General features: G+C 44.0%; 2 protein-coding genes and 1 long non-coding RNA gene across 3 annotated transcripts in view; 2 read left to right on the top strand and 1 right to left on the bottom strand.

Moving 5' to 3' along the window:
• Window positions 1-35,109: 35,109 nt before the first annotated feature.
• LOC142768681 (uncharacterized) lies at window positions 35,110-42,751 on the top strand. The gene is made up of 2 exons (XR_012885392.1): window positions 35,110-35,681; window positions 41,698-42,751. It is a non-coding gene; the product is annotated as an uncharacterized LOC142768681 (long non-coding RNA).
• A 5,549-nt stretch (window positions 42,752-48,300) lies between these two features.
• Window positions 48,301-54,027, top strand: LOC142769288 (TNF receptor-associated factor 3-like). The gene is made up of 2 exons (XM_075872405.1): window positions 48,301-48,638; window positions 52,624-54,027. Exons 1-2 carry the CDS (start codon window positions 48,366-48,368, stop codon window positions 53,866-53,868), a joined length of 1,518 nt encoding a protein of 505 aa, XP_075728520.1. The 5' UTR covers window positions 48,301-48,365; the 3' UTR covers window positions 53,869-54,027.
• Window positions 54,028-69,805: 15,778 nt separating this feature from the next.
• The window catches only part of LOC119185589 (E3 ubiquitin-protein ligase PDZRN3-B-like), a 6,485-nt gene continuing 4,201 nt past the window's right edge, over window positions 69,806-72,089 (bottom strand). Inside the window, exon 2 of the mRNA XM_037434556.2 lies at window positions 69,806-70,418. Coding sequence (XP_037290453.2) covers window positions 70,038-70,418 — 381 coding nt within the window. The 3' untranslated portion in view covers window positions 69,806-70,037. The remainder of the gene's footprint in view (window positions 70,419-72,089) is intronic.

Here is a 72,089-nt window from a genome sequence, read left to right as displayed (position 1 = left end):
TGGTGTTTTGATCTGCTAGAAAAGTTTTACAAAGACCGTGTAAATATAATCAGTGTGTGCCATTGCAGCACATAAGTGTGTTTGCTTTGCACACGGTGCTTGTACAATCGTTGAACGCATAAAGAGGAATCTGGAAGCTTGCAACACACACCCGCATTGGAGAACCTGACCTAGTACCGGTGGACTTTGTAAGAGTGCATCAAAATTATTTATTGACTCAAAGACTGTGTAACTGCTCGGTCTTGCATATCCTAATTTACTTTATCTTCACCTTTCAGAGTTTACATGCGTGGACTTCAAACTTCATGGCCTTCTAGAGAGCTGGTAGCAAGCATTATTGAACTTAGAATTATAGAAACCCTGCAACTGAAATCTCGTGGTTGATGTAGTTGGTTTTCAGATCAAGCCGATTAATATAGTAATTCATACTGTGAATGTAATATCATGCAGTTTACGTTAAAGTTATGATACAAATATGAGAGACACCACAGTGAATAGAAGGCAATAAAAATTTCGACAACCTGGTTTTATTTAACTTCCTATGAGATCGCACCGTACACGGGCCCCAAGCATTTCATTTCCATGGAAATCAGAACACTGCGACCAGAGTTGATAGCGCGGCTTTCGGTTCAGTACGTACACTTAAAAAAAATCCAGCTTAATGGGGAAAAGACGTCCCCTTTAGTCCTCAAATCGTATCGTTGGTCCACAAAAAGACCATGAGGGATGAAGAGCGTGCCATGTGCGAATTCGGAGAAATAACGAGAGGATGAATGGTTCACTTACTCCCTCGGGTAGGGGCTGAAGGAAAGAAAAGACGCTTTTGCTACAGCCTCCTGATGCTTAGACGGGTGATTAGCCTTTCATAGGTCTCGCTCTAGGTCAGGTGCGCCCCATTTTTCTAAAACTCACCCTTCTCTTTGTCGGCGTGGTTGTAACGTGGGGCGGAAGACTGAGAGTTGAAGAATGTGGCAAATGCATGTTCAGAGTTGCAGTGAACTGATGACAAGGCTCCTCAGCCCACTTAGAATTACGACGAAATAAATGTCGCGAGAAAAGAATAATTTGTCGGGGAACAATAGTGCTCCGACCATTATAATGATTTAAAACGTAGTTGAATAAATTTCATGATAATTACTAGCGATGAGAATCACGCTAGTCTGTCATACATTTGAGTGCGTATATTGTGTAAGCATCCGCTTCGGACTTCTTTAAAATCACCCACAGTCACTGTAGTCAAGATTTCGGCTTGTGTTTGTCGCTCGTGGTGATCTTTCTTTCTTTGGTTCTGTGGAAGGTGAGTGACGCTTCACAGGCTATCAATGTAGCCGTGAAAAACACACTTCGTCCCATGTGCTGGAATTGTCGACGCGCGTGTATTTGTGCTTCTTTGGAACTGCTGTTCAATGTACTGAACACCGCAAACTTCTGGCACAGAAATGAACACACCAGCTTACAAGAAGGGCGTTGTCATGGCTTCTCTTCTCGAAGTTTATGAATGGACACCGTCACATTGAAGTCTGATCATCATTTTTTGAAATGACTGGCTCTAGAAATAACGTGCATCATATAATTTTCAAGGTGATGCTTTCAATGTCGTAACATTGGCACATTACATAATATATAGTGTGAAAGCTGAAAAAAGCACTGTGCGTGGCAAGTTTGCGCATGTTTTATGAGCTAGTTTAATTAATACTATTTGGAAATTAGGTGGTGTTGTTCTAGCTGGTTTATTTGTATAAGAACATTTTTCTATTTCTCGCAGGTAAAGCGGGACAGCAGCCCACGGTGAACACCGCTGGTGCGCATGACACAATGCTTGTAGAAAATAAATGTTTGTAGCTTTAAATTGGTCTCTGCTAATTTTCTTTCCAACACACACTCCCGAATGTAGTTAGTAAGGCGCACCTGGCGTCAGCTATCATGCCAGTCTGGGAAGGATGGCCAGGTGAATGAATAGGGGATTAATCATTGGTCCCTCAAAAAATCTGTTCAAATTTTTTACTTCCACATGCACACACTAACTATGGCAAACATACTACCATATTTGCAGCTATCCAGTTTTGGAATTCAGTACCACTAAGCCCTAAACAATTGTCATTGGCTGCTTTTAAAAAAAGAGCTTAAACATCCTATCTCGCAATCATAACTCATCTTCATTTTTATATCGGCGTTCGCTAACATTTGCAGCTATTATTATTGTGGGCGTTATTTTCACATTTATTACCCATGCACACTGGAGTTGTTTAGCTGTATATCTTTATTAAGCTGTATATCTTTATAGCTGTATATCATTATTTACGTCATTTCGTTCCCGATTCTACTGCCATTTTTATTGTATGTTTTGTTGTTTTCGCAGTTATGCACAATTACTGAACATTGTTTGGTTAAGATTTTCGCTGGCATTTTATTGCACGTTTGCATTGTCCTTACTACTATCAATAATTACTTCACTGCTGTTTTGTTGCCAATTTGTTGTAGTTATCAACATGTCATTTTTTAACAGGAGGTCCCCTTTCAGCCTTGCGCTATGGGACCTCCTTCTGTATATACTAACCCCAATGCGTGTATATTTTTTTGCAACAAATAGAGTAGCAGTTTATTACGAAAGAGTAATATTCACTCTCACAGGGATTATTTCTCTGAGCAACAGTTAGTCCTTACTAGAGTAACATTTGCTCTGTTAGGAACGATTTTAAAAATTCAGCTACTAGTCCTTATAGAAGTAACCATTAGTCCTCTCAGGATCAACCCTTAGTTCGCTTGCAGTTAATCCTTCAAGAACCAGCTATTTATCCTCTAGCAGTTAGTTTCCAAAAGGATGAATAGTTGTAGCAAATCAGTTAATTCCGAAAAGGCCAACCTCCCTTACCTCTTTTAGTCCTATTTATAGAGTGTGTAATGTAAACGTCTATACGGAAAACAAATCAAATATTGCTAAAGGGCAATATCTCTTAATACTGTGATAAAGTAATTTGGTCGCGTAACATTACCTAATAATTTTGTTCCTAAAAAATTGATTTATACTGTATCGGAAGAGTTATCCTGTAAAGATTCTTTCTCAACAATACATAAAAGTAGGCTTGCGTGTGGCCCCGCCACCGTGGTCTAGTGGCTAAAGTACTCGGCTGCTGACCCGCAGGTCACGGGATCGAATCATGCCGGCGGCGGATGAATTTGTGGTGGATGCGGAAATGCTGTAGGCCCGTGTGCTAAGACTTGCGCGCACGTTAAAGAACCCCAGGTGGTCGAAATTCCCGGAGCCCTCCACTACGGCGTCTCTCATAATTATATGGTGGTTTTGGGACGTTAAACCCCACATATGAATCAGTCAGGCTTGTGTGTGACATTGCGGCGGCATCCGTAAACAGACTTCAGGTTGTGGTTTCCGACAAAGTGCTTAAAAGCTTGTGCATGACACAACTAGGAAAACAAAAGCGAGGACACTTTCTTGAAGTTTGAGTGTTAGTAGGCTATTAAAGACATAGACTTATCCCGAAATTCCGAAGTTGGTTGTAGTTATGAGATGACATTCTGATACGCTGTTTTAACACTATAGGAAAGACGCGCAAAAATACTGCAGTGCACAAGTAGACGTGTCGTGTATTACGTCTTTTTTGTTTTCCTTTTCGGCGTCTTAGTAATAAAACAGCACGTCGCAATGTGGAATACTCCCAAAGAAGCTTGTCTTAAAATTGTCGTAAAAGAGATCCAGAGAATAGGCGGATAACACATACCAACCCGTTAGAAGAAGCGCAGTTATGTAATGTTACTCACCTATTCATTCGTGTTCTTTAGATGTACCAAATTCGTACCAAATCACATTATATTCAGATGTCAGTTATGACAAACACAGTTCAAAACACATAACCGTTAATATGAAGATGTATAACATGAACGAACCAGACAAACGTTCGCGAGGTCTTTACACCTTTAGTTTCCCATCAATGAAAACACACAACTTCGTATTATTCCATCTCTATTTGCCCGCGAAGTGCAATTTTGGCCATCCTTCACAATAACGGCATCTGCGTAAATTCGTGCTTCCAAATGTGCACAGCAGGCCACTGCACACTTAGCCACAACGTATACTGTTGTATTATGGCATGCAGAGGTGTTCTGCAACCAGATACACATTGGCAGCTTTTCACCATAGCTTAAGCCTTACACACAAGAGTCTAAGAATTATTGCAGACCACTTTCTTTGTCAATATAACGTGAAAATACAAGTAAAACAAAAAAACACACTGAAAAACAAATTCAAAACACGTTTCTTAAGAATGAACAAGTGCTTTAATTCTCTCTTTCCTTGTCCAAAATAGCCATCTGTGGCATATTGAGCGCATTCTCGCATAAAGAAAAAAGCTTGTTGCTTTCGTTGTTCAAGGGTCTTGATGCTAATATAAGTGCGCTGCACTACAAGGCACAGAGCTTTCGTACACTGAGGTTGCTTTGCGCAACGCAGGTAAACAGACGTATAAAAACTTTAAAAATGGAATATTTTAAAGATTAACAAAATTGGAATTCAAAAAGAAAAAAAAATAATACTTTACTCTCGCAATGGTGAACTCCGCGATTAGCTCCGGCAGAGCACCACTGCGCATTTCAGCAACTATACGCGCAGGCAACGACCCAGCGCATGACCGCAGTCACACTACAGCAGTGCATATAGAGCGTAAAGCAAGCTCAAACTTAAAAAGAAAAATACAAGGAACATGACATATACGACCAAACCGCACGCAATCGCCAAGCGTGAACATTACTTTCAACGGCAGCTTGCACTTTTCTCGCAAGTAATAGTGACGAACTTCGTGGAGTCTTTCGGCAATGAGCGACACATATATTATGGGTTGGCTGGACTCAACGCAATTTCATAGCTGCGTCCTGTTACCCGATCTCGTGGTGAATATCATCATTGCCACTCCAAGGCCCACACACAAGCGGCGGTGGCACCTGTGGTTGCTCCACTCCTTATATGAAGCATTCGCAGACGCTTCATGGCAAGTAAAAAATATGGAATGACTATGGCAATATTTATGTTGTTTTTGTCATTCGGAATTCAGTCGCTTGTTACAATTTTACGCGCTCGTGCAACCTGAACTAAGCAGCACTTCTTTTATTTGTATACTTCTCTTTCAACGTTTCATGTCCTTTCCTCTATTGAACTAACTCTTTAGAAAACCGGAACATAACCAGATGTCGTATACATTGTTTCAGTGTGGCGCTTTATGCGTGGAAAAGTAATCATTTGTCTGGAGACTGATCAGAATTAATTGGATTCATTTTATCCTAGCTAAATTCTCAATTTCAGCACAAACACCAATCAAATACTGCACATTCACTAGTCTCTAAGAGCTCACCCGGATTCATGGCCTTTCTTTTTTCTCGATAAATTGTATGGCCAAAATGTTCGTAAGGGGCACATTTACCACGACAATATGTAGGGCCCAATTTTGTGTCTTTGCTTTATTACGAGGACCAAGCATGAAAAGGATAAAAAGATGTTTCCTATACCACCATCACGCTCTACTGTTGCGGGCAAAGCTGAAACATCTTTCGTGTTTGTAACAGAAAAGTGGTCTTGGATGCTAGGTTTCTCCAAGATTTCACTGAAATCATTTCCGTTACTGATGCGACGCTGCATATATTATAACAAATTGATGAAAAAAGAGAGATCAAAGATAGTATTATGTTTTGTTTGGATGACATATGAGCAGAACGCACGGCCCCTCAGTCAGTGACGATAGAAGACGGGTGCTTTAACTCCTACGCTACCGACGCCTGTAGTTGAGCCATTACAAACACGTGCCATATATTTTTATTACCCATTTACCCTACGACCGCCAACCTTGGTTTGTGTAGGGCGCTTGTGAATTACGGCACCACGACACTGATGAGCCAAGACAAGACGCACTTCCGTAATCTCCGTGCAGTGATGCCTTGCTTCTTGGTTTCCACTTCATTTCATTTTAATGCAGTTTGGGAAGTGCTTACTTCTGTTCTGTTACAACTCTTTTGCTGTGAAAAAGTTGAGGTAATTTTTTTGTTTCATTCGCCTATTCAACGCACTCCAAAGAAGTATGGCGAACATTTTGCTTTGCATGACCACAATGGCATTCCGGGGAGTTGTATCAATGTATTTTGTGCAGGAAGCTGTTTGTGTATGCTACTTCCAATCGAAGTCTGTGTATAGATGTGAATTAATTACTTCAAGTGAAAAACACGAGATGCCTTCACATGTTCATGACCCAAGAAAGGAGTTCTGCCTCTAGCCGTCTTGCAATGCCTTGTCATATATGACAAGGCACTTCTTAGTGCATGCCGGAGTAGAACTTTACGTTATCTGATTGATGGAGAGTTCACAGCTTCACGTGTGTTGCCTTTAATAAGAAAGCTGTCCTTTAGCGCCTAACGAGTGATAGTGATTATGTTCTTGAAGACGTTGTCTTTGAGCGCGATTCAACATAATCTGTGTCAGTGGTTTTGTGAACTACTACAGCTACCTCTAGGGTTTAATCATGAACTCGGATAAAAGTATTTGGTGTAAAATTATGCAATTAGAATCTACGTGCCCGTGTTCTTATCGGACAATGCTATAGCCACCAGACACCAACATGCAGTATTCAAGTTATACTTCAACATTCTTTAATGTACAATGAACATTCAACTGCGTGTGCGAAGATAGGCTTCACTTGTATAATAAGCCGATGTCTCTGGCAGAGAAACCAAACATGTTTTGTTGACGCATTTTTTACATTCACTTAGCTCATGTTGATTTGTAATCCACACACTGAGTTTCTAAAGGCGAAACACTCGAAGTCAAAACACTCGAAGTCAAAGTTTTTTTAAATACGTTTAAACCAAACAACCCTGCCCTAAGTTATAAGCCGACAATTTATGGAAGGTGCTAGACGAAGGCAAACGCGGTGTTGAATGTACAACAATTTTAGCAATGCTATTTGAAAATTAAGGCAACTTTAACTTCAGTTCGATCGAGGTCACAGGCGGTGGCCAATAAATGGACATTGCGAAGCGTTACAAAAGAATGGTGCTCATGCAAGATATTTTTTATATTTCGCTCGAATCTATAGTTGATTGATTAACTGACTTTAAAAATTCCCCTGTACATGCCCGTAAGTAAGAAGAGATCAGTGCCTTAAAACACTCTGCAGCGAGAGTAAAGCATTTATGAGGTACGCCTCTTATAGAAAGGAAAAATATAAGAGAAGGGCTACCAAATAGAATAGAGAGGTTCGGTTGTAGCATTGCTCCTTTATTTTTTGTCACATTTAGGCAGAACAAGTATAACTATAGTAATGAAGTACATTAAAAGTATAAAGCGTAAAAATTTCGCAGTGGTCTTGTTCATGACACGCTGTATTGAATCATATTTGAATGTGTAAATAACAGAATTGTCACGAAACAGCTTATTTGTTGGGTATTTATATTCTCGAAATTAGTCATGCCCTTCGACATTGGATTCGCGTGATTTCCACTTGCACTGCTTCGAAGATCTAATATACCCAAGCCAGAAAAATTGTAAAAATATTTTGTCACTCTTTTGGAGGCAGGAGCTCAAACTTCAGGTAAAGTAGAACGAGCACGTATTCCTCACTTCCAAGGTCCTCCAACTGAAACGACTCAAGTAGCAAAAAAAAGCTCATATTACTTGATTCGGGTGGCCTGCTTAAATATTCTGGAGCAAAGGGAGTACAGCTTAGCAACTTTTGGTGCTTGTGGAACATTAGATCCACGAATGTGACCATGACCTTGTAAATGAAAGGCCATTGCAGAAATTCATCGATCACTCTTTCGTACAGCTGTACTCACGCATGCACTCTCACAGAATTCTCTTGTTTCCAGAAATACAGTCCAAGGGCAATTAAATAGCCAACCATGTAAATCGGTTCGCATAAGTATTCAGCATGGCCTGCTGGCATAGCCTTTTCTTTGAATGTCACAATTCCTACAACACGAAACCCTTAGCTTGAAATTCCAGGTGTTTTGTGCACAAAAAGCTGACTTTCTTTCCCAATCGAGGCCTTCTCATCTCTTTTCTCCTCTTTAGCATTCACTGCAACAATGGTGGCAACGTCTGTTTTAAAATTTTTCAATTTAGGCTCGGTTGCACGCCGGAGCGCATCACCAAGAACACCCTCGAAGGCGCACATGGTGTCCGAGACTTTTTGGAGTGCGTTGTCTGCTGCAGTGCGTCGCCTTATTTTTGGCTGAACCTGCTCCAGATGCTCCAGACAATGCCTTGTTGTGCGGACGACCACTTTAACATCTTCACCCAAAGTGTCTACGCATCCTGCAGCTTCGTGAAATTTGTCCACTTTCGCTGCCAACTCTTTCTACAATTCTCTTAACGCGGCTGTCCTGGTGTCATTGTTGTTACTCATCTGCTTTGCTGATACTCTATCAAGGTCTCCCTCAGAGCATTGGCAATATGCGACAACTCGCTGTGTCTATCGCAGGGATGTTGTGGCCTCCTACAACCTGTTGAATACCTTATGTCATATTTTCGATACGCTCCTCCCCTATGTCGAAGGCGGTGAACATCACTTCTTGAACAGAGTTCTTCGGCGATTTGAGGAGCCCAGCCTGGTTCGATGACGCATGCAGGCTGCAGTTACTTCTCCGATGCGCACACACATCCTACACAGTACGATCGCCGAGCAGTTGGAACAACGCGTTGAGGGATGGACGCACTCTTTATCAAAATGCTCGAGCGTCTCCGAAACGTTCATGACAGCTTGGCAGCCGTTATCCTCTTTCCAACATCTGACCTGCATAGAGCAAGCGTTTTCACCACGATAGTGAATAAATTGTCCAAAACTCGTCTAATTTGTAGCACCTCGTATTTTGGTGACCGAAATTTTCTTGTTTAATGTTCCTTGAGGCATTGCCACATTCGTTCATAAAGCAGAAAATCAGGCAAGAGAGCACGAAAGCTTTGAATCAGACGACAATTCTCACACACTAAGAAATTCAGAAGTGCTAAGAGCTTTTGTAAAAGTATGGCAGCGCCTACTGTAATCACAATTCTTAAATTTTACAAGAATTTCAAAATTTATGTTTCCAGTCTGTCTGACCGACTGGTCGAATGCACTCACTTGGCATCCCGTTTTTTCCGCATTTCGCTCCAGGCTGTACTTATCACGCGTCCGCGTCGTTCATCGTCGTGTATTTATCTCGTTCATGAATCAATGCGAGCGACAGCTTATGCACTTCTCGAGTTCGAATTCGCTGCTGTTTCTCAAAAAAAATCGAAAATGCCACCACATTTCGAATTTATTCACTGTGCAAATTTTAAAACGGCATTCACGTGTGGTTGTTTTGTTTTTCATACTTGCGATTTATTTTGAGCAGCAGCTGCGTTTTGAAATTCGAAAGTGCGCAAGGTGTCACACGCCATGGTATATTGTCGAGATAAGTATGTGACAATCAACGGCATGGACGCGCATGATAGCAAAGCCACGAGCGAAACGTGGCCAAAACGGGATGCCAAGTGAACGTATTTGACCCACCGGTGAAGCATACTGGAAACAGAAATTCCTTAGTTAAACCTACAAGCACTCTCTGTGTTTTAACTGCTGCAAGGATATCATTTTCAGCGCTGTGTGGCACTGACCTCAGCCCAAGCGAGACAAGGCCACGCATCGGAGTGTTCGACTTAAAGATGTGTACTACTGTACACGTGAGACAACAAATTTTTAGCATTACACCGTTTACATTCAAGTACAAATACATTTAGCAGAATAACAACTCGCATTGCCTTCGAAAAAGGTCTAAAAACGTGTAAGATGAGCTGCTACTATGAGACTTTTCAAGATTTATTTGATTTATGAATGAGCATATTGAATCCCAGTTTTTATAACCAATTCGAGCCTTTGGCATTGCTGGGCTGAAGTCTACACTGTTGTAGTATAGTGATATTTTATTGCAAACAATTTGATCCACCAATTATTGACAAGTAATTTAGGACTAGAATAGCTGAAGCTCCTTGTGCCATTTTTTTATGTTATTTCGGCTAGCTGTCTCAATCAAGAAGGGTGTTTTGCACACAATAACGCATTTATACTCGCAGTATAGTTTGGCTTCTGAAGTGGACCACTGCGTTGCAACGCGCATGTATTCAATAGTTACTACATCAATTTCTTCTGTTTAGCATACAGCAGTTGTTGTAATATAATAATTTAGAGTCTTACCTTGCGCGTCAGTAGATTCTCCAAAGTAAAGTCCATTCATTGAACGTCTCGTTCACAAAACTGTGCCACATCGAGAGGACACTCGTTAACCTGGTTGACGAAGGATCGCTCTTAACACTTTTCGCAAACAACGTGTCGACAGTACCGAAAGGCGGGCCACATTGAGAGCAACCCACAGACTTTGCATATTCCGTGTGCCTAAATGGTGTCGACGAAATGTAGGGGTCTGCAGTTGAACTCCTGTGAAAAGCCGAATGGCATATATACTGGTGCATTTGAAGGGCCATCAGGTGCAGCGCGACCACCCGCTCGCAAACGTCCTTCAAACAATGCTCCAGAAAGGCACGCATCATCCACGCTTTCCTCAAGGGCCCGTTGCCAGGACTATCAGTCGGACATTTCTACGCCCTGTTTGCAAAATCTCTACGAACGCTAGCTGGGCTACGAAGTATGAAATGAAGGCCAGCTGTGGCCGTCAAGATGCGACTGCATTATCAGGAACAGTGTTATCACTTGCGCAGCAAGTACTCCGCAGTCACCAGTTATCAGCTGCCTAAGTACGCGTACGTCTATACGTGCACTTATGGACGTAACAATAACTGGTAGACTTTCGTGTTCGAAAACCATGATATAATTATGAGAGACACAATGGTACACTGATTTCGAAATTTCGACCAGCTATGGTTTTCTATTGTTCACTGAAATCTGAGCGCATGGGCCTTTGGCATTTTGCAACCTCATAACCTTCAGCTCAACATCTCAAATGAAACTAAATCAGCACCATGCCGGTGTGTATTAGAATGGAGACACCGCGTCTTGTTTGAATACAATCGTATTTCAAACTGTATGAAATTTAAGAGGCGTGTTTTCAGTGAACACATAGATGAATGCTGTGAGCAACGCTGACGCTTCGGGTAAGGTCGCCCCCTAGAGGTGTGTCAAGGCGTTGTCAAAATTGCGCTTGACTTATTGTAGACGCGCCAAATATGACAAAAGCGAAGAAACGAAGCGTTGAAGGAAATAATTGTGGATTCCACGGCCATGATGTATTGTTTGCTTTTACCAAAGTGGTGTAGTGGTTGTGGCGCTATAGACTGCTGACATGAAGGTCACAGGATGCAATCCAGGCGCAGGATGCAATCCAGGCTGCGGCGCGTGCATTTTATATGGAGGCTAAAGTGTTAGAGGCTCATGTACTTGGATTTGAGAGCAAGTCAAAGAACACCAGTTGGCTAAAATTTTCCTAGCCCTCCATTACGCCATCAGTTCCCGCTAGGGAAACATTTTTTCTTTTTATTCTGATCACGTGAATTTTTACGGCATAACTTTCTTGACATTAATACGCCGGTGAAGTTTTGGTTGACCAGGGCATAAATGACTTTCTTGTTAAAAAAGGCAAATTAACTAGCTCTGTTATTACGAACTGTGTGTACCACGTGTATTTCTTAAAATACATATGTAAAAATAAAAGATCGAAAACAAAAACTACAGTAAAAGCCATCAATTTCATCTCCCCCATGGCACAGAAAAAGTGCAAATTACCACAGTGCCGAATTATTCACAGTGTAAAGACACCAATGAACAAAAGTTTCTTTAGTCTCGAAATTTTCATTCTCTTGATGAATACGTCCATCTCGAAATTACTTTGCATTATAGCAGTCTCAAAGCCACAATTTTATTCATTAGTGACTTCGCTCACATCGTGACCAAGGCTCAAGACCACCGTGTAAGAAGCCGAAATGTGCTGCGAACATAATTCTTATGATGTACCTCCTCCACGAAGAACACATCACGAACCCACGAAGACACTTTTGGCTCGAAAATTTGCTGGCACCTTATCGTTCTTCCGTCACAATTCAATAAGTGAGCTTTGCGCCAGCCAAGCGAAATGATTGGGACTGCATGTCAGATTGCAATATTGTGCGTGCGTTACTCGGAACCAAAATGAAGCTACTCAGCATCGATGTCGACTAAATCATCGCTTCTAAAGGCGCTATCAAAGCTTCCACGTCGTTTCGAAGTCCAGGTTCTTAAAGGAAGCTGTTCAATACCTCAAGCACAAACATGGATGTCGAGTACGCTGTCTTCAAGAGCAAGAAAACTCACGTCGAATCCACTCGCTCAGACCTAACACTGAGGTGAGAATCTTAGGCCTGCATTCACAGACCGTCATCGGCCTTCCCACGTATTCCTAAACTTCCTGTACCCTCTGCATGCGTTACAAAAACACAAAAATGGTGTCAGGGTGAAGGATAAGCACAAGACTGGTTCATGAATAGTTGATAAATTTGTGCATCATGCGCAATAAAGGTTTAAAACCAATAAGGAAACATTGAGGAAAGAATGGGTTGGTTCGTGAATATGGGCCTGAGTGAGTCCACTTGAAGGAAGTTTTGTTGAGTCTCAGTCTGAATCAGTTAGTTGGCGGGAAAGCTTAGTTAGTGTGAGGCCGAGTTAGTTCGGTCGGAAAAAAAACGTCCGTGAGTCTGAGTCAGAGTGATTTTGGTCGGAAAGAAATCTCATGAATCGGAGTAAGTCTGCTTCAGTAAAGCTTTGGTGAGTCTGATTCTGAATGCATTCGGTTGACGAACACATTGTTGAGTGTGAATCCGAGTGAGTTTGGTTGAAGAGATGTTTCGTGATCATGAGTTTGTGTAAGCCTGCTTAAGTAAAATATTGATGAGTCTGATTCTATGTGAATTTCACGAAAAAAATTATTAACTGTCTGAGTGAGTTTTATTTATTTTGCTGACCTAAGCTGAAGGATTGCAATGAAAACGAAACTAATGCTTGTTGCAACTTGAACTTCAGTCGTTATCGACGCTTTATTCTATGGCGCCTATGGTTTGCAAAGCCCGGGTAAAACATGAAACGTAGTTTTGCTGTAGATGCTCAAGTGTTGGCTGCCAGCAACGTCATTGTAATAATATTGTGGACGGCGAGCACACCTTTCTGGAGGCTCGCGGCCACTTCGGTTGTTGAGGCCCGGCCAGCTGCACGCGATTTTCGAGCAATACCGTCGAGTGACAACGACAGACTTGGTCTCTCGCACCATCCTATCGCGACGGCTGCAACCACATGTACACGACCAATTCTCCTTGTTGCTAGATTGAAAATTATCGCGTGCATTGCCATAAATAACATACAAATGTTTAAATGTTAGCTGATTGGAACATGCTAATAATATTACAGTCTTCTGTGGCAACAGAAACCCACGAAAGCGTTTCACGACTTTTTTTTCGCAATCATTTGTTCAACTTTCCACGAGGTCAGTTTTTAGTGCCTACCTGGTCATTGTGAAATCAGTGACAATGATTCCGCAGGTAACGTGGCTCGCACATTCTACCAAGAAGAGCACACTCTTCTGATTCCTTTGCCAAGGACAGGAAGCTCCAAGGCAGCTTCGTCACCTGGCAAGAAGTCTCAGTCTGCTGGAGTAGAGCACCTCAAGCATAAGACATACGAGACTCCACTAAATTAACACAAGACCAGACCTTCAACCTGTATTCAGACTTCCTTGACGTGAAGCTTCGCTTGCTTTTCAAGTTTGGTGGAGGAAGCATATACAACTGTTACTGAATTGACCGACAGTGCGGAATGCGATGTTTGCGGCACCGAAGAAGACATCGGCCATTCGCTATGCCGTCGCCCTCGACTTGCTTCTGAGAGACAAGAATGTTTTGACGCATTGCGACAATTGGACGATCGGCCCCTCTCTGGCCACATGCTGCTGGAACGCCGTCCTCGTCCTTCGTTGGCTTAAGAGGCAGTCAAAAACTTCTTGCGCTTTTTCAGGACAACGAGCCTATGTGAACGCCTTTACCTTTTGCGTAGTGCCACCGCTGCATCCCCGTCAGCGCAATGACTAAAAATTTTCGTCTCTTTTTTTCTTTCCATTTCTCTCATCTCTAAACTCCCCCTTCTCGTTCCCCCAGCGTAAGGTAGCAAACTCGGCATCATCATCATCATCATCAGCCTGACTACGTCCACTGCAGGACAAAGGCCTCTCCCATGTTCCGCCTGTTAACCCGGTGCTCTGCCTGCTGCTGCCAATTTATACCCGCAAACTTCTTAATCTCATCTGCCCACCTAACCTTCTGTCTCCCCCTAACCCGCTTGCCTTCTCTGAGAATTCAGTCAGTTACCCTTAACGACCAGCGGTTATCCTGTCTACGCGCTACATGCCCGGCCCATGTCCATTTCTTCTTCTTGATTTCAGCTATGATATTTTTAACCCCCGTTTGTTCCCTAATCCACTCTGCTCTCTTCTTGTCTCTTAAGGTTACACCTACCATTTTTCTTTCCATTGCTCGCTGCGTCGCCCTCAATTTAAGCTGAACCTTCTTTGTAAGTCTCCAGGTTTCTGCTCCGTAGCTAAGTACCGGCAAGATACAGCTGTTATATACCTTCCTCTTGAGGGATAGTGGCAATCTACCTGTCATTATTTGAGTGTGCTTGCCAAATGTGCTCCTCCGCATTCTTATTCTTCTAGTCACTTCAATCTCGTGGTTCGGCTCCGCAGTTATTACCTGCCCCAAGTAGACATAGTCTTTTACAACTTGAAGTGCACTATTACCTATCTCGAAGCGCTGCTCTTTTCCGAGGTTGTTGTACATTACTTTCGTTTTCTGCAGATTCATTTTAAGACCCACCTTTCTGCTCTCCTTGTCTAACTCCGTAATCATGAGTTGCAATCCGTCCCCTGAGTTACTCAGCAATGCAATGTCATCGGCGAAGCACAGGTTACTAAGGTACTCTCCATTAACTCTTATCCCTAACTGTTCCCATTCTAGGCTTCTGAAAACCTCCTGTAAGCACGCGGTAAATAGCATTGGGGAGATTGTGTCCCCCTGCCTTACACCTTTCTTGATTGGTATTCTGTTGCTTTCTTTATGAAGCACTATGGTAACAGTTGATCCCCTGTAGATTTCTTCCAGGATGTTTATATATGCTTTATCGACGCCCTGATTCCGCAGTGTCTGCATGACAGCTGATATTTCTACTGAATCAAACGCCTTCTCGTAATCCATGAAGGCTATGTATAGTGGTTGGTTATACTCTGAGCATTTCTCTATTACCTGATTGATAGTATGAATGTGGTCGATTGTTGAGTAGCCTATTCGAAATCCTGCTTGTTCCTTTGGTTGATTGAATTCTAATGTTTTCTTTACTCTGTTAGCAATTACCTTTGTAAATAGCTTGTATACTACAGAGAGCAAGCTAATCGGCCTGTAATTGTTCAAGCCCTTGTCATCTCCTTTCTTATGTATTAAGTTGATGTTAGCGTTCTTCCAAGACTCTGGTACTCTTCCCGTCAGTAGACACTTCGTAAACAGAGTGGCTAGTTTTTCTAACACAATCTGTCCTCCATTTTTCAGCAGATCTGATGTTACCTGATCCTCACCAGCAGCTTTGCCTCTTTGCACGCTCTCCAAAGCTTTTCTGACTTCTTCTATCATTACTGGTGGGGTGTCATCTGGGTTACTGCTAGTTCTTATAGTATTAAGGTCGTGGTTGTCTCGGCTACTGTACAGATCTCTGTAAAACTCCTCCGCTATTTTAACCATTCTATCCATATTGGTAGTTATTTTGCCTTCTTTGTCCCTTAGTGCATACATCCGATTTTTGCCTATCCCAAGTTTTCTCTTCACTGCTTTGACACTTCCTCCGTTTTTCAGAGCTTGTTCAATTCTCTTCATGTTATACCTTCTTACATCGCATGGCTTTTGCCTATTAATCAAGTTCGAAAGCTCTGCCAGTTCTATTTTGTCTGTTGTACTTGAGACTTTCATGATTTGACGCTTCTTAATGAGATTCTTCGTTTCCTGGGAAAGCTCGCCAGTGTCCTGTCTAACTACCCTGCCTCCAACTTCCACTCCACACTTCATAATTATACTCGTCAGATTATCATTCATTGTATCTATGCTAAGGTTGGTTTCCTCACTAAGAGCCGAGTACCTGTTCTGAAGCGAGACTCTGAATTCCTCTACTTTCCCTCTCAGTGCTAGCTCATTGATTGGCTTCTTGCGTATCAGTCTCTGTCGTTCCTTCCTCAAATCTAGGCGAATTCGAGACCGTACCATTCTATGGTCACTGCATCGTATCTTGCCAACCACTTCCACATCCTGCACGATGCCTGGGTGTGCACTCGTTATAAAGTCTATTTCGTTCTTATTTTCGCCATTAGGGCTCCTCCATGTCCACTTGCGGTTTTCTCGTTTTCGGTAGAAGGTATTTAAAATCCGTAAATTATTGCGTTCTGCGAATTCTACTAGTAGCTCTCCTCTGGCGTTTCTAGTACCGATCCCATAATCTCCTACTGCCTGGTCTCCAGCCTGCTTCTTCCCTACCTTTGCATTAAAGTCTCCCATCAGTATTGTATACTGTGTTTTTACCTTACTCATTGCCGATTCTACGTCTTAATAGAAGCTTTCAACTGAAGCATCATCATGGCTGCATGTAGGCGCGTAAGCCTGTACCACATTCATCTTGTATCTCTTATTCAGTTTAATTACGATACCTACCACCCTTTCATTAATGCTATAGTATTCCTCTATGTTGCCAGCTATGTTTCTGTGAATTAGGAAGCCCACTCCCAGTTCTCTTCTGTCAGCCAAGCCCAGATGGCAATAGGCATGCCCATTCTGTAGCACCGTATAGGCCTCACCTGTCCTCCTAACCTCACTAAGCCCTATTATATCCCATTTAACACCCTCTAGCTCCTCGAATAGTACAGCTAGACTTCCCTCACTAGATAAGGTTCTAGCGTTAAACGTTGCCAAGTTCAGGTTCCAATGGCGGCCTGTCCGAATCCAGAGATTCTTAGCACCCTCTGCTGCGTCGCAGATCTGACCGCCGCCGTGGTCAGTTGCTTCGCAGCTGCTGGGGACTGAGGGCCGTGAGTTATTTGACGTATGCATGTGGGAGGTAGTGGCCAGATACTGCACCAGGTTGGCCAATTCTTCCCTGGTGAGGGAGTGCGTTCGCGGCGGTGGTTACCAGTGAGGCCGCACCCCACGCCTCGTAATGCAGTTCCATCACCACGCGGATTTTTTTTTATCCGGTTGGGAACTGCGCGGCACCGGGATTTGAGCCACGGACCTTTTGCATGCGAGGCGGATGCTCTAACCACTACGACATCGCTGCTCCAGCTCGGCATATGCCTGGTTAACCTCGCTCCCTTATCTCTTGCTGTTATTGTCCTTTCGATCTTCCTTAACCCTTTGTAGGGCAGGATATGTTTTAAAAAAAAAAACAGAAAAAGGTTGTCTTATTTTACTAACCAAGCCAACAGAAGTAGTTTGAAAGAAATTTCAAGGATGTACAACGAGTACTTTATTAAAAAAACTGGGACACAATTGTCCCACTGGCGCTAAATTAAAATTCAAAAAATGGGACGCATTTGTCCCAATGATCTTTGAGGGCTCCGGGGTTACATTCGGGCGGCGTGAAAAAGTCCAAAACACGTTGAACCAATGCTCCTTGAGGGCTCCTTGGTTACATTCGGCCGGCATGAAAAGGTCCAAAACACGTTGAACAAAGGGGCACATTGCACACAGAACACAGAAGGTTGGTGCGCGCTTCTTTCTTGGCAGTCGAGCACCAACGACACCGCTTCCTTTTTGCAATCTTCTGAGGGTGATGTCCAGCTCCCAGAAATCGGACTTCATCAGCAACGCCTACCATTTTCTGGCCATGTTTGGCACCTTTTTTGTTGACTCGATACGGGCGATTGCTGGACCCTTTGAATGTTTGCCCGTTTATCAGCTGGCGACCAAGGACGAGCCGGAACCAAAGGTAGCTCATTTCACTGACTGCTTTCATTTGAAGAAAAGCATTTACTATTGCTGCGTCTAGCAGAAAGTAAAAATTTCGGTACTACGACTTCTTCGATCGTCGATTAACCGGTTATGCGTTCCTTCTTTGGTCAAACTTGTCGACTCCGCCCATCCAGGTATTGTAGTCGGAGACTGCTTTTGGGCACTGGACGGATATAGATGAGCCATTAGAAAGCTTTCGAACAACGTCCTCAGTGTCGCTGGGGTGATGAAAGTTGGACAGCACGTGTACGTTTTTCGTGTCCCGCCACTGATAAGCTGTGATGCTCCCTTTCGCACGCCAGATATACTGTCCCTTCTGTAGCTTGTTATCCCGTTTGATTTCGTCAGGTAAGTCCTTGCGGTTTGGGCGAACCGTTCCTGCGGCCAAAATGTTCTTTTCTTTCAAGGCCTCCATTAGGCGTGTGGACGTGAAAAAGTTATCGAAATATAGCTGCGTGCCAGCCTCTACTCGGTCAATGAGGGAGAGCAAAACATGCTGACCGAGACCTACGTTCGCAGGTCGGTCTGCACCTTTACCTTCGTAGACCTGGAATTCAATCAGGTAACCTGTCTGAAAGTCGGCTCTGCACCACACCTTGTATCCCCGCTTGATAGGTTTCATTGGAAGGAACTGCTTCAGTGAGGACCGGCCTTTGAATCGCATCATACTCTCATCAATGGCTTGGTGCGCTGATGGAGTGTATTGTCTCTTGAAACTTTCATTCAGTGCGAGAATGAGAGGACGCACTCTTGCCAGTCGGTCGTACCCTTCTTCACCTTTCTTTTTTTCCTTGGTTAGGTCGGTGAGGTGCAAACAGTTCATAATGGCTTGAAAACGACGGAACGACATAACCTTTGATATTTCAGGACAATTGAAAAAACTGTCACTGCTCCAGGTACATTTGATGTCTGGGGTTTGTGCTCATCAGCAGAAGTATGCCAAAGTATGCACGGAGTTCATCAATTGTAAGCTCTTTCCAAAGCTGTCGGCCTTTCTGTTTGGCAAAGCGGTTTGTCTCAGTCGCCAGTGTGTTCATGATACCTTCGTCAAAATAAAGAGCAAAAGCTTCACAAGGTGTCGTCGGGAGATTTGCACTGTATTGTGGGTCCCAAATTTTTGGAACACGAAAGACGGCATCCGGTTCGCTGCTATTCCATGCCCCAACCTCCTCCTCTTCGACTTCTGCTTCGTCGCAAATTCTAGGCACTTTCTTCTGCCTCCTTTTCTTTCTTGAATCGGTAGCCTTTCGCTTTTGTGGTTTCTTTGTTGATTCCGCCGCTTCGGCTTCACTGCTTTGCTCATCTGAATCGGACGGAGCGAGCTCGGGTGCGAAGTCTTCATCTGTATCTCTGTCGGAATCACTCGACGTAGGGTCGTCAGGAAGGCTAAAATATAATTCCAGCGCTTCCTCTCGCGTCAGCAATCGTTTACCTGCGTTTTTACAAGCAAACAGAAAACAAAAGAGTTGGTGAAATGTTTCACTACACATCGAATGCAGGCAGCGGTGGCAGTAGGCTTATCCCATCGTCATGCAGTTTTTGCCCTGGCACCATTCGAAAAAGCTTTTAGGAGTAAGTATTGCTTCTATTGTTAAAAACACCCGATTATTACATGCTGGGACTATTTCTTTCGAAGCACAGAAAAGGGTACACTCACTTGTCATCTTGAATTATTCTTTTCCGGAGACTCACAATGCGGAAATTTGTGCCGCCGATGAAACAAAAAACACAATTTTGAAAATAGTGTACACCTAACGCCACCTATTGTACAGCTTGCAAACGAGATTTAACAGAAGTGTAAAAACCTCAATGTAGATGACAGCACAGAAAAAATGAGCTTGATGCGTCCTATTGTTTTTAACGAGCAATTCCGTGGGGAACAAAAAATGGGACATATATTTCCCGTTGCCCTACAAGGGGTTAATTTAACTGTAACAGGGGCCCAGAAGCGTATGCTATGACGGCTACGATGCATTTTCACAATGCAGCAAGAGACCACATTTGTCACAAGCTGCGATCGAAATATTTAATCAAACCTACTATACTATAATTTACAAGAAATACAACCGATCTCTCACTCGCCGCGTGAGATTCGAAGGTAAAAAAAAGGTGGTCTCTACGTTACATTCCTTGAGATACACGGTCATAGCGAGCATCGCGAGCAAAATGCAACAGAATGGAGGAACAGTGCTGCAGCTATGTTGCCGAACATCGCCACGATAGCTTCCACGCGACAAATGATCTTCTCTACTTTTCCAGAAATGCGGGACGCGACTAACGACGACTACAAACGTGCCTCGGCGACAGCAAATCGTGTCGCTGTCGTTTGTCGCTGTCGCTAGCAAATCACGTGCTTGTGGCTGGGCCTGTGGTGCCATGACGCTTTCACTCCTATACGTCGCTAGTAGGTGGCTTTTCATCAAATTTTGAGCGCTCCGAGAAGCGTCCCAATTATTTCGTTTTTCCATATTATGACGGAATAACGAGATTTGTATGACAGCAAAGAACACATACGTTTGTATTAGCCAGAGAACACGTCCCAATTATCTGATTTTCGCAATAATTTGGAGCCAAACGAATGAGCTTTTGCCGTATGTCTTATAGCGTTATATTTATATATCACGCATCTACTTCTGTATAAAGTCTATATGGCTGAAGAACTTTTGTCTTTATTTATTCTTTGTGGCAGTTTTTGTTTCCGCCACGTCTAGTTCATTACTCGAACCCCTTTGGAATGAATTTCACTCTGTGGGTGCGAATAACTAAAAATCATACACGATGAGTGTTGTGGCATAGTTTCCTCTTTATTTGCTCAGATTTTTTTGTGGGAAAAGGTACTGAAAAGAACATTCCGACTGTATGCCTGCCATGCTCTGTTGCATCGATTCTCCTTTTCTGCAACAGTTTCCTCAAGGGCTTGCGCTCCGCGCAGGAGGACACGAAATCGTCTTTGCTATTCATGAAGACGTCGATGACCGTGATGTCCAAGCTTCCCCACCGAGGCAAATTTCGGTTGTCCTTGCGCACGTTTTTAGAATGAACTCAGCTTTCCAGTTCATCCCTTCACTTTTGTTGTTCGTGAACATCGCGCCAGTCAACGACTCATATAAAAATCATTGTTGCACAATAAACGGCTTTCAAGCAACGCTTTCAGCGCGCGGTATCTTGTCAATTATTGTGTGTGCAATATTCAACCTGACAATATTCGTTATTTTCCACCTCGGTGGAACAGTTGAAAGCATTCTCAGCTGCTGACCTGAATGTAGTGGGTTAAATCCCAGACGTAGCAGTCGGATTTTGATGGGGGCCAGATGGTAGAAGGCCATGTGCTATAAGATATCAGTGTACTTTAAAGAATACCAGATGGTTGATATTTACGGAGCCCTCACTACAGCGTCTCTCAAAATCATATGGTGAATTGGGAACGTAAAACGCCAGATAATCTTTTTAAGAATTATCATTTAAATCTTTTTTTGCAAACACGCACATTTCTAGGTTTCACATATTTTTTTCAGCAATGCCTTAAAGAACATTTTCGAAGCTATAGGCCTTTCAAAACAAAGACTGTGTAGTTGCAAGTGTGCCCTCTATGCGCATATTTCTTATCCGCAATAGGAGCGCGAGACATGTCACGGCAGAGCGTCACACAGAATCGCTATCAGGGCGATAGTAGTCACGAAAATGGCTGCTACGAAAGACTGTCGACAGCGTTCTGAGGTTGCACAGGCGGAAGTTGTTAAGGTCAAATTATATTGGTCGTGAAACTTGGAGCAAAAAGTGCCGAAAACCTATTAGCACGGACATCAACGCCCGCCGATGATTGACGCGCGACTAGGTGAGGAGGGGAAAAAGTAACCAAAACTAAACATTTTGTGTAATTGTTCCGCAACTATTCGTAACTTTATATATCTCAAACGTATTATCTGATACTGGAATAAATGAATGATTGTCTCATTTTTAGTCAAAGTGCCATAACAAAGGAGTATCCAGGCAAACTGCTATCAGGAATTCTTTTCAGTTCAACGCATTTCTGGGCCAGCGAGACATCGCTCACATAGTGGTTTTGCGCGTATCTTTCGTAGTTTATATATTTACGGATGTACTCTTCACTGGCATGGCATTTCAGATATGAGCTTGCTCACAGATTGTGTAGATAGCCGGTACTGAAGTTACCAATTGCCTTTTGCAATTGCGTGCCCTCACCTTTTGGTGACGTTTAACGCGACACGCTACGCACGAAACACTGTACTCTACGGTTGCCAAACAAATATTTTTATGGCTGCTTTCTCGCTGCACTGGTTTTATGCGATAGGGCAGTGCAAATTTTGAAAGTTAAAAATAGGCTGTTGTTCTCGTGATAAGTTGTTCCACGATTTCATCTCCAAAGTTTTTGATCTGTTTGCAAGTAGATTGTTTGGCTAATAAAATAATCTTGCGACCTTTATCTTTCTCTTTCGCCTTCCTTTTCTGTCGCACACGCACTAAGCGAGCTACGAGGCGTGACAAAATTATGTATTACAGCCGCACGCAAAAGGTCAGTGATTAGGATTTTTTTTTTTTCAATTTCGCACCACGTAGGGCAAGAGCACGACGTCGCTACAGCTTCCGGCTGTGACGGCATTTCTCAATTTTTTCATTTTCTTCTTTGCTGTGAATTATCCCTGCGTGCGTATAAGGCCTACCAGGCCTATTGCGATGCATCAGCACACGTTGGTCAGTTTATCCAACGAGTTGAACTGAAAAGGGTTCACTTTTGGGAAGCCAATGCCAACAAACAGAATATTTAAGTAGCCAGATTGATCGCTCTTCTACCTTGCCTGCACTTTTCAGCAACGCGTGCTACGAACAGTGCCCTCACTATGGCGTTGACTGTGCCCCGCTCGGTGGTCAACCAATCTTAGAAGAAGACGTCGAATGGCGAAAGTTCCCTTTGGGTAACCTTCTCAAAAGGAAGGCAAGATTTCCGAAATCTCATAGACGCTTTCCCCCTAATATTTAGAGTGTAAAATAGTAAGAGTCACAAGCAATAACTGGGCAACAAGAAATCACAGAAACTAAAACTACGCTGATGGACAACTGCAGTACGTTCTGCAGTATGGGTTCTGAAATATTTTTCCACACTTTGTAATATCCGATATAGCATTAGCATTTCAGCACATTAGCATGTGCTTTTTTTTAGCACATTAGCAAGTGCTGAAACCATAATATCATTGTGAGAACCGCCGCAGTGAAGCGCTTCAAAACTTGCAACAGCATGGTGTTTTTTTAAGTTGTATTTAATTTAACCTACGTACAAAGGGCTCCAGCATCTCTATAATGCGACCACCACGGCCTTCATTCGATCAGTGAAAAATGGGCGCTCTGGAATGCACAAAGACTGCCAGTGATATAACACGGTAGACGAAGCGCATCTATTTCACGGTTCTTTGTATTCGATTCTTTGGCTTCAAGAATATCCGCTGATATTGATTTACTCAATTAGGGTTTGTGGTGCCCATCGTTATATCGACTGTTTTCTTGCGTCTGGGCATTTCCTATACGAGGGAAAATTGGTGCTGTGTTGTGGCCGATAGCCGCTCGAATATCTGAATATCGAAGCAAATGTCCTCAGCTCTGCCAGGTAGCCTGTACAAGCGATTCAAAACACGAACGACCTTTATAATAAACGTCCAAAACCAAAAAGCTTTCACAGGATAACGTAGGCTTGCAATGCCAAATTTCGGGCCCAGCAGCTTGTTTTGCCACCTGACGACAACGGCAAGGAAACTCCAGACGCTCGTTGACGCGTTTTTTTGCGACATTTTCACCGCTCTTCCTTCTCGACCAATGTGATATCAAGTAAGTGTTTTCATAAAATTTCTTCACATCAGAGAAGCGTGCGCTTCTTCGTGGCTGCAACCCACGTTGAGGCACTATCAGTGCGATAGTCGTCTCGGAAACGGTTTCCGCGGAAGTGCTTTGACGACGTTCACAGTTGTGGCTACTGCCATTGTGAGCCGCTGCGCTATTCATCATACCGACTGCCAGCAATCAGTACACTTTGATCGGTATTTTCGACGAGTTGCACTGGGGAGAATTGAGCTTTGTGGAACCGATTCAACGGAACCTAATTTTCGAAGTGTGCGGGCTGGTGACCCGATTGATCGAAATTTTATCTTGCAGACACATCTTCTGCAAGAATTGCTAAAAACAGAGCTGCGGTGATGACAGACTTTGCTGACCTATCAATGATCGAGATGTTCCGGCAGAAGACGTCGATTGGAGGGAGTGTCCGGTGCACAACCTACTCAAACAAAATGTAATAATGCTTAAAATCTAGACGCAAGGGCTCTTGTAGTAATATTCATCTTTTGAAACAGTCATCGTCCTAAACAGAAAGGAACTGAGCAGCACATAGAAGAAAATTTGACTGAAGATGGTGCTATGGCTTTGTGTTCGATGTCTAGCTCCATCATTTAACATCTGCTGCTGATATCAATATCTAGAACTCTGTCTATCTCACAAATACTATGCATAGTACCACACAATGACTGAGTCAATTAGTTTTTTAGGGTGGTGGGGGGCATGCTAGCCCTTCTGGTATGCTTTTTGTACCACAATCTTGTAGTCACAACAAATAAAATTAAATGTAATGCAGCATTTGCCTAACAATGTTTACCACTCTTCGCGGGGGATGCGAGGCTCAAACACGGCAAACAAAATCGATCAAGGTCTGCGTAACATGAGCGTAATAGTGTCAAAGATAAGACAAAGGCAATTCAATTGGATCTTGTGGGAATGGAGGCTGGCCCGCTGCCTTTGCGCGGGCTTTGCCGCCTTTTCTGCCATTCTCATGTCCCGACATGTCTGCCCTCCTTTGCTGTCTGCCGCGCTGAGAGAGCGGCGTGACGTTTAACTCCCTCACCCGGTAGCGGATGTTGACGGTGGCGCCGCGCGCGGGGACTCCCAAGAGAGGTTTTCGCGCGCTGCGTCGGGAGCAGTGAGTACAGTCCGGGACTTCAAACGGTGAGCCACGCATTCTTTTCCGTCCGTCGAGTCCCGTCGCTCGGGGCTCGTCGGACTTCGCTGACGGCGCCTCGCGCCCGATGCGAACGCTCACCTTTTGTTGCCCCGCTGCGTACTCACGGCCGAAGGGCAGTACGGTGTCCTAGTGTGTGGCCTAGCTACGCCGACCCGTCTCCCTTCGAAGCCTACGCGAGCGCCTTTGCCCTCGCTCGAGCAACCGGGCCCTTTGTCCCGGTGTCTCCGTGGATCACCTTTACCGCGGAGACGTGCTCGTGGCACCCTGTGTAGTACTTTGTGCCCGTGGCGTGGATAAGCCTACTTGCTTTCCCGCCGCGCCTTTTTGCAACGGGCTGTACTGCGTTTGGTGTTGCCACAATAAAGTGTTGCGACTTGAGCAGTATCGTGTTTCCCGCCACGGCGACGGTTAACGCGTGCCCTGCGGCTCGCTAAGACCGGACCCACGCTGGTGGCCGTACTCCTTCGGGATACGTGTACACCACACTGGCGCCCAACGCGGTATCAAAAGCTCTAGCTTTTGACTGCTCTTAGCGAGTCAGTTCGCCTGCGCGATTCGGGCTCGTCGTAACATGGCTGCTTCGCGGGACTTTTGTCCGCTGACCCTTTTAGCGGATGCCGCGTTGCACACGGAGGCCATTGCCTCTATGGACGGGAACCCTTCTGCACCCGTCCGTGTCGGCACCCCCTATTGCGGTGACGACACGAGGCGCCTAGCCGCTCCCTTTGGAGATGGCGCGTCGCTTCGGAATGGGCCTCTTGCCCTACCCGAACGTTATGTCTGCTTCGTGGCATGCCGCGTTGCACCAAGAGGCCACCGCCTCTATCGACGGGCGCCCTTCGGCGCTCGCCTGTGTCGTCACCCCTTTTTGTGGTGAATACACTCCTACGTGGTAGCTGACGCGCTATCTCGTGCCCCTAGTTGTCTGCCGAGAACCTGGATTTCGGTGCGACGGCCGCTCGCGGTGCCTTAGCACATGCAAGCGTCGGGGGCGAAACAGCAGCTTCGCCGCCATTCGGCGAGAAGGGTGAGTCCCCATGCGGACAAACCTTGGCTGCTATCCAGGTAAGCGGCGCACCGCGAAGCGGCCGAGCGGGGGAGCTTTCCGAAGGCCACGAGGCCGAGAGCGAACCCGTAACGCCGACTCACGCGGCGGTTGCTGCGGTCCTGAGTGGGCGCGATACCAGACTCCCCCATTTGGGAGAATGGGAATTGCTTTCGGCAGCGAAGAGCTACTGAAGGCTCAGCAGAGTGATCCGTTTCGAGTCTCGGAGGGACGGAGCGCCGTATACGCTGCTTGCTTTGCGGCGGGCGCCGGTAAACCGTCTTGACGAGGCGCGGAGCGCCGTTACGCTGCTTGTTCTGCGGCGGGCGCGATTAGGGGGCTGAAACAGCGTGTGTCGCTGAGTCCCCGGCGGATTCATTTTGCTGGACCATGACGGGCTCCTGCTGAAATCTATAGCCACTCACGACGAGTCCATAGACCCGTTTAAGGTGGTTATGCCCAAAAGTCTGAGAGCCGCACTGTTGCGATCCTCTCACGACGAACCCATGGCCGGTCACCTGAGTGGGTCGAAAGTTTTTGCAAACTGAGCAATGTTGTGACCTGGCCCGGCACGAAGCGTGGCTTTTATCGCTATTCCGTGCCTGCCACGTCTGACAAACGGTTGAGCCAAGGGTTGGAAAGCCGCCCGGTCTTATGAACCGATTGTCAGTGAGCGTCCGTGGCGCGTACTAGCTGAAAGATCCCCTTTGGGAAAACTCAGCCGTGCCACATCGCAGGCCTGAAGCCCTTTGTCATGGTCTGACGAGCTTGCGCCAGTGCCCTGCGGCACTTCGCGCAAGCAACGGGCACACCCGGAGCGGCGGACCGCATTCGGACCCCGCACCGGTATAATCTGAGGAAGCGGTCACCTTTGTGATTTCGCGCCGGACGGCGGACTTCTCCGCAACCGAAGGCCCTCAGTTTACTGTCTAGCCTCAGTATACGTTAGCTTCTTTACGGCCTTTTCTCGTAAAGAAGTTGACCCCGCTCTGTCTGCTGCCAGTGTTTCTTTTTTTTTTGAAGTGTTCATGTGTATTTTGTTTCTTTTGTCTAATATTAAGTGATATTTGTATTTTATGTTTTTTGTCAGATGTTGAGTGTCGTTTTGCTCTGTTTTTACTTTTTTTTTCCGTGTTCGTTTCGTCTACCGCGAAGGGAGCTGTGTGTGACCTTGTGTGTCGGTGCTTGCCGGGGGAGAGAGAGACGAAGGACGCTTTGCGCCTACGCTCGCGCAGCTGTCGGCGGTGTGTGTGCGTGCTTCTGTGCGTGTGTGGGTGCGTGACGCTTCGATGCGAGCCCGCGAAGAGCGCGTCATGGCTTCCCCCCCATCGATGCGGACGCTGGAGGTACTGGGGGGTCATTGACCCACTGACGTCAGACCGTCTGGCTGTGCTCCGCTCTCGGCCGTCGCCGAAGAAGCCGTGCTGCCTTTCCCACCATGGCTCCTGCACCAGGCCAGCTGAAAGCAGCTATATGCTGCCGGCCAACGCCAGGGCGCCTCGCAGCCAATTTTGGTTCGGCCTCCCTGACCACCGGAGAGGCCCGGCTTCCCGCAACGTCCAGCTCCCTCATCGAGCCAGAAATGCGGGGCCTCCGAACAACCGAAGCGGCTTTCGTCGGACTCGCGGCTTATCAAGAGCAGGAACAAGCCATCAGTGAGCCCCCCCCCCTTCCGGTACCTCTGACCTCGCACTCGGGCATCGCACCCAGCGGACACTTTCACGCCTTTCCGCCCCTCCGCGCAGTGGACGCTATCCCCCTTCAGCACCACGAACACTAGTGCCACGTTTCTGTGCTCCCTTCCGCAGTATTTGTATAGTGTCGTGTGTTTATTTTGTTATTTATGTTTTTGTTTCTCCTTTGTAATCATATTTCTTTTAAGCAGCAGTAGCAGGGCTGGACTGAGGTTAGCTGTCGCTCATAGCAGTGTCATTTTAACTGCATGGGTGACGTCCGGCTGCCCTTTGCAGACCGCTAAAGGGCAAATTTAGGAGAGGGGGATGTGGGAATGGAGGCTGGCCCGCTGCCTTTGCGCGGGCTTTGCCGCCTTTTCTGCCATTCTCATGTCCCGACATGTCTGCCCTCCTTTGCTGTCTGCCGCGCTGAGAGAGCGGCGTGACGTTTAACTCCCTCACCCGGTAGCGGATGTTGACGGTGGCGCCGCGCGCGGGGACTCCCAAGAGAGGTTTTCGCGCGCTGCGTCGGGAGCGGTCAGATACTCTCCGGGACAGCAAACGGTGAGCCTCGCTATCTTTTCGTCCGTCGACTCCCGTCAGTCGAGGGCTCGTCGGACTTCGCTGACGGCGCCTCGCGCCCAAGGCGAACGCTCACCCGCTGTTTGCCCCGCTGCGTACGCACGGCCGAAGGGCGGTACGGTGTCCTAGTGCGTGGCCTCGCTACGCCGACCCGTCTCCCTTCGAAGCCAACGCGAGCGCCTTTGCCCTCGCTCGAGCAACCGGGCCTTTGCTCCGGTGTCTCCGTGGATCAGCTTTACCACGGAGACGTGCTCGTGGCACCCCTGTGTAGTACTTTGTGCCCGTGGCGTGGATAAGCCTACTTGCTTTCCCGCCGCGCCTTTTTGCAACGGGCTGTACTGCGTTTGGTGTTGCCACAATAAAGTGTTGCGACTTGAGCAGTATCGTGTTTCCCGCCACGGCGACGGTTAACGCGTGCCCTGCGGCTCGCTAAGACCGGACCCACGCTGGTGGCCGTACTCCTTCGGGATACGTGTACACCACAATCTTTAGGCGTATTCTTGTGAAATGAAAGCACAAAATTTCGTTGCTTGGCTAAGTAGGTAAATACGGTGGAGTGTTATAAACTGCTCTCGTCAAGGTGTGCTGTCAATGCGAAATGCAGCATAGTGCATGCTCAGACGCTTTTGTTGTAACGAAGTGGTGCTTTCAGCATTTATTTTAGCCGCTTGTATTTCATCCATGAGGGTGCGCGCATAGCAACAGTTGGGAGTATCCGAGTATTAATAGCCTTCAGGTATGTAATAACTCTTTCATTATTGTGGCTGCCTATTTACGTAAATGCGCAGATTTTCTGTCACAGTCTTGTGTTCCTAAAGAAGATACAATTCGAATGTCCAATAATATTTTCTGCGTAAATTTTTTGTTGAAAGGGTATTCATGGACACGATTCCTCTTATAAATTATACAGAGGGTATTACCTGCTATTTTAAAATATATAGTCAACGGCCGAGTAGCAAAAAATAGCAACAGTGCAAGAAAAATTATAATGGCTGCAGTTGCCGCGAAATTCCCTCCATTTCTTAGCTGGGTACATAAATAGGTCATAAACATGTAGCAAATGATTGGTAAAAATTGCAGCTAGTAACTATTTACTAACGTAGTTAGTAACCAGTTTACAAACGCAGGTAGTAAACAGATAACAAAAGGTTACTTATGATCCAAGATAGTAAGTAAGTGATGCAGTGATCACCTATTTGCTTACAGTTTATGGCTTTCAAATAACTTTTTAGGAGCGCACCGTTAACTTCAAAAACTGCCTCAATGAAATTTTTAATGTTTTAGATTGTGTAAAAAGATAATTGTCCTAATTTTCAAAATACTGTCGTAATTAGGCTTGTACAGATTTGAACGTGCCTTGACCCAGGAGACACCGGAGGTACCTCGCAGGTGACTTCTTTCTTCAAATTTCAAAATAACATTGGACATATAACGGTACCAGACGATCCCCAAACGGTCGCCTCCATCCGCAGCGACCACCAATATTGCTCAAGATCCAGCGTTCACACTTGTACAATTGTCAAATGAAAAGCTATTGTTGCGCAAACCGGAGTCACCATAAGAACACGGCAATATTCTGCATGTGTCTTTTGCTAGAAAAGGCATACATAAATAATTCTAAGGACCGTAGCGTTTATCACGCTGCGCTGACCATGCAACTCTTGCACGAAAAGGCAAGTGTTTCCAACACTTTGCTAAGACGACACAGAGGTGGCATCTACCCGTCGCCTTGCGTTCTCACCTTATCACCTTCGAGACGGGCGCGCATGCCACGTGCTTATTTTTACGAAATAACTGCCAAGTAGCGCTCATGTCTCACGTGTGATGCAAATTCATGCGCTCGTTCACCTCCGCTGCACGCTCGAGGTAGTCTAACGCAGCGCCTCCAGAATATCATTGATTGATTAAAACTTTATTTGAATGATTAAAACTTTATTTCAGAATATCATTCACCGATTTTCTTGCGCAGAACATCAAGTACACTTTTTGTTCTTTCTCTTCAGACGCAAGACTATCGTCTTTCGACGACATTTGCAGTGTGACGTGCAGAAACAGGGTGAATTTGTTTTCTCTCTCTCTCTCTCTCTCTCTCTCTATCTGCACTCTCTTTCTTGCCATTGTTTCCCCACTCCTAGTGCTGGGTAGCAACCCAGATGCCAAAATTTGGTTAATCTCCAGGCCTTCCGTTTTCTCTCTCTCTCTCTCTTGAAATCAGTACGGGTGGGTAAGATTATTTGACGATTATGACTCCTGGCAATTACACAAATAATGTCGCACTCTCATCGCACGCATCGTCACACTTTTTCCGCCAGACGTGTGCCACCTACCCACTGGTGGATATTTGCCATTGGTACTCGTACGTGTGGCAGGTGATTCATTGTTTATATCTACCCAGCGACGGCAAGGGGAAAAATTGGTGCTTTTAATGCCCGAGCGTTAAGAGAAAGATCACATTGACAGCGCTGACCCGACAAAAGCAAAAAAGAAATGTAGGGGTCTAAGCGGAAATCGGGCGTCAGCGTTCTGCTTAGTAATAATTACTATAACAAAGAGCCACGCCAGGTCTCGGAAATACTTTTAAATAGATCCTAATCTACGTGAAATGTCAAGGTTCTTGCAGTGCTCACTATCAAACTTATAAAACATTAGGTGCGCACTTTTATGATGCAGCCGTCACGTTGGGGTAACGTCAGCTGTAGCTTATTGGCATTGACTGAATTTGATTTATAAAGCACTGTGCAAGACTACTATATTCGCGAGTACCAGCGCTTCATATCTTTTTGCCGCTTGGGCCGTTTGTAATATTAATCCTAATGCTGGTATGGTTACGCAACTGTAAACAACTGGTTATATAAAACACATCCGGCTGTTTAACGTATGTCTCAACGTGCGTTTCTACATATATTTAGCGCTACTTCATTATGTTCTGATCAATAAAAAATTAAAACACAGTCACCTTTCATCTACACGCTTTGCATAACTTCGATTGCGAAGGTGAGTGGAAACTGCAAATTTTCATTAATATCATGACGTCATCTCAAATAGATTACCTTATTAAGAAAAAAAAACAGATTGTTTGTGCTGTAGGCTCAACGCACTCCCACATAATACCATATTTCTTTCCCAAATCACAGTGTTAGAAACCCTAAGTGAATGTAAATGTGTACGAAGTAGCAAAAATAAAACAGACAATCAAAAAAGAATAAAACAGAGCGCTTATTTTGACTTTACTTTAGGTATGGCATATTGCATTCACAAGACTACAAAAAAAAAACAGATCAGAGATCTTGGAGATATGTGGGACGCAAGAGAAGGACAATTGTAAAAGCACTTATGCTAACAATCACATTATAATTTCAAGAGCTGTTTGAATATAATCACCGAGAAACAGCAGGAAAGCAAGCGCGATGATACGTCAAATACAGCCGGATTAGGCGACTACTTTTTATAATAGATACAGCTGCAGTACCGGTGCTGCTATAGTTTAGCGTTGGAGAGTGCCATCAGAATGTGTGCAGTCACCGCTGCACAAATATTCGTACGCGGCGCTTGCAACTGGCTAAGTGTAAGTGTCGTGGCTCTCACACAGCTAATAATTGGCAGATTCCACGTACATTGCAAATTGATTATAAGCGAAGTACGAATGAGGAAGGTTAATATGTCACTTCAAAACCAGCACAAACTTACGAGGCGCAAGCATTTAGTTTACAATAGACAAAAGCAGCAATGTTATGCGCACTCAGGTATCTAGATACAATGCAAGTATGTTGTATATAGCCGAGTAACGAAGGCACTACTAACGTTTGCAATAGGAGCCCCAGTAGTGGTAGGCATGCATATTAAGTCGCACATGGCTTCCATGTCTTTATTATCAAGTTTGCGCCTTCGATTTGTGTTCGCTGTTTATTCACGTCACACAATACCAAATTTGCTATATGGTAATACATAACGCGCACATGATGAATATTTTATTTGTATGTGTCATCCTCGTAGTCCATTCATGTCCCGTGATACCAAATTTGGTATATATATGAAGCGAGCGAAACAGCCGAGAGCGCATCATGAGGGTGGTGTGTAGTCATGTTCTTACATGGTACGCATGTCTTGATTATCATCTTCGCACCAGTCCCTTCGCCATCCATTCACGTCACCTTATACCGCATATAGCATACGTGAAGCTAGTGAAACAACCGCGGGCGCACCATGAGCGTATGGCGTGTAGTCATGACTTACATGACATGCATATCATAATTTCCACGTTAGGGCCTGTCACTTTCTTCGCAACGCAGTTTGTCAAATGCCATACCAGTCTTGAAATATGTCATGTGAACGAAACCACTGCGCGAGCAGCCAAACCATGACATGTAACTCATGGCATTCGTGATAAACATGTCATGATTTACTTGTTATGACTAGTCACTGATGCTTGTCTTAGAGTAACGTTATGCCATACTAATTTTGGTGTAGATCCCATCATCGAAAAAGCTGAAAGTGATTGGCGGCCTGATAGATAGATAGATAGAAAGATAGATAGATAGATAGATAGATAGATGGATAGATAAACAGATAGATAGATAGATAGATAGATAGATAGATAGATAGATAGATAGATAGATAGATAGATAGATAGATAGATAGATAGATAGATAGATAGATAGATAGATAGATAGATACTCACCATTATCATCAGCCTGCCTACACCCATTGCAAGGCAAAGGCCTCTCCCATGATCGGCCAATATCCGGCCTTGTGCTTCCTGTTGCCCATCGCCCAACCTAACTTTCTGTCTCCCCTTCGTGTGTTTGCCTTCTCTTGGAATCAATTAGTTACCCTCAAGGACCAGTGGTTATCCTGCCTACGTGCTACGTCCCCGGTCCATGTCGATTTCTTCTTGATTTCAACTATGATATCCTTGATCCCGATTTATCCCCTGACTCACTCTGCCGTCTTCTTGCCTCTTAATGATTCGCTTAGAATTTTTCTTGGCAGCGCTCGGTGCATCGTCCTCAATTTAGGCCGAACCCTCTTTGTAAGCCTCAAAATCACAAGGTCAGAACTTCGAAAACAGGCGGGTTGTTTTTTTTTTTCTTTCATACAGTTAAGAAAACAAGCTCACACGAGCTGCAAGTCAGATGAAGTTGAGAGTTTATGGGTGGTCAGGTGGTGTTCTACAGTGCTGATGGAAGGCACATTTTGCTTTTTCGAGCACATTCTTGAGCAGGAAAAATGGTGCTTTAGAGCAGGCCTAATTGTCTTCAGAGCAGAAAAAATTACTATATGTTCTAGGAAAGTGCAACAGAAAACTTGCTCAGAGATGTCGCAGCAGCATAGCATAGAATAACAAAAATCGGTTCGAATGCAGATGCCGGACCACACCTCATCGTATATTTATTTAAAACGCGTGATAAGAAAATCCCCTAAAGAAAAATAAAAAGGCCTGGGGTGCCGCCTCACTGGCGACCACCTGCAAGTAATGCACTTCCTTGGCAGAGCAGGATTGGCCATCCTGGTGTAGTACATGGCCGCTACCTACCAAGACTATATGCAAATATATAGATGGTTAGCAGCGGCCAAAGTGTCTGCACAACGCAAATAAATGCTTAGCATTCAAAAGTTTCAAACCTATGGTTCGGAGAAGGCTAGTTAATTGCGATAAGTACCATTAGCTGACACAGCGATGGCTGCAATAAGTCCACTGAAGATCGCAGTCGTCCTCAAGTGACAATTCATGTGAAGAACAATGTTGAGCTAGCAATCGCTATGAAAGAACCAATTCACTATGTCCTATGTGTTATGTTTGGAAGTTCTTTCCGATCAAATCTCAGCGTGCAAATTCATTGCTTTTAAATGTTTTTTTCTACGTTTTGAAATGTCCGTTATAGCATTAGTGATTGTTGAGAAACAACGGTATGGTTGGGAGAGAACCACCACTGTGAAGAGCTTCGCAAATTGCGGCCCCCTGGTGTTCATTTTCAACTTGCATACACTCGAAACTGCGCAAACGAGCCTCCAGTGTTCGTTTACTGTGACCACCGCGGCTGGTATTCGATGAGTGTACAAACACCACTGCGTAATTCACAAATATGAAGAAATATATAACGACGCCGATGGAGTGAGTCTGTTTCACAGCATGTAGTATTCAATCCCGCGACTTCAAAAATATCTAGGGTATTATTTACGTAATAGTCTCTTGTGACACATGGCGGCGTTTATCTTTGATTTAACTGTTTGCATGCATACGGGCATTTTCTTTAGACGAGAGAAGCGTGTGCCTTGTCGTGGCTGAAAGCCGCTTGAATTAATTGTAACTTATTGCAGCACCATTTCGAAGCAAAATTTTCCTGCTATAGCTGGTAGCCTCTACAAGCAAGTGAAAACACGAAGAACATTAAAAAAAAAGACGCACTTACAGAATATTTACGTGTTGTTGTAGTGCCTGAGATATGCGCGACAATTGCTTTTTTAAATGACAATCGCACAAGTGAGGACGCTGAAGCTTGAGCAACATTGGTGGGCGCTGCTGATGAGGTCGGCCTTTTGGAGTGTCCACTTGTGCCGTTCAAATTCTCAGTACTGTAAAAGATGGACAAACAAACGAATGAACAGACAGACAGACAGACAGACAGATAGAGCGAAATTTCAGCGTCGAAGGTCTCCAAGAAAGATTATCGTCTTTCAAAATAAAATCGTCAATCATTGACATCTACAGGGCACCGTAGGCTTGCAACGCGCAATTTTGGGCCCAGCAACTCGTTCAGCTATTTACCGACTCATGCAAAAGAACTCGAGACGCTCGGTGTTTTGCATTTTGCGATCGTTTGACCACTCTTCTTTTTTGACCCCTGTTATGTCAAGTAAGTGCTTACATAGCCTTTCTATTCACCAGAGAAGCGTGCTTTCCTTCCTGCCGAAAACCTTGTCGAGGCACTATCAGTGCGATAGTCATCATGGAAACGATTTGCGGGGAGGCGTTCTGATGACGTTCCTAGTTCCCAGTTAGGCGAGCTGAAGCGACGGCAATAGCGGGCCGGTATACTAGTCGCCATGTCAATTACCAGCCATCGGTGCACTTTGGTCGGTATTTCTAATGAGTTGGACTGGAGAGAATTGAGTTTTGTGGAACCTATTCCACTGAACAGAATTTGCGAAGCGTGTGGGCTGGTAACCCGACTGACCACAATTCTACCTTGCCGACACATCTTCTGCAAGAATTGCTACGAACAGTGCAGCACTGACGACCGGCATAGCTGCCCTATCGATGGTGAACAAATCCTGGCAGAAGACGTCGATTGGAGGGAGTGTCCAGTGCACAACCTGCTGAAACGGAAGGTAATATGGCATACATTTTTCCGCGAGGGTTTTTGTGGTGATGTTTGCCTTGCGAAATTGTGATCATGTGAAGCAGCAGGCGACTGATCCGTACAAGAACGAGCATTTGGCTGAAGATTGTGATTTGGCTTTGTGTTTGACGTCCAGCCCCATCATTTAAAGTCTTCTGCGTGTATTGAAAGCTAGAACACTTTTTTCCGGGCCAATACCCCGAATAGTACTGGGAAGTGGCCAAGTCAAATACTTTTTTTGAAGGTGGGCACGCTTTTAGGGAATGCTTTTTGTGCCACATTGTTGTTGTCACGTCACGTCAAATAACTGTAAATATAACGCAGCCTCTGCCTAAGAATTTTCGACTGGTGTGTGGCGGTGGTTCTGCAAACAAGATGGGTTAAGGTGGGTGTGTCGGGATTATTGTGGTGTGAAAGATAAGCCAAAAGCAATTCTACTGGACTCTTCAGCGTATTCTCGTGATATGAGAACACGGAATGGCTTCTCTTTGCTAAGTTGTTAAGTATAGTTGAGTGCCATGAAATTGCGTCGCCGAGGTGTGTTGTAAACGGGAAAGGCTGAATAGTGCGTATTTAGATGATTTTGCTATATCGTTGTGGCGTTTGATACAATTAACTCGCTCTCTGGTTTTTCTTCGTCGAGGCTGCATGCATTGCAGCTGTCAAGAATATCCAAGTAGTAAGAGTCCCACAGCTTTGAAGTGTGCAATGCCTCTTGTCGCTATTCCAGTTTCATATTTACGCAAGCGTGCTTATATCCTATCTTAGTCTTGTGTTTCAAAGAGAACATACAACCCAAATGAAAACCATACGAAAAGTATAGAAGTCGGTTTAATTAGACCTACGTGCGTGTTGAAAGAGACCAGGTGGTCTTCAATCCTGGAGCATTCGAGTACGGCGTCTCTAATAATCTTAAGCTGATTTTAGGACGTCAATGTTGAATGCATAATAATATTACCTAACGGCAAGTGATACATAGATGACGTCATTTGTGTTATTTTAACTGAATTGCACAATTTGTTCTATTATTTGTGAAAAAAACGAAAATATTTCCAGCTGCTGTCATGTGTGGCGTCACGCCAGCTAGCAAAAAAATAAACGCGGCTGATTACCCCTACATAATTTGAATGGTTAGAATATCAAAGTAAAACGTGTCTCACAGAAGTAGTTAGTTGAGGTGGGGCCGGGGGGGGGGGGTAGGCACACCACTTTGTCGACCCACCTACGTTGTTTACACCTAGAGGCGAATGACCATTTCGATGAATACCACTATGATGATAATTTGTACTAAGTGAACTTGGTAATACATGCCTGGACCCTCCTTATAGTGAATCCCTCGCAAATATGGCTGCACTAGGGAGGTAATCAACGCTGGTACTCGGTATGCACTCCTTCAAATTCTCCTAAAAGGCAAAGAGTGTGCATTTTGTTCCCTCTAGACCGGCTGGCATTTCTCACAAGGTTATCGCGGAACGCGGCTTGTATGCCAGGCGAGTGTCCGATAAGTATATTTTGAAGTTGGTAATTACAATGGGCGGGGAAGTTTGGCTTCCAGGCGCCTCCAGACGGTGTGTGAAAACGTTCGAGAAATTAGTTTTCCTAATGTGCCGAATCGGACGTTAGTTGCCAAGGCGCGTTTCCTGAGCCCATTGCGGAAATCACGCGTACCTATACTTCTGTTTCCGGGCGTAAACAGCACGCTGCCAACAAGGGCACTGTGAGAGAGAGGGTGTGGTGGTGTTGCCTCCTTCATGGCCTTAGTGCTGGCGGTGTGGTTCAAACGCACGCCAGCCGTTGTCGTAGACTGAGAGGTCGTTAGTTCGACCACCAGCAGCGAAGGAATTTTCTTCGTGCCTTTTGTTTCTGTTCCGGCTGGTTGAGCTTATTTCGTTGACGTATTTCTGTGACGGCGATAGGTCATGAGTCGTGTTGGACACCGGCATCAAACACATTCGTGGTAAATGTGTTTCACACTCTTTCTCACGGCCTAAAGGGTCGCTATAGCTAACTCAGCCACCAGCGTTTCATATCAACCTATTTATTTATTTATTTATTTATTTTATGTTTGAGGTAATTTTATTTTTGTTTTTCCCTGCCTATAAGAAAAAACAAAGCAAAAGCAAAAGGCTGGTAAGCCTCGCAGAGGCTCTTGCTCAGAAATAGTCTGGTACAGAGCTTAGACGCAGACAAAACAACTTTTTACACAGACTAACAATCAGCAAAGTATAATCAGACAAATAAACGCTACAAATATGAAGAAATACCACAAAAATATGCACAATAAAATATGATTACAGAAAAACATCATTATCACAATAACGTGAATAGGTGAGATAAAAAAACATTATTAGCAAGATACAATTTCGAAGCAAGCAACAGCATTGAAACTATACACTTAACAATTAGAACACATAAAGCAATAACTAATAGAAATAATACATTAAACATATTCATTGCAATCGTGAAGGAGAATTTTGTTCAATGTATTTTTGGAATTTTTTTTATTTAGCTCGGCTACATTTTCAAGTTTATTGAGGAGTCTTGCTATTTCAGTCATCATTTTGCTGACGATAGATAGTACTAGTTCTCGGTGTTCTTATGCCAGGTGCACGGAAGCAGTACTCAACACACCGAGAAAAATTATACATGGGCTATATTTTGTGATTTTTATGTGCAGAAGTAACTTGTAGTAATATATTTGCTGTGCTTGTAAATAAGAAATGTTTGGAAAATAACGGACGTATGCTAAAACTTTGTGCGTGACCATAGTATCCTTCGAGTAGTCGTAGTACTTAATTACTGTGCTGTCGTTGTTCCCCAATACAAGACACAATAACTTAGCCTAGAGTAGAACAGCGTACAACACTTTCTTCAGACAAAGGGGTAATAAAGGAAATAGTCTGTACATGCATCCAGTGCATCTACTTGGCTCTGCTACTAGTTTATGTATGTGTTCATTCCAAGAAAGGTCCTCCTGGAAACCACAGTGCCATATACCCACATACGCATACCCACAGAACTACATGGCATTCCAGTGGATGAGTAGCGGGGGGGGGGGGGGGCGCAGAGTAAAATTGAAAGCATACAGTTGGTAGTAATCTATAGGAGCATCAAGGGAATATACATACATACATAAGCAGGAACCGCTTCTGGTTTTTTCTTACTCATGTTTCTGTTGGCATTGTTGTGCAAAAGTTTAGCAACTGGTGATATAAACATCTGCAAGTGTTCAACATAACATTTGTACACATATCTAACATATATATATAACTTCTCACTTCAATTGGAAAATAAAACACGGTAACCTTCCTTTTGCAAGCTTCGCATAACCTTGATTCTCAGAGCACGTGGGATCTGCCAAAATTTTTTATCTTCCATTCTAAAAGGTGGACATGATACCATAGAAATAATTATTTTCGACGAGTTTTTTTTGGAAGGTGACGTCTTTTTTGATGTGGACATATGCTTTTGGTTTTGTTGTTTTAGTTTTTCCTTTATGTCTCTTTAGCTTTGAACAATTCGTAATGAAGTTCAGGGCACAGAAATGGCTCACGTAGTCCCGTATGAATTCGCCTCTGACTCGAAAGTTAAAGCCCCCTCTTTTTTTCTTAATCAATCGATGAACTCTCCGCGATCCCTTCTGACAGCTTTTGGCATCCAACATGATCCTGCATTGCCTCAAGCATCGCAGCCATTGCAAGATTTCAGAATCACACTTTGTTTAGCCCTGCATCTGTAATAGGCCCACATTTGACAATATCTTAGGAGAACGGCAAGAAGCCAGAAATTTTCGCGATCTCCAGCGTCATCACGTGGCGACGATTTGTTACTTCATGATTTGCCACGAACTCAAGTTCACAGCGATGGTAAAGCTTAGAGGCACCTGAAACTTTGATTATAAAAGAATCAGACTTCAAGGATACACAAGTTTAGACTGATAAATTGCACTCTGAAAACTTTAGAGTAGATGATTTTGATAGCGTTGGGTAAATCGTAGTTGAGTATATTGTATCAAAGGTATCAGTTTTCAATTCGCCGCCATGATCACGTGAGGTGAAGTCGCGAATCTTTTCCCGTTTTGGCCACTTTCTGGAAGCAAAGTTTCCTAAACTTGGGATTATTCGTGTGCGTGTCCACTAGAAGACTCGTGGTCGGATTAGCGACATCGCCACACGTGGCACTGTCACTCACGATCATGCTAATGGTAAGAATGCAAAGCACATTGCCTTTTACGAAGCAGCAGATGCAGGCGAAATGTTTGCATATGCAACGATTGGTTATTCGCTGCTTATTGGCATAATCATGCGCCAGCGTTGCTGCGGGCAGGGGTTCTTTTTTTCGTTTTTTTCTCTTTTAGGGCCGAAGCTCCTTAAGGCGTGGGTTGTGCGTCCCCTGTATGTAGCCACCTCTCGTTTAGTTTTTAGAGCGTTCACTAGATGGCGGTACTTGTAGCTGATGATGAAAAGTTGCGAGATGTTATAAACTAGATGGCGGTAATTGTAGTTGATGATGAAAGATGCGAGATGTTATAAAATAGAATACAAGAATGGCCCATTTGTACTACTTTGAGACTTCAATGTGGATATCATAGGCTTATCCTTCATATGACTTCTAGATATGCACTCAGATGTATATCGTTTGGCCATATGAAACCTACCACGATCCTAGGAACATGCATAGACCTAGTATTTACAAATTGTCCACTGCAACCCATGCAGGAACCACTCTCCCTTCATTTCGCAGACCGTAAAGCCGTCAGAATGAAGGGACATCGCAAGCCATTCATCGTCTAAAAACAAACAAAAGTTGATTTGTGTATATACACACACATTGTTTCTAACGTATTTACACTATGATCGACTGGGCGAATTACATGGAAGATTCACGGTTTACCGATGAATCCTTCCGGAGTTTTTATTTTGAACACCAACGCTCGATGATCATTAAAAATGTGCCGCCATATCCACGAAGTATATGATGATTGAGTGGGCAAAATGTACGGAGTATTCATAGTGTACCAGGTTTACCTCCGGAGCTTCGCCCACTCATCATCAGTCACTTCGTGGATATGTCGGCATTTTTTTCTTACTTAGCCTCGCTAGAACTGTCATTGCTTTCTGCCTGTCACCTCAGCTTCGAAAAATTAATTGCGCTTGGAACTCAAGCTATCGGTATATTCGAGAACAGCAACGCTTCATGTCGAAATGTTGCCGTGCCGGTCACCAGCCACTTGTGCTAATATTCATCTAATGCGGCTGTACTTATTTTCCATCTATTACCAACTACCTGGGGCCCAATAGACGCCGGAAAAATCTCTGACGCCAAGGTGGGTAGTGCGGGAACTGCGAAGTCGCGTCGGCACTTTCATTTGCTCTTTGCGTATGGTTTGCTTACCGAGCGTCTTCTCGCGACCAGCGTCGTACTTTCGGTGTGTGAAAAGAGTATTGCACTAACACAAATACTTTTTCATTGCCTATTTTATGAATCAGTCTATAATTGTGAATCGACTTGTTTGTTGTTAAATGGTGCTTTGGGCCCTTGCTGGCAGTGCGAAGATCCATGAAGTCCATCCAAATACTACCCATAGCAGTTTCGCTTGCTCTGCCTGGCTCAATGGGGCATTTCATGCTTCAGCGCTACCAAACCAAACCTAAATAACATGCTTTGCGGTACCTGAATACTCGTCCTAAGTACTACTGTTTTTGTATATAGAAATATTGTCGTTATTTTTCTGATTGTATAGCGAATACATTGAGCAGATTGACTGTAAAGAGCTATAAAAAAGCTCAATTGAGTCAGTCTTGTCTCACTTTAAAATCCCTAACTCTTTTATATGACGCAAGATAGCCTGTGGAATTCTTTTCGGTTCTTATGTACACTGTGTTATAAATAACAGACATGGTCTGGCAAGATCTTAGTTTATGCATTATTGACATTCAAAGAGTAGACGTTTTAAATGTTGGTAAATTATTATTGTCCAAAATTTCGTTCATTCTCTTCATCAGGTGCAGTGCTGGAACCAAGACCGAGGGTGCAACGTTGTCTTGGCTGCATCAGAACTGAACGAGCACTTTTGCGAAGAGTGCAACCACCACTCAACTTCATGTCCGAGGTGTTCTATGGTCGTACGCTGTGATAATGTGTGCGCGCACATGCAGAATAGGTGCGTAGATCAAGTGATGTCTGTCGCGTCCGGAAATCGGAGAAGCAACACCACTACCGAAAAAGCATTGATGGCGGCTTCAAATGCAAATATAGAAACACGAGTAGGTGAGATAAAACAGACTTTAGACCACCTTACACAAGCTCAATGTAACCGCCTTAATGAAATTTCACATTCCATGAGCATAGTTAAAGAAACACTGCTAGAAATATTAAGCAGGACTAGCACGTTGGGCAGTGTTGCATCCTCCGTAGAAGCAATGCATGAAACACTAAATGACCACATTGAAAAGCTGCAGCAGCTTGCAGGAACTTTGAGCAATTCACATGAAACGCTTAAAAACGTGGAAAGCATGGCGCTCAGACTGGAAGGGAAAAATAAAGACACAGCAAAGTTACTGAGAGCTGATCTAACACAATATATTAGTGATGAAAGTGGTGCGCTAAAAGAAACCCTTCAAAAAGAATTGAAGGATGCAACAAAAACAATCTGTAACGGCTGCGCTGAAACTGTTGCCACGATTATTGGGGAAAAGATTTGCGAGAAGCAAATATATGCAAGTGTCATAAAAACAGAAAAGATACTGGCCTTATCGACAATTCCTGTCAGGCGACTAGAATTCTGTGTCGCAGGATTCAAAGCCATGAAAGAGAGCGCTTTGTCGAAGGAGTATTGCCTTTATCAGGAGAAAAGAACATTCATATCTGGGTATCACCTGTCCCCAGGTGTATTTTTAGAAAAGAAGGAACAACATATTTACCTTCATCCTCACATTCAGCTGCACAAGGGAGTGATCGATGACGTTCTTCAATGGCCATTCAAACAAGAGGTTCGCTTCACCATTAAACACCCAACGCAAAACAAAGAGTGCAGAAATGAGGAAGTCTGCTTGGATGGTCTCGAAAACTTTTCAAGGCCTGTTGATGGAAGTAATGTCCGAATATATTTTTTCGTGCAAGTTTATTTCAGCCCGGATAATCTCGAACGTGAAGGATATGTCACGAATGACAAGCTTTGCGTAGTGTTGGAGCTTATTTCTGTAAACTAAGACGCATTAACACTAGGAGAGAATCAAACGTGTTATAAATACTTGTAATAATGCTTCCGGGTAAAATTTGGTCATGACATTGTATGTCCTGGACTATTGATACGAAGGTATTATTGGTACATATATCACCTTAGTCGTGCCATATTGTTCGCGGGACCTTTTATGTTTCGATGACTATGTTCCAATAAAGCACTTGCGTGATTTTGAGTCGTGATTTATCGTTGACACTTGAACACCCTGTCACTGATGCACAGAACACAACCGGTAACTGTTTGGCCGTATAAAGCGTGCTTACGAGAGCACTGGCAGAAACGTTTGAAGGTGAGATAGCATTTGGGGCAGGCGGCTGCATTTCCGATGGAGGCGGAAATGTTGTAGGCCCGTGTGCTCAGATTTGGGTGCACGTTAAAGAACCCCAGGTTGCCGAAATTTCCGGAGCCCTCCACTACGGCGTCTCTCATAATCATATGGTGGTTTTATGACGTTAAACCCCACATATCAATCAATCAATCAGCATTTGGGGCAGATATCTGTGAAGAAACACGCATGATCAACGCCATACCGACGGGTAATATAACCGAGAACAAATTCTATATGAATCTCAAAATACGTGTTGCACCCCTGCAAGCGACATGCGCCATCGGTTGCTGTGTGATCAGTTAGTTGTGCCCTGAGTCATGAACTCAACAACATGTTCAACGCTAACAGGCAGGGACGCGAGAGAGACAACACAATGCGGCACGAATTTGCGTTGGCTGCTGCCATCCATGCGAGCGTTCTTTACTAGCAAACCTTTTTAACAAAAAAAAAGGAGGCGGACTTGCCCGCGAGTACAAAAACTAATGTGGTTGCCTCGGAAGTGCATTTCTGATTGTATAATTGATTGATACGTGGGGATTTACGTCCCAAAACAACCACATGATTATAAGGGACGCCGGAGTGAAGGGCTCCGGAAATTTCGACAATGTAGGGTTTTTAACGTCCACACAAATCTGAGCACACGGGCTTACAGCATTTCCGCCTCCACCGGAAATGTAGCCACCGCAGCTAGGAATCGATCCTGTGACCTGCGGGTCAGCAGCCAAGCACACTGTCTTTCTGTGTGGGTCACACATATTTACAACACGTCAAAGTAGATTATAGCAATATCGAGGATGCCTTTAGGGAAAAAAAATTACGGCATATTCACGGGGTGAATGATGATGAATGGGCGAAGCTCCGGAGGGATTCATCGGTAAACTGTGAATCTTCCCTGTAATTCACTCAGTCGATCATCATGTAAAGACGTGAGAAACGCTGTGTGTGTATATACACAAATCAACTTTTATTTGTTCTTAGACGATGGATGGCTTGCGATTCCCTTGCCTCGCGCACTCTCACATCGGGATTCTGTCTGCGAGCACGCGCTGCTGCCGCCTTGCGCTCTCTCCGCTGTGCAGCCTTATCCATCCGGCGACTCCGAGTGCGCGCCAACAGCGAACGGATTTTATTACAACGCTCCCCCTAGCGCACGTCGCCGCACTAAATCGAACGATTGCCTTCAACCAATGACACGCGCTATATGTGACATCATTCCTACTTTATAAGATCTCGCGTCTTTCATCAACTACAAGTACCGCTTTCTAGTTTATAACATCTTGCATCTTTTCATCATCAGCTACAAGTACCACCATCTAGTAAACAATACAAGAACTAAACGAGAGGTGGCTACATACAGAAGACGGTACCGCCATCTAGTGAACACTGCAAGAACTAAACTAGAGGTGGCTACATACAGGCTACAGGGGACGCACAGCCCACGCCCTAAGGAGCTTCGCCCCTAAAAAGTCGAGAATGCGGAGCTCGTGTGTGTGTGTGTGTGTGTGTGTGTGTGTGTGTGTGTGTGTGTGTGTGTTCACGAAACCACTCTGACTTTCAGCCTAATTGGCACTTTCTGCAATTGAAATACTCACTGAGTGCTGTAAAACAACAACGTTCAAATTATTAACCGTTGCGCTCCAGTGTAAACGAGCTTTCGAGCCACGATAAGCGAGTCGTTAGCCACCCATTAGAAGAAAAAGAAAAACAAGGTGCGAAATGTTTATGTCGAGGCTCCTTTGAGCTAACTTGCGCCTAATTATGGAAAAAATAAACAAACACCGGCGCTAGCCATAACGGTGCTCTACAGCTGTGAGCCGTATGCAGTTCGTGTTTTCTTCATAGATTTTCTCGCGAACAATGCCCACGCCAACAAAACCTGTGACTATATAAGTGACTGATTTTGGTGGCATTGGTTCGGCTCGCAAGAAACCCCGGCATCGGTGAGTGCAAAAGAACTTGATGTATCGACCACAAGTGCATTTGTTTGCGCCATTTTCCACTCACTGATGCTCCCTCCATCCTGGCCTTGTCGGTGACCAGCTGTGTCCATCACGACATTCTGAAATATCATCGAGGGCACTTGTCATTTCATCTTGTCAATTTTCACAGTCGCCTTTCGTAGTTGCATTTCACTGCATTAAGTATGACTGTAGAATTGCCCGTAGTAATGGTAGCGTTGCGCTGTGAAACACGAGGATGCTTCTGCTGGCATAAAGGAAGGAAAAGGTTAGAAAGCAGGATTGCGCAATGCTACACAAAAGTCTTTGCAGTAGTTTTAAAATTTGGAATATGGAATATGAAATTTGGGATTTGGAATGTGGAATGATAATATGTACTGTGCAAAGCTGGCCAGTCCTAATTATTCAATAATTCAAATAGAATACAATAACAATGACGAAACATATTTAATGAAAATTCCCATGTTTGTTCAGCCTATTTAAGATTACAGCCCCATAATCTTTTTACGCCTTTTTTTTTGTACGTGAAATATAACAAAGGATTGCGTAGCGCGTATTAACTGAGCCATGATAGATATGTGGGGTTTAACGTCCCAAAACCACTATATGATTATGAGAGACGCCGTAGTGGAGGGCTCCGGAAATTTAGACCACCTGGGGTTCTTTAACGTGAACCCAAATCTGAGCACACGGGCCTACAACATTTCCGCCTCCATTGGAAATGCAGCCGCCGCAGTTAACTGAGCCATACGTTATAACTTGCGTACGAGATTTTCTAGAATCATGCAGTCCACGTTTTAGCGGGAACATGAACTATGTAGTGTAGAAGTAGTGAGCCTAATTCAGGTAAGTTGATGATTGATTGTACCAAAGTTATCTTAACATTTAGAAGCGACCCAGAAACATTATTTTTTAGAAAAGAGTTGAATAAGACGAATACTTTATTTTATATATATTAATTTAGAAAATTATATGAAAAAATCTGAATCCGTAGCCGATATGGCCAAATAGGGCCTGGTTACAGACATGGTTTGTTGTGGAATAATTAGCGAGTACAATCTTTACACCAATAATTCCATCACAAACCCTCCGTTCAAATACAATCATTTGAAAAAATGAACGAGGAATAATGTGACGTGTACATACATTTCAGCAACATTATTATGGCAACTGCTAACTTTCTGAAACAAAGATATTTCGGAGTGACTGCACCGTATTTGGCAGACATTTATTTAGTGTGGATATACCGTTTAAAACTCTAGTAGAAACAAAGTTTATTGTTCAATGACCATAGAAAATTGGCACTATTGACAGATTCAGAGGTTGTTGTTTTGGCAGCTGATTTTTACCTCTGGGTTTTGTTAAAATTGATGAGTGAAAAGGTGCGTTATTACTCATAATTTTGCGTAACAATAAAGCACTCCTGAATTGCCTAACCATTTTAGATGACATTATATAAACGTTTGAAAAATTCAGCCAGTGGTGCACTTTTGGGTGCTAATGCAATGGTTCGCACAGCTCTTTTGTGCAAATGGGTAACGAACAATATGAGGCTTATGCGTAGCTCCTTGATTTGATGCAATATGTTAGGTGAGAATGGCATACGTTCAAGTGTAATATAGGAGTATGTGTGCGCTAAAATAAATTTCACACCAAAAGAATGTAAATTATCTAAACCTCACTTACTAGACGAATTGTCTATGTGAGACGTCCAGTGGAATGAATGGTTTAATGTCACGCCGAGGTAAGTATGATTGATTGATATGTGGCGTATAACATCCCGAAACCACCATATGATTACGAGAGACGCCATAGTGGAGGACACCGGAAATTTCGACCACCTTGGGTTCCTTAACGGGCACCAAAACTGAGCACACGGGCCTACAACATTTCCGCCTCCATCGGAATTGCAGCCGCCGCAGCCGGGATTGGATCCCGCGATCTGCGAGTCAGCAGCCGAGTACTTTAGCCACTAGACCACTGCGGCGAGGCGCCGAGGTAAGTATAGACGTTTACATTATCATGGAAGTTTCCCCGACGAGCAGACTACGTGTTTCAAGTATCGCCTTTTGGTTAGAGGCGAAAATAACGTACTTCTTTTTTTCATGTTTAGTAACATTTTTTAAGTACTGAAAAATTATTACAGTTTAATGGCTAGTCTTTCGGCTTCTTGAAGAGAGTGGTGAGCTATAAGTACAGAAGAGCCACCTGAATGCAGATCTGCTTGTATAAGGGTTAAGGATCAAGTATTATCATAAAAAAAGAAAGAGAAAAAAAATCGGGATTAGTTCAGAACATAGCAGCTCACCAGTTTTGACGGAATTCTTGTTTTATTTGCTACTGAATGTTTGAACATAATAAGGCGGAAATGTTGTAGGCCCGTGTACTCAGATTTGGGTGCACGTTAAAGAACCTCAGGTGGTCAAAATTTCCGGAGCCCTCCACTACGGCGTCTCTCATAACCATATGGTGGTTTTGGAACGTTAAACCCCACAAATCAATCAATGTTTGAACATAATGAGACCGTTTGGACAAATAACTACGAAAGAAGTTTGGAGATTTTCATCTATATCGATAGCGTTCAAGTTTATTTAGCAATATAATCTGACCCACAGAATAGAAAAATTGTTTTATGTCGAGGAAGATGCCGAGAACGAATTGGCTTTAGTTTAACACACGGTTTACTGCTTTTACCACAAAGCTTAGTGCAGTAGCCGAACTGTGTTCTTTTCTAAAGCCATGTTGGTTCGGGGTTAGGGTACTGTATTTTGTAATAAAGCGCATCATTCTTTTGGCACAAGCTGCTCAAAAAGAGCGTTCACAGAAGAAAGAATTGTTATGACGTGGTAAGCGTGTGTGTGTACGAAATTTCGCGAGCCACGGAAGGCAATCGTGCAGTGGCATTGGCAACACGCGGCAACTCTGTGGCTGATGTAGACGAGGCACCCTGTTTGCTCGAGCAGTAAATTGGCTTCGCTGTTAGGCACTTTGGCAATTGCGGTGTGGGCGTTCCCTTATCGAACTGATAGCAGCTTTCGTATCCATCGCGTGACCACACAGCACAAGCAAGTCGCTGGGATAATGGCGCCGCTTTGACAACAATTTCCTGTTGGTGAACGCGCTGCGCCCTTCGTGGCTCTCAACATGCAGCGATACAGTGTGTCCGGATTTTCCCATGAACTGGACTGCAGGCCTTTTCACTTCGCTGAGCCCATTCCAGCCGTCAGAATATGCTCTGTCTGCGGGTTGCTGCCACAAACGACCACCTTACTGCCATGTCGACATGTGCTCTGCAAAGCGTGCTACCCGCAGTGCTTGGTCAACGGAATCTGCGAATGTCCACTGGATGGAGATAAATTCCTCGTAAAAGATGCTGAATGGAAAATTTTCCCCATGAAGAATCTGCTGAGGCGCAAGGTAAACATCTTGACTTTGTGATCGAAAGAAAAAAAGCTTCAAGTTCTCGGGCCTTCGTATGGTCTCATCTATGATCTCCTGTTGCCTCATGTCGGTGCTTGGCGCCACGTACAAAAAAAAAAAACGCCTGTAGATTTCCTACGCATTTTCTAGCTGTTTTTAGCATATTCCTGTCTAGCTTACTCTAGCATCATACGTTTGCTTCTTCTACAAAGTTTGCAATTGACTTCACATGTTCACTAATCGCCTTTTGAAAGTTTGTGAGATTCTGTATAATGCTCCCACTTAACTGCTATCAGTCAAGAACTTTATAAGGAAGTTGTGTGGAGTTTAGGCTGCCATGAAGTCCACGTGGGACACCCTAACATCCGCTACGGTATGTGACACCCGATTGAGGGGGGGGGGGAGCGTTGTGGCCTTGTTGCACCTGTTGTGGCACCTGTTCTTGGGTACTATTAGGGTGCCTTTAGTTGGTGATCGAGCTCGGAGTTCCTGAGTGCTTTTTCCCACATGAACACACTCCTTAGAGCACCCTGATGTCACGCGGGACATTGTTAGAGCATGTGGGAGAGTGAAGAGTTAAGTTCTGTGCAAACGTGGCATGATGGAGTCTTGGCCTGGTTGTAATGGCTGTCGCTTTCTTTATGAAGAACTTTAATGGCTGTGGTTCCGCTGTCAATTTTTACGGTATGTTTCTGTGAAGATTGTCAGTGCCCTAATTCTGTAGTGCCTGCATCATTGCTGATGTCTCGACTGAGTCACACGCCTTCTCATAATCTATGAGGGCTATGTATAGGGGCTGAATGTATTCCGCACATTTAGATTTCACCTGATAGATAGCCTAAATATAATCTAATGTGGAGTAACCTGTGCAAAATACAGCTCGGTCTTTTGGTTCATTTTTATTTCCATAAGCTAACATTTTCTCAATATTTTGTAGAGAACGAACAGTAGAGGCACAGAATTCTAATAAAGAAGGGTGTAAGGCAAGCAGACACAGTCTTTCCAATCTTTTTCACCACGTGTTTACAAGAGGTTTTCAGGACCCTATATTGAGAAGAGTTAGAGATAAGAGTTACTGAAAAGTATCATAGTAACCTGCAGTTCGCTGATGACACCGCCTTGATGAGTTACTCAGCTCACGATCACACGGAAAGCAGAAAAATAGCTCCGGAAATAATATGCACAAAACTAAACAATGAGAAACAGCCTCAGCAGAAAACAACGCTTCGTGATAGGTAGAGAGACGGTGGAAGTTTGAAAGGTAAAGGTCTACTTATAAGGTTAAAATGATGCTTTCTCGTGCATGTTTTTCAATGAAAACTTAGTTGCGAGTAAGCCCTGCAGTTTGTCCCTCTTTCTTCTCTTGTGTTGGCATTGTCGTGCTCTGCGTTATATTATGTTTAAGCAATGCTTACATAGGACAGGTAATAACCAAGAAGCCAGACCAGGAGATTGAAATATTTAGAAGAATAAAGGTGGGGTGCATCACAGTCGGCAACCATTTTCAAAACATCGATGGTAATCTACCACTAGCCCTCAACTGAAAAGTATATGATAGCTGCATCTTGCCGATACTTACTTACCGAGCAGCAACCTGGAGGCTTATGAAGAGGGCTAGGCTTCACTTGAGGATGACGGAGCGAGCGATAGAGAGGAAAATGAGAAGTACAACCTTAAAAGGCAAGAACACAGGAGAGTGGGTCAGGAAGCAAACCGAGGTTAAAAATATCGCAGTTGAAATCAACAAGAAAACTGGACGTGGGCCAGGCACGTAGCACATAGGCAGGCGAACTTCTGATCATTCAGTGCAACTGAGTGGATTACCAGAGAAGAGAAACCAATGAAAAGGAGACAAAATTTGGTGGGCCGATGAAATTAAAAAACGTTCGCAGGCATACCATGGCCACAGAAAGCACAAGACCACTTTTATTGGCGGATCAAGAGAGAGGCATTTTGCCCTGCAGCGGCCATATTCAGACTGATGATAACCGTGATGTAATGACTAAGTCATCTTTGTGATGGTTTTGATCTCACATTTAGCATGTGGAACGCTACCCCTTGGGCGCTTTTAAGGTTTATGTGCAGCAAGGGGTGTTGTCTTCTATCGTTACGGATGCGAGATGTGATTTCTTGTAAAAAGAGTAATGCGTCGTTAAGCTGCTGGTGCGGGGTCAGCTTATTGGCGCCTGATTAATCGTCGTGGCCGTTGAGTTCTCGCTTTCGGTCATGAGTTGTTACGTTGAGGTTGGGCTGTTCCGAGGACTTCGCTCTGTGGCAAGTAGCGAAGAAATGTAGTGAGAACTGAAGTACTTGCGCTTTTGTAAAATATGGTTTGCTTCACGCGATATATTGCCTGTTTGGTAAGTCCGATCTGTGGTGTTGAAGTCTGTGAATACGTGGCTGTGTTAGGAATTAGTCAGAGCTAAAGGTAAAACCACCTGCCGAGCTATGGCACTCGTTGCCAGCCTAACCAAAGCAGCTTCGCATCGGTTTCCGTCGCAATCTCCCATACCACCAGTTCAAAGCAGAGAAGTCACCGTATTCCGCCGCATCTGCGAACGCGTTAGAGCTGCGATTCGCGGCAGTCAATGATCATGCGAGTACGGGCCAAACATCAGCCTTTGTTGTGCTGTGCGTGGGCATTTCGTAGGAATGGGGCTACCATGCTGGTATCTCGGAGCCCGGTATCTCGACACCAGCTGATAGGACAATCGGGCACCTCGTAAGAGGCAGCACACTCTTTTGTAAACAGCCACACGTAGATAATAAAATTTCCAGATTAAATTTCCGAAAAGGGCCCCAACTGAAACACCAGCCTCCTTTCCAAAACGCGTGAGTATTTTTTTATGTACAAAGTGATTTACAGCGAAGAGCCTGATGAAATAGGTAGAAAGATCTTGCTCTTTCTGGTAAGAAAACGCCTAACTGAAACGCTATAGCTAGGTCACGAGATGTCTCGAATTTCAGCTTACGACCTGCTTCTCGATCTGATAGACAAAAAAAACTACAATTTCTTTAACCTTACATTATTCATAAACATCCCCTTGAACATTACGGCATATTGATCGATGAATACTCCTTATGGGGTCGTTAATACCATCCCCTGCACTTTACCGAGCTCAGACTTCTCGAACGCTGAAAATAGCAATTCGTAGCACACTTAGAACGATAAAAAATTGAGGAAACAACACACAGAAGCCAATCGAGCACATAATACTCACAATTTGGTCGAGTGAGCTGCCACAGGCCACAGAAACAGGGCGTACGAAACCAAGAGTTCATTCATACCTACTGAATCCACGAAGTTGCCTAAAGTATAGAAGATACAATCACAGCTTCCTTGCAAAGCACAATTCACTTGTGCTAGGTGTGCTACAATGACCACATTTCAATCAACTAGAAACCTGTGGTGCTTTGTGGTAACTGCGTGAGTATTCCGGGTACTTTACGCTCCTGGGCTGCATCAAAGAGAGAGAGAGAGACAATTTGTCTCTTGAAGCAAGAAAGCAAGGTATCTTTGCGTGAGACCAGTAAAAGATTATGACCATTACATGGGCAACTTATGCAGACGTGGTTCATGAGGGGCTGCCAGCCTTCGCTGGTGGGACGCGGAATAGTGGAATAATAAAGAGTAAGAGTATGTGTTGGAACTTAGAAAACTTGCACAGTTATCTAATTTTAATAAACTTATCTTTACTCTCAGCTGTTTTTTTTGCTAATAGTAGTCCCTTCAGTGAATACTTTGAATATGATTGCCGTTTGTTACGTGCTACATTTGCGAAAGTTGCAATTTTATAACGAACTTTTACCCAGGTAGCAGGGATTCCAATGTTCATAAAAATATCGATCTTGGGAGGATAAACATTCCAAATTTAATCTGCATGTTTGTATCGAAGGAATACCCAACATGTATGTCTGCTGCAAGTTTTGGGTTTTGTTCGAATAATATTGTTTTATCTGAATGACATTCCTTCTGCTGCAGGTGAAATGTTGGAACAAAGACAACGGTTGCGACGCCGTCATGACTATTTCAGACATGCTGAAGCATTTTGATGAAGAATGCGTGCATCACACTATGCGTTGTCCGAGCTGCTCAGCGCTTCTTCTGAGGACAAATCTGTGTGCGCATCGAAGAAGTAACTGCAGCACGCATGCATTACCCAATCACGCCCAACTTTTCGAGCCGTGGAAGAATTCAGTTCAGGAACCGATGATCACCGCTTTGGAGACGACGTTGAGTGAATGCGTCGGTGAAGTGAAAGTTGGCATTGAACAGATTTTACAAGGACACGCGACCCACAGCGAGAGATTGGATGAGGTCTGGCACATTTTAAATGCGCTGAGGGAGATAGTGGTGCAGATGTCAGAAAAGCAAAAGCAGGAAATAATTGTGGTGAAAAACCCTGCGGTTGAAGAAGTGAAGAAAGGCTTGGTTGTACAAGGAGAAAAATTTGACGAGTTTTCACGAAGCATAGGTGTTTTAGGTGCAGATGTCAAAAATACAGCCAACTCCACGCAAGAATCTCTGGAGAAGCTAGAGCAGAGTTATGAGGAATTGAGGCGACGTTGTACGCAAGACGACAACCAGATTCAGAGAGTCTCAGACATTGTGAGCTCATTCGAGGGTATTCTAAATGAAGCACTGGAGCGTGCAACAAAAGCCATCGTACAGGAGTGCAAAACGAATGCTGAGCTTTTTGCTCCACCAAAGGTGAGACAGACGGAATCTGGCAAGAAAGCATTGTGTGAGAATGAGACTCTGCTGCTAGCGAAGAACACATTGAGCATTACACTGCATGAATTTTGTGTAAAAGAAATTAAGGCTTTGAAAGAAAGAGCGACATCAACAGGTTTAGCGAGAGACACTTGCGAGCCCATATACATTTGTGGCTATCACATTACGTTTTTATTGTATATGAAGAAACGTGAGAACACCGTTTCAGTGCATGCAGGATTACAGCTGCATAAAGGTGTGGTGGATGAATTCTTACAGTGGCCGTTCTTACACAAAGTGAAGCTCACATATATGCATCCATCTTCAGACAAACACCTTCAGGTTTTAAATGTCACTCCTTTTGATCCCGAACATTGTGGTAGGCCGACAAAATCAAGGAATGCAGAATTTTATTGGAACCATTTCGTACGCCTGGAGGATCTGGAACGTGAAGGGTACATTGAAGCTGATCGACTCAGCTTAAAATACGAGCTTCTGCCTTCATCGAAGTAACAGATTATTAGACAGACTCAGCGCTTTACCAACAATTCATTTGAACAGTGGGCATTCAGAAACTCGTAAGAAGAATTTCCGAAGCGCGTAAAACTTGGGGAGAATTTAACATACTGGTGAACAGAGTGGTTTGAATAAACAATGCGGCTATTTTTTTACAAGTAATAAAACATGTTTCAGCGAATAAGCAGACTTAGCATGGCATGAGACAGACTGTAAAGCCTTGATTTTTTTTTTGCTATTGCGCAATTATCTCACATTTACGGAGGCTAACGTGCGTTGAACCAATTAGCGTAGTTTTCACAAGTGGCGTAACGCTACAGAAACAGCATAATTGATTGGCACCAAGCTTGCTCAGGTGTTTACGAGTGTTGCTTGGTCTTGCCTCTCTCGGCGACGTGATGCTTTTTTTCGTTCATTGTTCCGAGGTGATGCTTGTTTTTTTTTCTTAGTGGTGCGAGATGATTTTTATCGTCATGTTTTTGGCAGGCATTGCTAGATAACTTATTTTAGTTGAACGTGCTCTGCACTCACATGCGTTTTCTGTTCCAAATCTCGGCGAAACTGTACATGTCAAATTGAGGCTGAGCTAAGCACGTCCAAACGTTGTCTTTTGCTTTTGTTTAGCAACTGATTTATTGTTGAAGTCTCGATTAACTATAACAAGATATAGGTCATGCATATTGATAGACTATGCTCACCCAAGCACTGTTCAGAATATATTGTTCAATGACCGATTACCTATTTAATGACAAATTCTTGCCTGTTAGGAGACATTGAAAATGCATATTGTTCAAGGTTGAGGTCTACGAAGCATTTTGTAGAATTTATTGGCTAGGTATTGTATATTGTCAAGCTAATGGTTTTTGGTCGATTGTGTATTACAACGTGAAAAACACCCACGTATTTTGAGCTAGTTTGGGTTTAACCACTCATTTAGTAGAAATAGTTGAAAAATTGAGTGGTTAATGTTATTTTATTCATCCAGCACTGATTTGATTTTTGGCGACGAATTGCCTCTTTCGAGGTAACGGTCGTTTTTTTCACGCTAGGTTATGCTCAACCACTGTTCTAAACTCGACCACAAAAAAGTAAAAAAATACGTTACTCGTTCTCAAACAAAAAAACGAACGTGTCACCGCCCTACGTTACCTCCAAAAAGTGTAGGACGTTCTCGTTAGCGAAAAAAAACAGAAAAGATATTACCTCTGCAATTACGCGACAATGACAGTTTTTATTCAGTGTGTCTTTGCTGCAGGAACCCACAACAAATGTTTAAGCGTCAAATGCATGCTTCACATGAAACTTCAACCCAAATAAATATTATAACGAAAATTCCTAATTGACGAAAATTATTTACGCAAGTTTTAATGTGCTTAACCATACCAATGTTAGAGAAGCTTAAAGATGCCTGTAGAGTTAACTCCTAATTCTTCCGACTCAACGGCACATGCTCAAATCCTTTTTCCCAATGGTACGTTTACACGATATGAGGATGAATCATCCAAGTTATTCACAAAGAAACATTTACCAAACTTTCATGAAATTTATAATGATCGCTCTTTTTCCGGCAAATACCACCTCCAGTAGAGACCATGCAAATCGAAGTTGGCAGTCATTGTCATCCAAAATCGCTCGTCGCCCGCCAGCAGAGATATTGTGGAGGCCAGCATTTACACCAATAATAATTTTGGTAGGAAAACTTTTGCACGCTTTTGAGACCAAATATTTCTCAGTTCTCTTCCGTCATTGCTTTTTGATCGCTAAAAACGTGCACACGTGCAGACTACGTTCTCGAAAAAGGCCCATTAGGACGCAGACCTTGTACTGGGGGAATAGATGCGCAAATATGTACTATAGTAAAATAGTGCTTTATTGGCATATTCACGCTAAAGAATTCCTGATTTTAAACAATCTTTGTTTACTTAAATCCGTGTAATTACCGCAGAAAATGCCAAGCGTTATGTCAAGGCTTTTAAGATCAGCCTTAATCGCTCAGAAATTCAATACCCAGAAACGTAGCTGCCAATGTAGAAAAAAGAAGCAAATATTGTTTTCAAAACGAATTCATATTCTTATCGAATTCGTAGCAGATGTTTGGCAGCAACTGCCATAATATCTTGCATATTTCTCCTTTCTCGAAAGCACTTTTTCAATTATACATGTTTTAGAAAATGTTCATTAACATTTTAAGGAATAATTGGTCTAAAAAACGTGCTAAGCTTTTCCTACCAAAAAATGGTGCAAATCTGGCCTCCGCAATTTCTCTATTGGCGGGCAGTGAGCGATTTCGGATGACAATGACTACCAACTTTGATTCGCATGATCTCTACTGGAGGTGGTATATGCCCTGAAAAAGAACGATCATTTTAAATTTAATGAGAGTTTAGTAAATGTTTTAGAGAATTTTGGTTCTTTTTAGTTCCAATATTTATGTCTCATATCACCGTGACCTTTTGAGGATGACGGGTGATCGAATGAGTTTCTCCGTGTTGAATATATTTGATATTTTCGTCACCTTGTTTAGGCGATAAGAAAACTAAGTTCTTTTCAGGCTACTGCAGGGTATGTGCATAAATAATCAAATACGCAATCAATTACCACTCTTGGTATGGATCTCTTGGAATAGCTTCAACGTATTCTCTTTCACCAACGATTTTTATTTCATACAACGTCACTCTCGAACCGCACGATGCGATTGGAGGCGGCTCTGCTTAGCCATTACCTCGCCGATGAACTGCTGCCCGTGTGGCACAACCAGGAAGCCGCCCATGTCTAAGGGCTTGAGGTAGTCACCAAGGTAGGGTTACTTGTACTCCATCCCACTAAATACAGCAGCGCATTTACGATAAAGTTTTTACTCACTGATTAAATCTAACCTAATACTCTACATATGTAGAGAGTTTGCCCTAGGAGGGCGAATATTTCGTCGAGTACATGCTTCAGTAAACGCCCGTTAGGAAATCGCCACGGCTGTCACGTGGTTATCAACAAAGGCAGCTTTACCGCGTCCTCTAATCTTAACAAAGAGTGTTTTATAGATGGACAGATGTCTGGTGGAAATTTATCTAGGATGCAGCGAGACGTGACTAAGGCGTGGTAAGATTCTCCCACATTGGGACGGGCAGGCTGGGCCAGACCGCCACTTCGTGGGCTCTCTGGTCGGCCCAAATCTGATTTCTATTGTTGTGGTAGCAATACAAAATATGTGGAATACTTGAAATACTCAGAATTACGATGGTGTGAGGAGGGGAATGCTACCAGCTTCATCGTTGAACAAGTCTGCACGAGGAAGAGCTGGTTGTTATTTTGTTTGTTTTTATCAGACAACCATGACAACCATTTGACAAAATGAATGTTGGGTTACCACATGAATTCGCCATCGAAATGTCTGATATTTGATTTGTACGTATTGAGTATAGAAGTGGCGAAAAATGCACAACGAGCAGACGCATGCCTTTATCATCCTGTGATTTTATGGAAGTTGTGTTGTTTCTAAGCCGCGCTCATCCTCCGAACATCTGGCGCGGGAGCCACGCCACCTAAAAGCACATGCTTGTTTCCGAAAAAAAAAGCTGAAGGTTTGTGTGGCACTCAAAAGCAGCTGTTCGATCACGTAATCGTGAAGTCCTTAAGTATCGCCAGTGCCTCAAATGTCAGACTTATCACTCTGCGTATGCGTGTGCGTGAAAAACATGACTGAATTGTTCAGTACCCTAGTTGACTACATCTTGCGCTTTTATGTTAAAGTTTGGTTGTTTAAGCTCCATACAAAGTACAACGGCGGCTGACTAAAGACGGGCAAGATTGGTTCTGTTTCGGGAAGCACCTCAGTAAAATCACTACGTGCGGACGACAGCAGTAAAATATTATCGTAGACAATCTACCTTAAGCCAGGACTCAAAAAACAACTCATTGAAAATGAATATTGGCCTTATACTGGTGAAAGAGTAAATATTAGAGAAATGATCTGAATTTTTGAAGCTAGTTTTGATTTCGTGACACGTGGACCATCTGGACCACGAGTGCCCTCACGTGGATTACACCATCACGGCTGCGCAGGCTTAAAAAACTCGGTAGTCATGGCACCTGCAAATGGTTTCAAGGAAGAATCCATAAAGCACTTCCAGACCGGCCATGTCCTGCCACAATAATAGGAGATTTTGAGCATCGCGCAATTTCTAGACCAAGAACAGCATATAAATAATAATAAACAGAGTACACTAGCTTCAGAATCAAGTGATCACTAATCCATGTTTTTTAATGAAACAAAAAGACATAGAAGCATAATTTACATAGAAAAGTGTTATAGCCCACAAGAACTATGGAGTTTGGCGGAAAAATATAAAAGAACAGATTACACACGTGTCGTCGAAAAATGACACGTGGGTGTGAGCTACTTTTATGTCACTTTCCATGTGTAAAGTGCTGTTTTCTGTTTATTTATGAAGCCTTACGCACTCAACTAATCGCCTCGCTTACTCCGATGTAGGTGGCTATTTTGTCCGCCACCCAGACCCACCAAGTTCGGATCTATCACACATGTTCAGCATAGCAAACAAAACAAACAATAGCCGGCGCATTTCAAGCCAGGCTGACAGCTTACAGTTAACGGACTCCACCTGGGGAGTGAAACCACGCCATGGTTGAATTAGTTTAAGGAAATAGCCTACGCAAGGACGAACAGATTAGCAGACGTAGTATCGCGAAGTAGACACGTAGAGTCGCCGCAGCCGGCACACGCGGCAAAATGTGAAACGAGTGGATGATATAAGTGTTGAAACAGATTGCAATCAGACAGTTTGGCCATGACACATTATCATCATGAAGCATCACAGAAACGAAAAGTGCTCAAGTAAGTGCGTATGCACCCTGTGTTATGGCGAATTTCATTTAAAGGGACAGTAGCCGTGGGATAGTTCAGTGAGAAGCGGGAGGCAGAGCACTGAAAGCAGACCAGCTCGATCTGCCACTGAATTGCGATTTGCCACTGGATCCCGAAGAGCAGTCGAGAGCGTGACGAGTGGGTAGGCAACGTCGTCGAAGCTTTTCCAGTCCCAGCTGTCTCTGTGGGACTGCAGCAAAAGTGACGTCAAGTCTGAGTCACATGTTCGTCATTATCCTAATATATAGTATGTTTGCGCGACGACGCAATCACCAGACGCCCTGTTGTTATCGACGCTATTCGTAGAAAAGGACACCTATACGGCCAACACTTGTGTTAAACTACACATAGTGGCTACCTCTGCCGCGCGCACTTGGCGGTTGAAAAAAAAAGAAAACGAAACGGAGTCTGTGACTTTCGAATGTGCACGTGGCCCCGCCGCGGTGGTCTAGTGGCGAAGGTACTCCGCTGCTGACCCGCAGGTCGCGGGATAGAATTCTGGCTGCGGCGGCTGCGTTTCCAATGGAGGCGGAAATGTTGTAGGCCCATGTGCTTAGATTTGGGTGCACTATAAAGAACCCCAGGTGGTCAAAATTTTCGGAGTCCTCCACTAAGGCGTCTTTCACAATCATACGGTGATTCTGAGACGTTAAACCTCCCATATTAAAGGTGCACATGAGTCGTTGACTGCGGCTACTCCGCTTTCCAGGAGAGACGACAAATGGTTTTTTGCAGCCCTCGGTGCAGTAAAAGCGTCAAGCTCTACCGCTGGAGAATGACAGTGCTCTTACAATACTGTTTGACTACTGAAACACGCCGGCTCCGAATAAAGCACTTTCAGATTACTTTAGATTGATCTTGTTGTCCCAATAGAATACGTCATTAGAAACGTGTAGTGTGCTGCAAGCAAAAGTACTTTCATCAGGCACTCTAAGAGAGTTTACGGCTGCCTTCATGAAGAACGCTAAAGAGCCCAAACTCTGCCAGTCTGTGCTCTTTCACATGCCCGTTTATTCTTTTTCTTTTTTTTTTTGAAAGAGCGGCAGACGCAGGATTGGAGCAGCTTTTGATCAGAGCTGCAGTACCAATTCCTTACTACCTGCGTACAGCGGGGTGATATTGCCGTCAGTTTTCTGCTTACCAGTAGAATAAGGAGTTTAATATATTTCGAAGGCATCTTTATAATGTGTGAGAGTACATAAACGCATGGCGCCATAGCACCTCTGAGCAATTTGACACTATGGCACGTATATATACCTCTAATACGGCGAAAGATTAGGCATGTCTATATGCGTCATTGCTGCACCACTCAAACAAGATGGTACCAACGTCGTGACATTATTTGAGTGATATCGTAATCACGTGTAAATATTTAAGTATATTAAAACAGCGTTTTATTTTTTTCTGTATCACCCCACGATTTCAAGAAGAAAATGTAGTTACCAAGGTGGCTCACGCCTCCCTATAGAAAACGATATTTCATCTATTCTCCCACTCTCAGTTCTGCCGTAAAAAGATAATTCCTACTGATTGCAATTATCGAACTCGCTGCAAGATCAGTAGGGGTGCAGAACAATCTATACAAGAGAAAGACGCACAAGTGGTTTTCAACATCCATTGTTTGCTTTCTCCCGCAGGGGTGTCTGCGTAAGCAGACTTTTATTTGTAGCGACACCGCGTACCCGAGCTAACCGGTGGCTTTGACCCCTTCCCATGCTTCGCCGCGCGTGGCTCAGTTGTTACTGGGAAAAACGGATCCGTGGAGGGGGGGGGGGGTCGAGCCTACGCTGGGTGATTGCACTTTCAAGGCCCCCTGGTGGAGCCACCACAGCTCTTTGGCCCCAGCTTCACGTAGATGGTACCCCTGGGCTGACCGGCCCAGGGGGAATCAGCAGTCACCCTTTCTTTCTTTATCTTTTCTCAGGTCTTCGTCTTTCCTCTCGCTTTCAATCTTTGCTGTCTGCTTGTCCACTTAATCTACTTCCACATCCCTTAAGAATAATAAATTTCGTTTAACGGCATTGTACGGTTACCGTCTGCAGCACTTCTTGATGCTGCAGCGTCTCCAAGTTGGACTCCATGATGGGTGGCCAGCACTGCAGCCGAATATACAAATTATATTGGGAGCACCTTCTTTTCCCCGCCTATTCAATCGTAACCCTTTCAAGAGGGGACGCAGCGACCAATGCAACCCTTTCAGTCAACTCATAGCAATCTATACAAAATTTCATGGTGTATATATTGAGAATACAGCTAAACAGACACGAGCAATTTCCCTATTCTTTGTATCAAAGCCTTAAACAAAAGCCTTAGGACCGGGCTCTAAAGTGACAAAAATGGCAAGCGCAGACCTTGTGCTTAAGCTGTCCTAAAGCCAACAGTATGTAAAACTTGGAAACCTTGTGACGTTTCACAACATTCCAGTATATGCCTCTCTGAACATAAATCGATGAACTCATCATGCGGAGTTTCTTTGGAAACTGACCTACTCAATCTGTCGGAACATGAGGTATTAGAAAGAAGGAGAGAACAAAACGTGACCAGAATAAAATGTATATCCATCACACGTGACAACAAGGAAATTCCAAAATGAACACCTAGTTTCCACTCTTGTATCAAGCCTACTGTGAGAAATCTTGGAAACCGGGTACTTAAAACTGTTTGTTCACTCATACATAACCAACCTTTGGTGGTGTTTGAAAAGCCAGAGATTCGGCCATGGCTCCCAGAGCTGCCGAGGTCGTGAAACCTGCGCAAGTTTTGGAGACCGAGGACGCTGTACAAACACGCGTCACTGTGTCGACTGTGACGGTGAACACGCAGCCGACTGGCGTTCATGTCCGAATTGGAAAAATAAAAAAGACATTATAACGCAACAACATAAGGTGATGTGGCCAGCCGGGGGCAATGCCTCCCCAGTTTCTGCCACTACTTCGGCAAGCACAGAGTGAGCCGTCTGATGCGGCACCTGCCTCCTTGGCGGTAGCAGCCCAGCTGGTTCCGCCAGCTCGCAAACAGGTACCAGTGACATCAGGGCTGTCAGGTACCAAGGCCTCGTCTCACCAATATGAATAATATAGATATGCTAATGTAAATTTATGATACATCAACAATATAAATAACATAAATATCTTAAATCCTATATTAGTACTACCACTACTACTACTACTACTACTACTACTGCTACTACTAATAATAATAATAACAATAATAATAATAATAATAATATGTGGCATTTTGTGTCCTATAACTACGATATGTTATGAGAGAAGCCGCAGTGGAGAGCTGCGAAAATTTTTATCTGGTGTTCTGACATCGCAAGGAACACGAGTCTCCACCATTTTGCCTCCCTCGAAATGCGAACGCGGCGACCGGGATCAAACACGCGACCAGCAGCCGAGGCCCCTAGCCGCTGTTCCACCGAGGCCAACCGTTCCTAATAAAAACATTGGCAGGACCCACCAGCTTTGGGAATCAATATTATTTGAAAGATGCGGATGAAAGGCGATTGTGTTTTATTTTTTTATTAAATGGGACGTTATGAAGTGGAGCTAAATACATGTGGAAATCAGCCCCGCCGAGGTGGTCTAGTGGCTTAGGTACTCCGCTGCTGAGCTGAAGGTCGCGGGATCAAATCCCGACGGTGGCGGCTGCATTTGTGCTCAGATTACGGTGCACGTTAAAGAACCCCAGGTGGTCAAAATTTTCGAAGCCCTCCCATACGACGTCTCTGATATTCATGTGGTGGTTTTGGGATGTTATACCCCACATATCAATCAATCCATCAATCAATAAATCAATCAATCGTGTATAAATCTACGCACAAACATACGGTAAACAGCCACATATGTTTTATATTAACAGTTGTTCACACTTGCGTTACGATGACAACATCAACAAAACTATTAGAAACAGAAGAAGCGGTCAGCTGATATGAAGCGCTGGTGTTTGCACTGGTGCGTGCGAGCATGGTTGCCCTCAACACTTCTCTACACAAACCAACTTCAGCGAATGGCGTCAAATTACACTTTAGTTTAAACCGACATTACAGCTGTATGACAGGAGTACGTATGTAATGTTTATGAAGTGGACAGCCAGTACTGCAGCCACGATTGATGTTACACAAATTTTGGGGCCTTTTTGCAAATTAATTCCGGGACATGGCATGGCTCCTTGGTAGAAGACTTCATTGCCACGCCGAATGCTGGGGTTCGGTTTCTCCTGGAACACTGATATTTGTTTTTTGAACTCCTCAGATCAATGCTGCCTATGGGAAGAGTGTCCTAACGCTCAAGCGTTATAGTTGGTGATGCGTGTTCACGCCGTTCTCTGGTACAAATAAAATGTATATCACCTGGGACACATACCCGCCGCCCGGTTATGTGCTACTGCTCTTTTTGGAAAGTCTTTGGCGACGTACGCGAGGACATTGTGATATTATTCATGTCATTACCAGCAAGTCGGCAAGTCGTATTCGTCTAACCATCTTACCCTCTCGTACTTATTTTGGTGTACCCCAAGTTAAAGGGTTGATCTTTAGCGCACCGAAACGTAGGCGGTTGGGTAGATAGATAGATAGATAGATAGATAGATAGATAGATAGATAGATAGATAGATAGATAGATTACAAAAGTGTTTGCACTACGGAAAGAAATGCGTCGCATTTAGCAATAATATCTGGGGTTTCGCCTGCCAAAACTACGATATCTTCATAAGGCACGCCGAAGTGGAGAGCTTAGGATCTTTTCAACCATCTAGAGTTCATTACCTTGCACTGACATATCATTCTACACAGGGTTTGACCACTGCGACTGGGATAGTCTTCATACTCTTGTTCGTCGTATTTTTATCGCTAATATGTGTCACTCAGTCATCGGCGAGCAACCCAGCTAAATTGATGCAGCCTATTTATGAGAGCATAACAAAGCGCTGATAAGACACACTTGCAACTACGGGAGTAAGTAGCACACTGTAGCTGACGGCAACTTTGGGAGAACCACCTGTGTGGTTCTGCTACACACACACACACACACACACACAAACTCACACACACACACACTCACGCACGCACGCACACACGCCCACACGCACACACGCACACAAACACAGACACACGCACGCACACACCACACACACACGCCACACACACACACGCACATACACACACGCACACGCACACACACAGACACCACACACGCACACTCACGCACACACACACACACCACACGCACACCACACACACACGCACACACAACACACACACGCACACACACACACGCACACAAACATACACGCACGCACGCACGCACACACGCCCACATAAACACACGCAAACACACTCACACGCACACATGCACACAAACACACACACACGCACGCACACACGCACTCACAAACTCCACACACACACCACACACACACGCACACGCACACGCGCACATGCACACACGCACACACACATCACACGCACCACGCACACTCACGCACACACACACACACCACACACACACACGCACACACACCACACACACAACACACAGACACACACGCACACACACCACACACGCACACACAACAGACACACACGCACGCACACACACGCACACACACACACACACCACACACACGCACACACACACACCCCACAAACACACTCGCAGCACGCACACACACACACACACCACACACCCACGCGCACATGCACGCGCGCGCACACACACACATATGCACACACACACACCACACACACACGCACACATGCACACACACACACCACACAAACACGCACACACACACGCTCACGCGCACACACACACACATGCACACACACACACGCACACATGCACACACACACACCACACACACACGCACACATACACACACACACACACACACTTTGTGCGCATTTATTTTCCGTTTGGACAGCAAAAGGCCTCGGGTTCTTCATCTTCACCTTGTATCATTCCGACCAAAGAATCCTCCCACAAAGTTTGAACGTTTTTGTGTGTCTATATTGGCTTGAAACGCTTCTACAAATATATTCTGTAGTTATCTTCGTTTTATTGTCGCACTATTGCAGATCAGAACGCACAGCATTCAAAATTCAATTACCTAAATTCATGCTCATGGTTATGGTAATGCAAGAGGGGGCCCTGTAGGAAAATAAATCATGAGAGGCTTTTACACAATGCATTAGCTAGTTTATTTTAGAGCACCTAGTGGCCTAGCGTATGCAACGTGCGAGAAGAGGTAAGAGTGCGCATGCGCTGAACCTAAGAAAGATGCGTGCGTTTGTGCACGCAGGGGTGGCACACGCTATATCTCTGCGCTTATGTTGCGCTTGCTGCGGCCATCGCGTGCCTGTCAGGCGGCTCTCGCGAGATCTCGAACAGCCCCCCCAAAAAAAAAGAGACAATATCGCTGCGGCCTATCGCGCTATAGTGGTCGAGGCGGCGAACGAAGTCTGTGTGAATTTCGGTGCATCTGGAACCTAAATAACTAACCTGAAGTCAAAAGGTGAACAGGTTCAGGGGATTGGGATCGCTGCTAAGCTGGAGCAAAACGTTGGACGACTGGACAACGTCATTTATGAAGAAGCAAGAATGCGATGTTGACGTGAAGCACCGCGACTGATTTGTGGGTTGTTTGCGGGGCGTCGCGTGTGTGATTCGTTTGAACTGTGCAGGTTACTGCGTGTGTATAACTGGAAAATGTCGGAATGATCGCCTGCTGAAGCATGCCAAGCGTTGCAAAGTAAAGGTTTGATTTGTTATTGCACTTAGCGTGCGTGTGAATGCACGACTGTGTTCTACGAAGCTCAGGTGATTTCTCTTGCATATTGTGCTTTCATCATTGCAATAGCGGCTATCACAACGTGAAGAATACCACGTGAAGACGGCACTACCGATAGGGGCATTTTTTGCATTTGGCATTGAGCTACTCCAGCATGGTTCTTTTTTTTTCTTGTGATCTTAACAAATCTCTGTAGCAAACAATAAATGTGAAATTGGAATTAGGCGATCGTCTTCGCCGTCTTTTCCCTCCATGCTGCTAGTTCACCTAGCCTCAACACCCCAAACCACTGCTGGTTCTTGGAAAAGATCGCCTTGTCTCGTGGCCTGACTTGTGTTGCTGTACATATAGATCCTATATTTCTGGCATTGCGTTACCGTTTATCGGTTTTTACAGCTTCTTCTTTCTCCACGAGATGACGTCAAGCAACACTCAAAGGCAGGCCTGTTTACTCTCTGGCGCCATACACGTTTCAAATGTTGCGCTCGCTAAACTAATGTGTAGGACGCAGCCTTAAAAGTTGCGTACAGCCTTGTACGTACAGCCTTGCGTACACTAAACTAAAATTTTGTATTGTTACGACAGTGCTTGCTCTGCGTCTAAGGATTACGTCGAGCTGCGTCGCTATCAAAACGGGGCAGCTGCGAATGACACATTGCGGAAGAAGTGATATACTGTGGCTTAACTATTTTCTAGGTAACCCAAATGCCAGCCTTCATGCCGAGTAGGCGTATAAAGGGTTATATAGTTGATGTGGCTCGTATGTGTATTAATGCTTCTAGTTCTTTGACAATGTTAATCTGTTCTTTTGCAATAAGATAGCTATTTTTTGTTCTAGTTCTGTTCTAGGGTAAAACCCAGGTGTATCTGTTGTTAGAAAAAATGAATCGGTATATATATTATGTGTCTGTCATAGCCAGAATGTTTGAAGGCACGTTAATAGAACATTTACCTTTTAGACACATTCAATGTTTTGTGTTTAATTTGTTTACTACATACGTCCCGCCTAAAACATGCGGTGAGAAACTCTTATCTGGCAGCCTGAAAACTGCCTCGCTGTGATGGTCAAGTGGATAAGGTACGCGGCTGCTGACCCGCAGGTCGTGGGATCGAATCCCGGCTTCGGCGGCTGCATTTCCGATGGAGGAAGTAATGTTATAGGCCCATGTGCTCAGATTTGGATGCATGTTGAAGAACACCAGGTCGTCGAAATTTTCGGAGCCCTCCGCTACGGCGTCTGTCATTATCATATGGTAGTTTTAGGACAATAAACCCCACATATGAATCATCAACCAAGCCTGAAAAGCGCTAGGGGCCATATATTTTTCGTTCGGAGCCACCGAGACTATGAACTGCCAAGCGGAATATAACTGTAAAAGAAAACAATCGGGCATCCACATGGCCAGGCTCAACGAGAAATGCTAAATGTGAGTTACTGAAAAATATTGGTTTGCCACAGTGAAGCAGAGGTTATGGTGCTCAGCCGCTTACCGAAACGTCGAAAGTTCGATCCAGGGCACAGAAGTGACGTTTCAATAGATGGAGAAACAGTTGAGGCCCGGTTACTCTGCGATATGAGTGAAGGTTGATGAACGCCAGCTTGTCGGAATTCAAGAAGCCCTTTACTACGGCCTCTTTGATTTGGAAGCACGTTTGGAAGCTAGTAGACTTGCTTTTTAGCGCATTTCTTATCTCCATTTATTGCAACACTGGCCGCAGTCCTCATACTGTGAGCCGTGCTGCACATCAGCAACTACACACTGTTTTCGCTGACGGTTATTAGTGTCACAATCAGTCTGAAACAGGTGACATGTTTCGCTTTAAGACTTGAAAATTCTTTAACCTTAGCTTCACGTCCTATGTCCTACATAAAACATTGTCACTGTCTTGCAGTATACACGCAAAGCTTTTTATAAAACACTTTCTTGATAGTTTTTTGTTTGCTATAAAACTTTGATCAACCAGCAGGAAGTCTCCTAAAACGTTCAAACAGATCTGACTGAAAATGCTAACCAGAAGAACTGTACACGGTGGCCATGAACGTGTCTTTGGTGAAGAAATTGCGGAGCACCAGAAAAGCCGCAACTGCTCAAAACAATGCATGAGCCTACTGCAGTCCACTAAATCACCACCCCTAAGTGATGTTTTAGCAAAATTGGAGGTGATAACTGCGCACGTCTTGAGCAGCTACACGAGTTTGATATTGAGAAGCGTGAAAGATGTGCTTGATGTTTCATATATATTCTGGTTTGTTTTACAGATTATTTTGAGGCATTCCACAGACAAGCAGTTGTGAAAAACTTTAAAAATCAAGGTGTAAAGGTGGCTCAGCTCCTTCTTATTCTGAGAACTTATTTCTGGCAGTGGTACAGGAAGCATAGGAATAATGTTGATAACACATGTCGACTGTACAAGTCTTTTTATTTGACTCCCGAAAAATATTAAGCACAGCTTTTAGATAAAATAGGTGGCTTCGTTCACTTCTACGGCTCGTGCTCTTTCAAGCCAACTTTATGGCACAGTATTCAACCATTGCGGCACGCAGATTAAAAGAGCATCTTTCATAGAGCAGGAAATCAACTTTCCTATTCGGTGCATAACACTACTAATGGTCTGGTTCTACAGTGTAAATATAAGGTAACCTCCTGCTCTTTCTGTACGGTAAAATGTAAATGTGGGCGAAAATTTTTGTTTTGACCTCAGTGAATTCAGACCAGATTGAAGTAAATGAAATCTTGAACCTTATTGCTGCAAGGTCGTTAGCCCTAAACATACACGTTGGTATTATAGGACTACAATTAGGGAGCCGCATTCCTAGATGTAAGCAGTGGGTGCACACTGATGAAAACTGGTCTTTAGTATTAACAATCGTTGCTGTTTACTATCATTAGACTGCGATAAAATTATGAAAAACACCGCAGTGGAGGGCTTCAAAAGTTTTAGTCCACCTGGGGTGCACCTATATAGAACGTAAAGCTATTGCGCGAGCCTCGAGCATTTTAGCCTCCATTGAAAATGTGCCATCCACGGAAAGCAGTCTTTGTTCACTAGAGTAAAGTAAAGAGCCGACTTTTTCTGATACTTCCACTCTGTACATTCTTTGTTCCGTTATTTTGGTTTTTTATGGACGGCTAGCTCATAATTACTAATGACTGTTCTGCCCAGCACGCGCACAGGCCATTAAAAAGCACTTCCTTGCCTGGCAACGTTCTGACACAATGACACAGTGAATCTCAATTGGAACAATGAACATTAAGTCTTGAAGCGGACATAAAATAGACTAAAATAAAAGGCACTGAAACAGAAAATGTCGCCGATTGTGGCAGTTCACAGGGAAATGCATGAACAAATTTATTAGAATTTACATCACTACTATACCCGTACTGAAGGCCATAGAAACGGGGGGTGCAAATTTGTCACACTTGGTGAAAAGGAACCATGCATTGAGATGTGGCTAAAATTAAAACACAAAGTAAGAATATTTATTACCCGAAATAGTTGATTCTGTGTTTTTGTTGCATTGTGGGCAGGTTTCTCAGCCTTAGAGGAAGATTCGTTGCTAGTCCAAGTGACCCTTCTTTTAACATAACCTATATGTAAGCCATATATATATTCGCAGTATTCATTGAGCAGTTGGAGGTGAAAGGTCATATCTTATGCAGAGTGCATCAGACTCAATGTGTCCTTCACGTTCAAGGTCTTTCAGAGGCAATGAGGTGTACCAACAAAACCCTTCATTATGTGATTCAGTTGGCCTGACAAAGGATTCCTTGGTAACGCATCCACGATTGATCATTAACTCACGGTTTTTATCTGGAGATGAATGTACGAAAGTGAGCTTCAGACTGTGAGAGAATGGCCACTGTAAGAACTCGTCAGCATCACCCTTGAGCAGCCGCACATGAGCGTGCACCGACACTGAGCTCTCATTTTTCTGCAGATACAGTCCTGGAGAAATGCGATAACCACACAGGTAGACGGGATCGCTCTCATATAGGCTCCAACGTGAAGATATTGCCTTGTCTTTCAAAGCTGCGAGTCCTGTGACGTAAAACATGTTGTGTGTAATGCTCAGTGTGTTTAGCGCAAGTAGATGGTCTCTTCTCACATCGGATGTGCTTTCGCCGATTTTGCTGTCCGGTACTTTTGACGCAGAGCATAGTGAACCGTTTGTTCTGCACTTCTGTACAATGACATCTGTAGCACGCTCCAATGCTTTATCAAGAATGGCCTCGAAAATGCTCACAGTTTGCAAGACACTTTTCGACTGGTTGTCGTCGTTGCTACGTCGTCGCTCGCCTTCAGCAATAATCTCGTCTAGCTTATTCAAACACTTTTTTGTTTCGTTGGCTGCTACGACTTTGAAATTTTCAGTTAGAGTGCCTATGCGTTGAGCAACTTCGTCAAGTCGGTTACCTTGTGCCGCCAAGTCATCTCTGACTTCTCTAACAATGGTGATCTTGGCTTCACTAACTGCCCGGGTTTGCTTTTCTCACGTGTCCATCACAGTCTCCCTGAGTGTATTGACCATGTGCGAGAAGTCATTCGGTCTATCGCAAGGTGTGTTGTCTCGCACTGCCTGGTCAAAAGCAGATCGTAGTTCCCTAACACCATCTTTCAATGCCACCTTTAGCTCGGTGAACACAGCTTCTGGAGTGCAATTCTGTGATTGTTCCTGATGGAGAGCTTCGTTGGGCAAAACATGTGTGCTGCAGTTGTTTCTCCTATGCGCGCACACATTCATGCACAGGATCAGAGCGGAACACTTTGGACAGCGGGTAGAGTGATGCATGCAGTCTTCATCAAAGTGCTTCAGCAAATCCGAAGCACTCACGAGTGCGCCGCAGCCGTTGACCTCGTTCCAGCATTTCACCTGCAACAAATGAAATGCAGCACCAAATAACTCTAAAGAACTTAAAACATTTTAAAGAAATATGTGAAACTAGTTGGGTTATAAAAGAAAGAACTCTCAGATTATTTTTTTTATTCTCATGTATACAGTATTGGCTAAGTAACAGTGAATTAAAACTATATATAACTCAGAACCTATGAGGTCTAAAATATATTTTTATATCGAAAGTCCAGAAATGGTCGACTTCATGTGTCAAATTGTGACTGTATTGACTGAGTAAGTTTATTACGTTTCAGAAGAAGCATATATGCATTAAAGAGCGAAACATAGTACTTCATTTTTTATTTTCTAGTGTCTGGCAGTAATTACGGAATAAGCACGAAGAACACACGCCGGTTGAGTTCGAGAAAACATATTTCAATATTAGCAACAAGGGTGCAACCTTTTCATAATACAATGCTTTCGAGGGGCCACTGGTAAAAAAACAGTACGAAGTTTCTGTAGCGACTGCTACAATTGTAAACCATGCGCTCCACTTCTGTGAACCCTGAAGATATGCGTAGCATGGATGCCTACTTGTTCTCCCGGACAAAAGTGTCAGTTCTCTGCTGATTCGACCACCTGTGAAGCCAATGGATTAGTTTAGCACGTGATGTTTCACAAGCACTAGTATATATTGTTAGAGAGATTCGCAAATTTGGCTTCCATCATTCAGAAAATTTTTTTGAATGCCAAGCATTTCTTGGCAAATTTCGGCAACTTTGAGTCTATCTATCTATCTATCTATCTATCTATCTATCTATCTATCTATCTATCTATCTATCTATCTATCTATCTATCTATCTATCTTATCTATCTATCTATCTAGCCGCTTAAGTTTCGATGCTCAAGTGGTCACCCCCTTAACTTGGCGTGAACCAAAACTATAGCTTGGTTTGACGAATATGATGCGCTAGTCATGAAATTAATAATGTCCCAATCCTGTGACGTACGTCGTCAAACACTTACCGCCAGATACTGGCACATACCCATGGGCGCGTATATGCCGCTGGTATGTGGGTATGTGCCGTGGGTGATTGATGCTTAGTATCTACCCCAGAACGACGACAGCACATAGGGACAATTTTAACGCTTGAGCGTTAGGAAATACCTGACATCGCTATAGCGTCCACCCAACGATGACATAAAATAAGTTTCAGTATTAAGAGAATCGACCACATTCATACTATCAATATGGTAATAGAGAAGTGCTCAGAATATAAACAACCGCCCCGCCGTGGTGGTCTAGTGGCTAAGGTACTCGGCTGCTGACCCGCAGGTCGCGGGATCGAATCCCGGCTGCGGCGGCTGCATTTCCGATGGAGGCGGATATGAAGGAGGCCCGTGTGCTCAGATTTAGGTGCATGTTAAAGAACCCCAGGTGGTCTAAATTTCCGGAGCCCTCCACTACGGCGTCTCTCATAATTATATGGTGGTTTTGGGACGATAAACCCCACATATCAGAATATAACCAAACACTATACATAGAATTAATAGATTAGGAGAAGGGGTATGATTCCGTAGAAGTAACTGTCATGCAGACACTTCGAAATCAGGGCGTCGATGATGCATTTATAAACATCCTGGAAGAAATTTACAGGGGATCAACTGCTACCATAGAGCTTCATAAAGAAACCAACAGAATACCAATCA

Source organism: Rhipicephalus microplus, chromosome 8, assembly GCF_043290135.1.
Source record: "Rhipicephalus microplus isolate Deutch F79 chromosome 8, USDA_Rmic, whole genome shotgun sequence".
Classification (NCBI taxonomy): domain Eukaryota; kingdom Metazoa; phylum Arthropoda; class Arachnida; order Ixodida; family Ixodidae; genus Rhipicephalus; species Rhipicephalus microplus.
Note: the sequence above shows the minus strand (reverse complement) of the source record. Positions and strands in the feature narration are given on the sequence as shown.

Excerpts from the sequence above, each read along its gene's own strand:
- LOC142769288 (XM_075872405.1), top strand. The coding sequence starts at position 48,366 with ATGCAGCGATACAGTGTGTCCGGATTTTCCCATGAACTGGACTGCAGG. Across the intron at positions 48,639-52,623 it reads AGAATCTGCTGAGGCGCAAG|GTGAAATGTTGGAACAAAGA; the intron begins GTAAACATCTTG and ends CTTCTGCTGCAG.